Source organism: Nelumbo lutea, chromosome 1 (assembly GCF_056320005.1).
Source record: "Nelumbo lutea isolate HS-2025 chromosome 1, American lotus-T2T, whole genome shotgun sequence".
Classification (NCBI taxonomy): Eukaryota; Viridiplantae; Streptophyta; class Magnoliopsida; order Proteales; family Nelumbonaceae; genus Nelumbo; species Nelumbo lutea.
In genome coordinates, this window is record NC_142684.1 from 191225232 (window position 1) to 191296628 (window position 71397).

The 71397-nt window shown below is 38.1% G+C and overlaps 2 protein-coding genes, 3 long non-coding RNA genes and 2 other non-coding genes across 22 annotated transcripts; 5 read left to right on the plus strand and 2 right to left on the minus strand.

Annotated features, from left to right (window-relative positions):
* The first annotated feature begins 722 nt into the window (after positions 1–722).
* Positions 723–22099, plus strand: LOC148880034 (putative NOT transcription complex subunit VIP2). Of its 8 annotated transcripts, none has more exons than XR_016104431.1 (16): positions 723–924; positions 1041–1127; positions 3907–4016; positions 4310–4409; positions 4497–4675; positions 4795–4843; positions 4947–5165; positions 16926–17135; positions 17250–17342; positions 20171–20259; positions 20368–20511; positions 20610–21032; positions 21142–21194; positions 21303–21415; positions 21620–21764; positions 21854–22099. XR_016104431.1 is itself a non-coding variant. In XM_088961828.1 (16 exons), the coding sequence occupies exons 3-16, from the start codon at positions 3999–4001 to the stop codon at positions 21911–21913; spliced, it is 1824 nt and encodes a 607-aa protein (XP_088817954.1). In that variant the 5' UTR covers positions 723–924; positions 1041–1127; positions 3907–3998; the 3' UTR covers positions 21914–22099. The 8 variants fall into 8 exon arrangements, 6 of the variants coding, with proteins under 6 accessions (XP_088817954.1, XP_088817956.1, XP_088817959.1 ...); XM_088961828.1 differs by having other exon boundaries at positions 21303–21344; XM_088961830.1 differs by having other exon boundaries at positions 20616–21032; positions 21303–21344.
* LOC148880035 (small nucleolar RNA snoR35) lies at positions 4329–4409 on the minus strand. Its single transcript, XR_016106002.1, has one exon. It is a non-coding gene; the product is annotated as a small nucleolar RNA snoR35 (small nucleolar RNA).
* Positions 22100–27589: 5490 nt separating the features above from the next.
* On the plus strand, positions 27590–30866 carry LOC148880036 (uncharacterized). Its single transcript, XR_016104434.1, has 2 exons — positions 27590–28389; positions 30492–30866. It is a non-coding gene; the product is annotated as an uncharacterized LOC148880036 (long non-coding RNA).
* On the minus strand, positions 29975–37892 carry LOC148880037 (uncharacterized). Its single transcript, XR_016104433.1, has 2 exons — positions 37387–37892; positions 29975–30791 (listed from the first exon to the last, which is right to left on the minus strand). It is a non-coding gene; the product is annotated as an uncharacterized LOC148880037 (long non-coding RNA).
* Positions 37893–46999: 9107 nt separating this feature from the next.
* On the plus strand, positions 47000–47071 carry TRNAD-GUC (transfer RNA aspartic acid (anticodon GUC)). The gene has a single exon. It is a non-coding gene; the product is annotated as a tRNA-Asp (tRNA).
* Positions 47072–50232: 3161 nt separating this feature from the next.
* LOC148880039 (uncharacterized) lies at positions 50233–54170 on the plus strand. Of its 4 annotated transcripts, none has more exons than XR_016104436.1 (4): positions 50604–50814; positions 51125–51192; positions 53472–53824; positions 53935–54170. It is a non-coding gene; the product is annotated as an uncharacterized LOC148880039 (long non-coding RNA). The 4 variants fall into 4 exon arrangements; XR_016104438.1 differs by lacking the exon at positions 50604–50814 and adding an exon at positions 50866–51005; XR_016104435.1 differs by lacking the exon at positions 53935–54170 and having other exon boundaries at positions 50233–50814; positions 53472–53886.
* Positions 54171–57276: 3106 nt separating this feature from the next.
* On the plus strand, positions 57277–69815 carry LOC148880040 (plant UBX domain-containing protein 8-like). 6 transcript variants are annotated; one of them, XM_088961839.1, is made up of 12 exons: positions 57296–57494; positions 62530–62591; positions 62748–63145; positions 63254–63336; positions 63441–63524; positions 63605–63723; positions 63907–64135; positions 64256–64435; positions 64515–64679; positions 67021–67164; positions 67585–67641; positions 69315–69815. In XM_088961839.1, exons 1-12 carry the CDS (start codon positions 57411–57413, stop codon positions 69420–69422), a joined length of 1713 nt encoding a protein of 570 aa, XP_088817965.1. In that variant the 5' UTR covers positions 57296–57410; the 3' UTR covers positions 69423–69815. The 6 variants fall into 6 exon arrangements, with proteins under 6 accessions (XP_088817962.1, XP_088817965.1, XP_088817963.1 ...); XM_088961838.1 differs by having other exon boundaries at positions 57297–57494; positions 63883–64135; XM_088961841.1 differs by having other exon boundaries at positions 57310–57494; positions 62555–62591; positions 63883–64135.
* The last annotated feature ends 1582 nt before the right edge of the window (positions 69816–71397 follow it).

Here is a 71397-nt window from a genome sequence, read left to right on the forward strand (position 1 = left end):
CTAACCCTAAATGTTCGGGTTAGGATTGACCCATGGGTCAATTCAGGTCATCCTAAAAAATAACTAAAATTAAAAAAAATAAAGAAAAATTATATAAAAAATGTCAAAATAAAAAAAAACTAACCTTAAAATTCTAAATATAAAATAAAAAACTTAAACATTTAACAATTTAAAGAATAAACAATAAAAAATAAATACTTTAAAGAGTGGAAAACTGAAAATAATAAACTTAACAATTTGGTCAGCGGGTTGACCCATTACCCAACCCGTCTATGTTTTATACATTGCAATAATCCGATCTCGTATTGTAAATTTGTAATAGGGTCTCAACACCTGCGAGGTCCATGCATGATATGGAAATGAGGGAATTACAACAACATGGCTCTTTAGAAAAAGGGCAGTTGACGATTGGTCTGTTGATTTGTACCGGTGGATTCTGGATTCTGTCGTTGTTATGTAAAGAGGAAGGGAAATTATTTGCTTAGAGCGGCAGAGGTAGTTAACCGTACGGTTTTCTGGGCTCGAGCTGGTGTTGGGAAGTGGGATTGGAATACACGTGGACGCTACAGATGTTGCATTGCGCCAAATCATCGCTAATCTGCATTGGCTTCTCTCGCGTTGCAGTAAATCATGTATCCCGAGGATCCTACGGTCAATTTTCTGTCGCAGAAGACCTCTATCTGAGTCCATTCCCATATAAACAAGATTCCCTGCTAATTAGAATGGTTGCTTGCTCCAAGACATCATAGAGCCAATACTCGACACAGCAAACTATAAGACTCTCAGCGGACGATATATTGTACATTTTGGTGGTATTGGACTCCAGGATCGTTGTCGAGGGTTTCTTGAACCATTTCCCCATCCCATCCTCTTCAAATAGAAGAATTAACCAGCAAAAGCGTACGCCATTCTCCAGATCAAGGAGTACGTCCTGTTTGTTTTTCTCTGTTCTTAATTTTTTTTCTCAGATCGCGAACTACTTTACATGTTTCATCGTTTTATTTAATGGTTTATGCCTTTTCTATCCTTTAATTTTGTAGGGCTTGCAAATTCCACATGCAGTTACTCATTATTCTCTGAAGAGGAAGAATATACACTCGTTTCGTCGTTCATCTTTCGGATTCAAGGTTTATCCAGAGATCTGGTTTGAGACTCTTAATGTGGTAGTCTTATTGTCTTCTATAGTTGTTAAAAATTTCAAATGTTGGCTTCGAATCTAGTTAACTGAGGAAGAAAAGCCAATTTGCACATATGAAATCGTACTATGAATCTTTTTTTTTTCGGTTATTGGTTACTTATCTCGGGAATCACTTTCCTCTTGATGCTTTACCAGATGAGTCTGCAATTCTAGGATCTATTTACATATTTTTTTTCCTTCCCGGTTTGCTGCTGTTGAGTTGATCTTGTGCAAATGCATGAATTAATATTGTTAAGTATACAAAAGACGTGGGGATCTATGTTGCCTCTTATGCTGTGAGTACTTACAATGAAATTAACAAATGGTGTTAGATATATATATATATATATATATGGATTTAACAAATGGGATATCCTAACTGCGTATATTTTGCAAGGGGTCCATATCCAACACACCTCTTGTGGGTTTGGGACTGAGTCCTACCACTTTGTGCAAAAAGCCAAAGGCTAGGTCCATATCCAACACACCTCTTGGAGTACTCTGGATAGATGGGACTAACATTGTGTAATGGCCCTTTTTATATGGAGTGTTTTGCTAGTGCAATGGGAAGCTGATAGGTTGACAACATTTGATGCCAAGACAGGGAATGTGTCTACCTATTAATGAATGATAATTGCTGTTGTTGTCATTAATCACTATTATAAGTTCATTTCGAAATACATGGTTTGGTTGAATTCTTTTATGTTTTTTTGAACTTTAACACCAAAGCTCTTAGATGTTGCTTGATTACTTTCTTAAGTATTATTGACTTTGTCATGCAGTAGTTGAGGCCTTTTGGGTATTATGGAAGGATCTTATAAAAGCTACTTCATTAGGCTGTTCTATGATGTTAATGGTGAATGTTTCGCACTTCATAGAAATGACCTAAATGGAGACGTTGTAGTTGGTTCCTTGGATATCCCCTTATTCTTTTTTGATGGTATTGTGCCTGCCAAGTGAAGATGTAGATATGTTCGTGTGTGTGTGTGTGTGTCTGTGGAAGCTTGGAGTTTTTGGGCGTGGAGTTTTTTTTTTTTTGTGGCAGTTTTAGCCTTTTGTGGAACACAATCTTTGTGCTGTTGTGCTCAGTTGTAGATGCATAGTTCGGTATCTTCAAATTCTGAGGTATATGATGCAAGGCATTCCATTTTCTTGAATCATGATAAGCCTCACAAGCATCCATTTTTTAGATACACACATCTTTTATGTAATAAAACCAATGTTTTCAACCCGCTGTTGAATCAGTTGGTCGAATCGTTTCAACTGTCACCTTGCCAAGATTCCAGATCCGGTTCAGTCAGGATCCGTCCGATGGTAAAAAACTGTTGACTTGGTCAAGAACCGTTCAACCCGGCCGGTTCGATCGTTGACCCATTCGACCTGGTCAAATTGAAAACTTTCGGAGGCCATAACTTTGCACTCTGATGTCCAATTGGGGTGTTTTTTTTTATTTTATTTTGGGTAACATTTCGAGATCTATGCATCCTAAGGAGCCGTAGATGCCTTGTCCTACTATTTTTGCTAAAAAACCTTTTTTTGGCCTCAATCTGCAATTTTAATAATTTTTTATGAATAAAAAAATTAAAACTGAATTAAAAAACATAAATTAAATATAAAATAATACATATAACATATTTATACACATACACACACATATGCGATGATGTGGCATGGTCTTAACTGTTTGACCTGGCCAGTTGAACCGGTGACCCACGACCTGGAGGCAAAAACGGTTTGGCCTCTGGGTCGGTTTTTAAAACATTGAATAAAACCCCCGTAGTTGAATCTTGTACCCTCGATTGAGTAAGCTAACTACTGGTGTCTTTGGTTCGATGCTTGGACCCTCCACTGATCCCTAAATGGTCTTTAATGGTTCCTAGTGTTCCCTCCAAACTTATAACAGAGGGGTTTTCTCAAGCCTATAGTGTCAACTCTCCAATCTCCATTGATGTTGGTAAAGTGAAAGGGTCTAAAGGTGTTGATAATTGATATTTATATGATGTTATAATTTTCAATTATTTATATATTGATTTGGTGTAATGGTAAAATATCGGGCTGTCAAGCGTACGAATGCAGGTTCAAGTCTGAGAACAACCACTTTGTGCAAAAAAAAGAGGACCTTATCCAGTATTATGGGTATAAGAACTTTGGTTAAACAATAATGGTTATTTGAGTTAAAAAATAAAAGATAGTTTTCTTAAATGAAATATGGGTGTATTAATCTTTCACATAAGACTTGCACATATCTGGCATGCTTGATGCTTATGCCTGACATAGAGGTCTAATAAACTTATGCATAACATATGGGCCTTGGGATTAAGGAATGCTTTTCAAGGTTTAACCTCGTATACATCTGAAAAGAACGGTAAGGATGTATGGTCTAGTTAAGTTGAGCATAGGAAATTAATGTTACTGTGCTGTAAGAGATTGTCAGCTATCTCATATCATTTGGAAAGTCAGGTTATTAACACTGTGTCAACGTCTTCTTCCATTGCATGCTGAATGGAGACTGAAGATATTATGAATGAGCTTGCAAAATCTGGGTTTTGGATATATAATATATAAGTGGGCATCGGTGATGTTGTTATCCAGCTATTTGTGTCGGTCTTTTTGTATCCCTTTTTTGCTAAATCTGGGCTTATGCTCACCCACTAAATAAGTTCAAGAATGATGTGAAGAGATTTTTTGCATTCTGATTCTAATTGGAATATCTTGTTTTCCCCTTTCAGACAGGAGCTATTCTTTCAAGAAAATTCAGGGCAAACAAGGCTTCTTTTCAGTGAGGAATGCTTTCCTGCAAATCTGTTTGATATTTTCTGCAATGGCTGGGATTATTAATGTATTTCCTCTTCTTCCAACCTTTCTTTTGACATTCTCAGACATTGGAATTTTGTTTTTGTTTTTGCTTTTGGATGGTAGGGGTATACTTTTGGTGTCAGTGGATAGTACAATATACATTAAATCATGCTCATGATGGTTGCTTTGAACTTTTTATTGAGTATTTTGATTTATGCTGGACTCAATTCTTTGACTTAAAAAATGTTCTTTTAAGCTACTTCATTCGATGTTTCTGCTAGCTGCTTTAAATATTTTTGTTTGTCCTCATAAAATACATGGAATTTATGATTGCAGTCAGGGTCATCTTCAAATCTTCCAGACACCACTGGACGACCATATGCAACATCCTTCTCTGTTCAATCTGGTTCTTCTGGTCCTGGTTTTCATCACACTGGTTAGCAGTTTATGCTTTACTTTTTGTTTCTGTATATTGTAATATTTGCGATAACACTACATAATTGCAAAACATTATTTGTAATAGGAAATATGCAAGGATTACATAATATTCATGGGAGCTTTAATATTCCCAGCATGCAAGGCACACTTGCATCAAGGAACTCATCAATGAATGCTATTCCTTCAAATGGTGTTCAACAGCCTGCAGGAAGCCTCACAAATGGAAGATATACATCAAATAATCTTCCTATTTCTCTTTCTCAGGTTCTTACTAGAATTCTGCATGCTATGGAAGCCATACCTTGATCAATTTATTAACCAGAGAACAATGCAGTTTTAAATCCTTGTTTATAAGGTTACACCTTTATGCTTTTGGCATGCAGATATCTCATGGTAATTCACTTGGACTTTCAGGGGTCACAAATAGAGGAGGTATAACTGTTGTAGGAAGCTCTGAACCTTGTAGCATGCTTTTATTATCTTTATGAGACCACCTGAACTTCTATTGCCACCACTAACGGCTGTGTTTTTGCAGGATTGGGAGTTTCTCAAATTTTAGGAAACACAGGTCCTCGAGTTACCAGCTCAATGGGAAACATTGTTGGCAGCAATAGTGGCATGGGAAGGAGCTTAAGCTCTGGTGGATTGTCTGTGCCTGCTCTTGCTTCACGTATGAATTTAACAAGTGGCAATGGATCTGGTAGTCTTGGTGTACAAGGACCTAACAGATTAATGAGTGGTGTGCTTCAACAAGGTAGTGGCTTTGATCTCATTAAAGGCTGCCATTTGGTTTTGGATCCACTCAATACCCTATTGTTGACCCATTCCCTATTAATAGATTCAATTGACCATATGTTGATAGTTTGCATTGTAACTGTTGGTCTTTCAGTAATTGGTTGTGTATTGGAAAATTTTGAAAATATATATTGTGCATGGTACAGAGAGCCTTTTAATAATTTTTTACCTTTTAATATCTTGGCAAGTTTTTTTTCCTCCTCTTCTCCATAAAAGAGGTAAAATGTGTAGGCACTCATCATAAGATTACCACTGAGACAGAATCCGATACAACAGTATAGATGTGCTTCTAAGGGAGATTGAGGAATTGAGGATCAATTGTAAATGAGGGAATCCATTTGACTCACCTGCAGTTCATTGATGACATAATTCTATTCATAGAAACAAGCAGATACTTAGTAGCATTTTCTCTATATTGTTACTGGTGAAATGTCACTGGAAAGCTCAGTTACAGTTGTTAGATAGATGCTTGGTTGTACAGAGGGTTTGTTCCTTGATGGGCAATACAAGTTTGGAGGTTTGGTTATCTGAGATGCTAGAGCCATTGGAGGGGGCTCTTTCTGTTCATTTTGAACAAGAATGATGTTTATTGAATTCTCAAGAAAGAATGGCTGTTGGAATTTTGTGTTGATTGCTGATCTTGATCGTGGGAGTGCATCAGAAATGATAAAAATTCCACCCTGATTTGGATCAACATCGCTTGTATTCCTCTTCATGCACAATGTATCCATATCTTCAAGGCAATTGGTGATGTATATTAGTGTTTTATTGCTATTGATCAGAAAACATTTCTTGGAATCATTGGAAAGGGAATGATTTTTATCTAGGCAGAAGATATGTGTTCTGTTCCTTCTGAGATGGATTTTGTTTTCACTGATGAAAATTATGTTTCAGAATATTGATTGAAAGTGAAGTTCTTTATGTCTATTCGAATTACTTTTTTTAGAATAAAAAATAAAGAATTAAAAAAAAAGTCTATTTGATTACTTGAGTGGTGGTAAAATTTTAGATTAGGAGTAATCCTACGACTAGGGTTATTCTCTTTGTGGAGAATTTTGAATTGCGGGACCTCCCTCTTCAGCAAGCAAATTTTACCTAGTCAAACTTCCAAGAAAGCCCTAACTGTTGTTATTTAGATAGATTCCTCTTTACAGTGGATTGAGAATCCGAATGGGGGATTTTTGGTGTTACAACATTGCCGAGACCTGTTTCAGATCATTGCTCAATCAGGTTGTCTCAAGAAAGAGTGGGTGGAGGCCCGTGCCCTTTTAGGTTTGAAAACATGTGGTTACTTCATCCAGAGTTTCTAGCTAAGGGAAAAGAATGATGGGAAGTGGACCAAGTGGAATTCTGGTGGAAGGGATGTTTTACAAGAAACTACAACTCTTGGAAGATAGACTCAAGATTTGGAACAAAGAGGTTTTTGGTAGAGTGGAGGAAAGGAAAGTGGAAATCAGTCGGAGAGTGTAGGAGTTAGATACACTAAAAGCTGAAAGAAGGTTGGGGGAAGAAGGTAGGGTGGAAAGATGGAATTTGAAACATGAACCGAAAGATCTTCTTAGGAAGGAGGAGATAAGTTGGAGGCAAAAATCTAGATGCAAATGGCTAAAGGAAGGGGACAACAATATGAGGTTTTTTCATTCGTTGGCAAATGGGAGGAGAAGGAAGAATTTTTTTATCAAAATTGGAGTGGGATGGGCAATTGCTGACAAGGGAAGAGGATATAGCTCAAGCTTTGGTTGATCACTCCAAATTAGTGTATGACAACCCAGGGAGACCTAGAGCTTAGAGGACTTGGAATGGAGGGTGGAAGATAGTGTCTCATCGGAATCTTTGGAAAAAAGATTTGAGGCCCAAGAAGTGAGAAATGAAATCTTCTCCATGGATCGATCTAAAGCTCCTGGGCCTGATGGTTTTTCGATGGCCTTCTATCAAGATTGTTGGGAGATAATTGGAGAGGATTTGTTGGAGGTTTTTGAAGAGTTCTATGAAAGATGCAAATTTAATTCAAGAGCAAATGCATCTTTTATTGCCTTGGTTCCTAAGAAGAAGGGCGTTCTCCAACCAAAGGATTTCAAACCTATAAGCTTGGTGGGAAGCATGTATAAGGTCATCTCTAAGGTCCTAGCTCTAATTCTCTAATCTCACCATATCAAGGGTTCTTTGTAGAAGGAAGACAAATTGTTAGATCAAATACTTATTGCTAATGAATGTGTTGAGGTGAAGAGGAGGAGAAAGGAAAAGGGTCTGGTTTGCAAATTGGATCTTGAAAAGGCATATGACATGGTGGACTGGGACTTTGCACTAGAGGTTCTCAAGCGTAGAGGGCTTGGGGAGAGATGGTGTAGATGGGTAAAGGGATGCATTTCTTCATGTCATTTCTCAATACTAGTGAATGGTGTAGTTAGTGGTTTCTTCCCTGCAAAAAAGGGGTATTAGGCAAGGAGATCCATTGTCCCCATTCCTCTTTACCCTAGTAGTTGATGTTCTGAGTGCCATGATTTTGAGGGCTGATGCTAACAATTTGATAAGAGGTTGGAGGATTGGTAGGGAGGAGATGGTGGTCACACACTTACAATTTGCAAATGACATCATCTTGTTTTGTGATGGGAAGGGGAATTACGGAATTTAAAGAGACTAGTGCTTCAATTCGGAAGGAAATCCAATCTTAAAGTGAACTAGGGAAAAAGTTGTGTGCTAGGGCTCAATTTAGGGGGAGAGGAGGTGGATTCCCTAGCTAGGATTTTGGGGTGCGAAGTGGGGGACTAACCTTTACAATATTTAGGCCTACCATTGGGAGGGAACCCAATGGTTGAGAGTTTTTGGTACCCTGTGATCGAAAGATTTTCCAAGAGGTTAGCAAATTAGAAGTGGAATTACATCTCTTTAGGGGGTAGGATAACCTTAATCAAGTCAACCATAGCCAACTTGCCAGTTTATTTCCTGTCTACCTTTAGAGTACCAATGAAAGTAGCAAACTAGTTAGAGGAGATAATGAGGGATTTCTTGTGGGAAGTAGGGGACACTAAGAAGGATCACTTAGCGAAGTGGGAGGTGGTTTCTAGGAGTAGGGATGACGGAGGCCTTGGGTTAGGAAATATAAGATTAAGAAACACGGCTCTGCTGCGGAAATGGATTTGGAGGCTACTGATAGAACATGATAGACTTTGGTCTAGAGTGATTGTTAGTATTCATGGATTGACAAATAACGACTGGGATGCAGGACATGACCCTAGGGCTTCTTAGTGTTCTCCTTGGAAAGCTATTCAAGGTATTTTGCCTCTTATGCTCCCATATTTCAATTGTGATGTCTGCGCTGGAAATAAAGTCTTGTTTTGGGAAGATGTTTGGGTTGGTTAAAACTCCCTTAGAGATAGATTTCCTTCTGTTTACTCCTTGTCTGAAAACAAAAGAAAAGTGACCTCTTCAGTATTTGTTGATAACTCCTGGGATTTGGGCTTGAGAAGAGGTCTAAGGGATTCTAAAATGGGGATGGTTGATGATTTGATCACTCAGTTAGGGGAAGTCTTTTTTTATCAGTCTTGTAGAGATAGCAGAATTTGGAAACCTTCCCCTTCTGTTTTTTTCAATTGCTCTTCTTTTTACAACATTTTGCTTTAGACCTCTAACCTTGTAGGGAGCTTTCCTTCAAAAGAGGTGTGGGGTAGCCTTGTACCTATAACAATTCAGGCCTTTTGTTGGGAAGTGGCACTCCAAAAAATCAATACCTTGGATTTATTGTAGAAAATGAGGCCAAATATGTGCCTCTCCTCCCATGTTTTGTAGTCTCTGCTTAGGTTCTAGTGAGACAATTCCAAACTTACTAATCTCATGTGCCTTTGTGTTCTTCATTTGGTCTTGGTTCTCTTCTCTCTTTGGCTGTAGGTGGACTCCCTCCCCCCCTCCCCCGAGTGTGGTGAACCTCTTTGATCCATCTTTTTGTAGGCAACCAAAGGTTCATGGAAGGATTATGTGGAGAGCCACTAGAGCTGCTGTATTGTGGTTAGTGTGGGAGGAAAGGAACAATAGGATCTTCAAAGGTAGTTGTAGATCCAAGGAAGATGTTGTGGAGGGAGTAACCACTAAGGTTATCCATTGGTTGAAATCCTGTGATCTTTTTAAGGTTTTCTCAGCTGAAGACATTTATAGAAGTTGGGGTATTGTGGCAACTACTACTTCCAAAGCTATGATATAGGAAGTTTGGTCCCCATTGGCTCAACAAAGGGTAAAATTGAACTTTGATGGAAGCTCTATAGGTAATCCGGGCCCATCTGGTATAGGAGGTGTTTTCAGAGATAATGAAGGCAAGATAATGGCTTTGTATTCAGGTCGAGTAGCACTTGGAGATTCCTTAAGACCGGAAATCTTGGCACTACATCAAGATGTAAACCAGCCAAACAATTGGAGCTACAACAGATTGAGATAGAAGGGGACTCCAAATTGGTAATTGGGTGGATGCAATCAGGGAAGTTGGGCCATGTTTGGTAGTGCTTAAGTTAAAAACAAGTGCTTAAAAAAAGAATAAGCACTTATTTGCATTTGGCACCCAACTTTTTCAAGTGCTTATTTTTTAAAATAAGCACTTATTTTATATTGGGTGTTTGGTAGTCTTTTTCTCTAATAAACACTTAAATAAGCATTTGTGACTATTTTGTCCTTCATTTTCTTTCAAAATTTCTGAAAGCACTTTTATTTAATTACTTTTATAAAAACACCTTTCATACAAATGCTTTCATAAAATACTTTTATAAAATTCAACTAGGGATAATTTTATAAGTGGTATTTTAAAATTTAATTAGGAATAATTTTGGAAGAAAAAAATTGAATAAGTGCTTATACAATAAGCACTTAAAAAAGCTGGAAATTTGGGCTTAAAAAATGAGCCCTTATTTTTAAAATAAGCACTTATTTTGGGCTTATTTCCCAAATACCAATAAGTGCTTAATGGTCCAAATAAACACTTATTTTTAAGCACTCCCAAACATGACATAACAAGGGAGGTGGGTGTTTGTTTCAAGTGGGTAAGGAGATAAGCAAATGGTTTTGCTGACACCCTTCAAAACAAGGAACTGTAAGGGAGAGACTTTACTGGGCAGTGCTGTAATGTTTGATGTTTATTGGATCAACCTTTTCTAATAAGGGTTGACTTCTGTATTTCAGTTTTAATTTATCTCTAATGAAAGTTATCGTTTCTGATAAAAAAAATAGATTAGGAGTTTGGGCAGGAGATTGAAGATGAAGTGTTGGTACTCGATAGACAAGGCTAAAATCAGTATTTCAAGGAAGGGACATGTGGAAGGGAAAATAATTTGAAGGAAAGCAATATATGTGTTGGGGTCAAAATAGGCATTGGTTGGAACTTTGATAATAGTTATATATTGGAAGATAGAAACTTTTTATGGAAAATTGGAAAGGGTGTAATGCAGCATTATTAACAGGTATTGGGAAGGGAGAGCTTGGTTTGGAGATAGTTAATATGCTGCATTTATCAACAACATTTTTTATAGGAGGAATGCCTATGGCTGGTTCCACAATAGTAACTTATTTGGTTATGGTAAAAAGTTATATGCATATTGATAGAGATAGTAGTCAGCTGATGGTTAGGTTGCCCCATGATCAATAAAATCATTTTAATCCAGGACATGAATGCCTCAACTGGTTTTGGGATACCACTAGTCTCCCCCAAACCAAGTCTTTCTTTTCATATCCTTTTCAAGACATTATGCTTTAGCAAGCTTGAAGATTAATATCAGGGAAGGTCAAATACAGGTTAATAGGAGTGCTCTTTTGTTTTTTTCCCCAATTTTGCATGACATAGGTAAGGTGGAGGATCTTGAAGAATGAAGATGGTAGAAGGAACCTTAAAGGTCTGTAACCTTTAGGTACTGTCCATAGGCAGTGGAAATGGAAAGGAGAAAGAAGCAATAGAGGTGAAAAGAAGACTATATTGAGGAAAAGGGTGATAGATCCATTTTGTTGAAGAAATTCACTAGTAAAATAACAAAGAAGGCATTTTTGGTGCACCAGAATACTTGGTCACAAAGATAAATAATGAAAATCAAAGCAGTTAGGAAGAATTGAGCGAAAAGCCATGCTAGAAAGTAGGGGTGTAAATGGATCAGATCATGATCCAATCTGAATTTGAATCTGATCATATTTTGTTGGGTTTGGATATCCCTATGTCAGATTTTTTGGATTGGATTGGATTGAATAATAGGATCTGATTAAAACCCGGATCGAATTTGGATCACCCCAATCTGGTCCAAAAGATTTCGATATGATCCGATCCTATATATTTATATTATTTATTTATTTATAATGTTTATATTGCATTTTTGTAATGTTTTACATTATTTATTTATTTTATAAAATGACATGTATATACATGATAAAAATAGTTGAAAAAAATGCTTGTATTGTTTGTTTTTCTTTATATAGACTGTTATGCCTTTTCTTTTAATAATTTGTTAAATTTTACATAAATTAAATCGGATTGGATTAGATCTAGATATCCAACATCCTTAACGGATTCGAATTCGAATCGACCTTTGTTAGATCCAATTTGATTGGATATAAGATTTATATTATTGGATTGGATTCAGATATACCCCAATTCGAATCTGATCCGATCTTTTTGCATCCCTACTAGAAAGTGACAATGTTGTCAACAATTGACATTCTTGATCACATGGGAGTTGATTTGTTTGAGGGTGTTGACCTTCTAATGAGGGAGTGGAGAGGCAACAACCGTTTCCCTGATGGGAAGAATTCTAGTGCAAGAAAATGTAATGGACTGAAGGAGATGAGGGATGTTTGTTAGAGTCACCAATTGTTTACTTTTCCTGTTTCAAAAAAAAATGTTTGTTAGAGACTTAGAGGTATCTTAACTCTCAAGAGGGAGGATTCCTAACTGCTGGCAAAGGGGAGTTCTTGGGCACTGTATCTGGAATCTGAGTCTGCTCCTCACAGAGCACACCTCACACTGACCTCACAGGCACATTCCACCATGTATCAGGAACATCTCCCATACTTAATGTGTTATTATTCATGGGAGATGTTCCCAATGCACAGTGGGATGTGCCTGTGAGGTTGGTGTGAGGTGCACTCTGTGAGGAGCAGATCCCAATTCCTGTACCTGAGGTCCTTGGGGGAAAGGCTTGAAGGTTGATTCAATGATTAAAGACTTTAGGTACATCAATATGTTATCCATAATATTGATAGGAAAAATTTCTTGTATCCATTAAAAATAGGAAGATTTTCCAAAACCTATAGAATTGTAAAGCAAAATGTTGGGAAGTTTTTGAGTTATTTGTTGGCAGGATAGAGGTGGATTTTGGGGGCAAACAAGGAATTCATATTGGAGCATAGCAATGCAGGGATTTTAGAGGTGACCTATGATTGTATTACCACTATTAAAAATGAGAATGATTAATGGTTCTTCGTTGAACATCCTGATTTTTATTTCCAAATTTACCCCTATTAATAATACAAAATTATTATAGCCCTAAAAAGATGAATACGTGGACATCCAAATTCTCCACGTAATGGTTACCCTATTAAGGTACTCATAATGTTGGTTAAATTTTTATCAAATATCAATGTGGCTGAACCATGGTTACTGGACTGGAAAAAACGGGTATCAGTCAAGTGACTGGTTCTGTTTTACCCTAGAACCGTTATTTCTCCCAAAACTATAGATTTGGTCAGCAAACTGCTGACCCGGGTGGTTGAACTGTTCGAACCGTTCAACGGTTTGGCCGGTTTTTATTTTTTTTATCAGAATGTGTTGCTCGATCGTTTCAAATGGTCGGACCGTTCGACCCGGGAATCGGACCCATGACCGGTTCGTTGTTCAGATCAGTTTTAAAAACCTTGGGCTGAACAACTCTCACATTACTCTGGATTGTTTTCATGATATTAAATGGAATCAAATCATCAAGATAAGTTCAAAATTTCTCCTTCAAGGATAAACTTAATTGATAAGTTGAATGGATGTATCTCCCCATTTTTATAAAAATGTGATCATATTTATAAAAATCCTCCAAATTTGAACCTAAATAGGGGTGTAGTATGTTATAGGATTTGAATGCTATTTCGTTTTACACAATCAATTTAGAATCCAAAATAAGAGTTCACTCAACAAAGTAGTTAGTTTATTATTATTATTTTTTTATTTTGTCTAAAATTCTAAATTTTGATTTAACTTGCACTCTCTTTTGGTTTCTCTTTTATGCTGATTTTTTTGGTTAATTTGTTTTGGGTGTATAGCAGTTTATATGAAGAGAAAGGTGATTATACAACCCTATAACTTGCAACTGAGATAGTGGTTCGACTCTTCACTTTTAAACAGCTTTGGGAAGACTACTATTTCTGTTTTGACATGGTAGTTTTGGGCTAGTCTATAAGGAATGCTTTCGGATGGAAGGAACACGCTATTAAATTTATAGATCAAACAAGAAAACAAGAAGAGGAGTTTAATTTTTTTTTTTTTTTGTAATGAAGAGGAGTTTAAATTAGAGAATGATCGAAAATATTTGAACTTACATTTTCCATTTGTGTTATTTTTTCATGCTCAATTGTTAGGTGGTGCTGCTGAGTCATTTTCGTTATGTTCACTTGCTAGCTTAGTAGCTTTGATTGATTATTGTTCAAATAATGATTATAACGCTAAAGTTGGATTATAAATTCATAGTGATTTAGTGATTATTATTGTTGTCGGGTTGCTTTTGTGTATTATTTTTTTGGTATTTGAAAATCAATTCTTTTTTTTTTTTAAATCACTTCAATTCAAATATGTTATTTTGACTAGCTAGGGGTGTTCATTATACGGTTCAAATCGCAAAACTGAACCGAACCAAACCGAGTTTGCGGTTTGGTTTGTACCTATAAATGGTTTGGTTCAGTTTGAGAATTTTCTAAATTACGATTTACAGTTTTGGTTTGGTTTATTTAATTTTATAAACTGAACCAAACCGTAAACTGTAAACCAAAATTATATATATATATATATATATATGTATATAATATGAATATGTGATATATAAATATTATATACAATATATCTAAATGGAATACGTAAAATTATAAATATATAATGAACGCTTTATTTTATAATAAAATAATAAATAGAAGTTTTTAAGTTTTACTTTTTAGGGGAGCTATTTGGGCTTTCTAATTGGGTTAAGCCCAAAATAACATAGAATGGTCCAAAGTCCCCAAACCGTATTAGAAACCGCACCAAACTGTAATAAAACGGTTTGGTTCGATTTAGAAAATTCTCAAACCGTAATTTACCAGTTTGGTCTGAGATTTTCTCTAAATCGCACTGAACTGGACCGTGAACACCCTAATTTTGGCAACTGAAACATACACGTGCAATGCACGTGCACCCCCACTAGTATCTTGAAATGAAAGATGGAAATGTGGCATCAATAGACTGATAGGAGGGGGTTCAAAATATTGTTGTTTGGTTTACATTTCCAAGGTGTTCTCTAGATTGAAGAGTGGGCTTTGTGGTGCAAGACCTTGCAGAAAATTTTAGAAATTTTATAAAGAATAGGATCGATGATGCATCAATAATTTAACAATGGACATGGCACTGAACAGAATGGAATGGAAAAACGGTGTAGCTGACCCCATATAGATGGGGCAAGGCTTAGATGATGATGATAAAAAGGATGGAGACTATATTGTCTTATTGGCTGAAGGTAGTTCAAAGTAAATTTTTGTATGGATCACATTTGTATGTCTGAGCTGTTAATAATCCATTGTGTGAAGAATTTTAGTGAAATAAGATTTGAGGCGGGGATGTTGGTTCTCACTGGGCTGAAGATAGTTCAAGGTAAATTTTTATATGGAAGCACATTTGGACATCTGAGCTGTTGATAATCCAGTGGTTGTGAACAATTTCAAAGAAATAAAATTTGAGACAGGGGATGTTGGTTGCACTGGGCTCAAACAAGGATTGGGGTGTCTCACTTTTTGTGATGAGACGACAGAGGATGGTAACCATTTCCATAGAACTCTACTGTTCTTGAAGACTCCGGAGTTTTAGATGATGATGATGATAATGGAAGTTAGGGAAGAAAGGTATTAAAGAGGAGCTTGTACAAGAAATCTATTTGGATGAAGTTTCTAAAGTGTATAAAATCAAGGACATAGAAGTGGTGGGTGAAAAAAGAAGTTCAAATTGGAAAACTGTAAGGACCATTTGGTAAAGTGGAAGCTGGTTTGCAGAAGTAGGAAAGAAGGGGGCTTAGGTCTAGGAAGGTTGGTTACTAGTGATTTTTCCCTGCTAGGCAAGTGGATGTGGAGGTTCCATATTGGCTCGATAGGTTATGGCACTGGGTGAAAAAAGAAGTTCAAATTGGAAAACTGTAAGGACCATTTGGTAAACTGGAAGCTGGTTTGCAGAAGTAGGAAAGAAGGGGGCTTAGGTCTAGGAAGGTTGGTTACTAGTGATTTTTCCCTGCTAGGCAAGTGGATGTGGAGGTTCCATATTGGCTCGATAGGTTATGGCACTGGGTGAAAAAAGAAGTTCAAATTGGAAAACTGTAAGGACCATTTGGTAAACTGGAAGCTGGTTTGAAGAAGTAGGAAAGAAGGGGGCTTAGGTCTAGGAAGGTTGGTTACTAGTGATTTTTCCCTGCTAGGCAAGTGGATGTGGAGGTTCCATATTGGCTCGATAGGTTATGGCACTGGGTGAAAAAAGAAGTTCAAATTGGAAAACTGTAAGGACCATTTGGTAAACTGGAAGCTGGTTTGAAGAAGTAGGAAAGAAGGGGGCTTAGGTCTAGGAAGGTTGGTTACTAGTGATTTTTCCCTGCTAAGCAAGTGGATGTGGAGGTTCCGTATTGACTTGGATAGATTATGGCACCGGGTCATGAAAAGTGTTCATGGTGCTCATCCTAATGACTGGGACGCAGGTCTGAATGCAAGAGCTATGTTAGCTTCTCCTTGGAAATCTATATCTTCTTTGCTGCCCTCTTTCTTGATGTTCATCAGGTATGAACATCTTTCTTGATGTTATTGGACAAAATGCCGGCTTTCCATCTCTTTTTCTGATTTTTGTATCTGAAGCAACTGGTAATGCAGTTTTGATGCAACTGTCTATACAGCAGTCACTTTCTTACCCTAGAAAGGGTTTTCTTTAGCAAGGAATTAAATCTGGGTTGCAGTCCAATTGGTCACCATAAAGGGGAAATACATGATAGTTTTGTACTTTTGTTGCTACTAAAATTTAAGCAAATCTGAAACCTACTATGTGGTTTATATTGGTATTGATATGATATGCTTTCATGATCCAAGCTTCTTGACGTTATGTGAGGATCAGATGATTTGGTCAATATGACATAGCTGGCCTTTATGTTACTTAAACCTGCTTCCTGCAAGACTTGTTTTCTTGAAGCTTTCTTCTCTCATTTTTAGTGTGTTGTACTAGCTTTGAAACCTTTGTTAGTGAACTGGATATTTAGCTTCCAATTGCTGAATGTATCATTCCTTTGTGTTTTAGTCACTAAGCTTGCTATTCTTTTAGTTCTTCTATTCAAATATTCTTTTATGTTTTCTATCTTTCATAATGTTTGTTGGTAAACTAATTTGTAATGTATTTTATTAGATGATTAAACTCTGATTCTGTGCATGATTTGGTGGTTATTATGCTGATCTATTATGTGTGCAGTATTTATCTGCTATAATAAATGACATGTACTGAATTCAGCACCACAGGTGATATCTATGCTAGGAAGTTCTTATTCTGCTGCTGGAGGTACACTGCCCCAAAACCAACTGCAAGCAGGGAATAATCAGTTAAGATCTATGGGAATACTAAATGATGTTGGCTCCAATGAGAATTCTCCTTTTGACATCAATGATTTCCCTCAGTTGACTGGCCGTCCTAGTTCTGCTGGAGGTCCTCAAGGACAATTAGGTAGTTAATAAGTTAAATTTTTATTGATAAAAAAATAAATTATTTATTTATTTATTATGGGATGCTTGTCTGGAGTTTCTTCTCCTACAACTGAATGTCAGAACTTACTTGCAGGTTCACTGCGGAAGCAAAGCCTTGGTGTTGTCCAACACAACCAAGAATTTAGCATTCAAAATGAAGATTTTCCAGCTCTACCTGGATTAAAAGGTGCTTATTCTATTTTTTTTTTTGGATCTAGAGTGAAAAGATGTTGTTCTTTGTCCATAGGTAGGGGTGTCAATCGATTGGTTTTGGATTGGATCCAATCCGATTCAAACCTTATCAAATCGGATTTGGACGGTCCATTATAATTATTGGATCGGGCCAGTCCAAAATAAATTGGTCCATATTCTTATTGGTCTGAATTGGACCTAAACCAAATTTCCAATAATCCGATCATGAGGTCAAATTCTTGTCCAATTTGAAACCGATCAAAACTGAAGCCAGCATAAATTCACTTTTATGAACGTACTTTTACAAAAGCACTTTTATAAAAATAATTTTATGAAAAGTACTTTTATGAAAGCACTTTTATAAAAGTACTTTTACACGAAAGCACTTTTATGAAATCACTTTTACAGAAGTACTTTTATAAAAGCACTTCTACAAAAACACTTTTATGGAAGTACTTTTATAAAAGCACTTCTATAAAAGCACTTTTATGAAAGAACTTTTACGAAAGCACTTTTACGAAAGCACTTTTATAAAAGCATTTTTATGAAAGTACTTTTATCAAAGTACTTGTACGAAAGCACTTTTACAAAAGTGCTTTTTCAATGCCAAAATGATATATTTTTGTAATTTTTATGTCCTGTTTTTTTTTTTTATAATTGTTGATATTTCGTTTAGTTTGGATTGGATCCAATCCAGCCCATTTACATTTTAATGGATTGGATTGGATTTGGTTTGTATTGGATTTGGACTGGGTTGGGTCTAGTCCATTTGTAAGTGGACTCACATTGGAGTGGATTGGGTTGGACCAAATCCAGTCCAATTGACACCTGTATCCATAGGCGTTTATTACTTTCAGAATGCGCTTTTGCCACAAAATTATATCGCATTTATGGGCTAGTACCTTAGGCATTTTACCTTCATATTTGGAATATGATATCGTTGTTGAGTGCTAAGTGCACATGAAGGGGTAATTATCTAACAGATGTCCATTTGATGATAATAAATCTGCTTCCTTGAAGGAACAATAGTGCACTTTTGCTATGGTCAGATAATGCACTAGTTTCAAAAGAACAAAAACTAATTGATATCGTCGGAATATGATATTGTTGTTGAGTAGGCGTATTAAGTGCACATGAAGGGGTAATATTCTAACAGATGTCCATTTGATGATAATAAACCTGCTTCCTTGAAGGAACAATAGTGCACTTTTGCTATGGTTGGATAATGCACTAGTTTCAAAAGAACAAAAACTAATTGAGAGGATTGAGAGGCATGCAGAGAATATACATTATGAGTTTGATGAATCTTGCATGATTGTGACCATAGGGATGAGGTCCCACTTGGGGTGGAGGATGATCAAGCTGAGACTTAATGGCCACTTGATAGAGAACCTAAGTCCCTCATGAATAGGTTGTGATTTCCAAGATGAGGGGGGTGAGATAATTGCGGTGTATTTCGACCCCATCGGCTCAGGAGAATCAGGGCAGATATTTAGTAGTTAGCAGCTGGCTTTGCAAGGAAGAGATTCTGGCACTCCCTCAGGGTCGAGATTGATGCCAACCAACTCTAGAGCTTTCTTGAGTGGAGTTGGAGGGTGACACAGATTGTTATTGGGTGGTTGAGAAGGGTGACTGAGGATCCCTAAAACCTGCTATACCACATCAGGTAGGCAGGCTTTGGCTTCTAGAGTAGACTCCTCATTTGGATGGATCCTGAGATCAGCTAACTCCTTGTCATACAGCTTGGATAGGGGTGGTATTGAGAGGAGAGAGTTGTGTTGTGGACCAATTTTTCTGAAATAGCCTTTTGGGTGAATGGGTTGATGGGTGTTATTCTTTTTTTTTTTTTTCAAACTGGTCTTAGCCGGGTGAATTTTGTCTATGATTGGCTATAGCAGGATACTCCAATAACAGATAGATGGAGGGAGGGACAGATGGAAAGAGGGATATCCATAAACACTATGGTGACTAAGAGCATCAATAAGTTGCATATAGGCATTGCATTTTCAATCTGTATTTTTTGCCTGTTATTTTTTCAGGTTTCTTGGAATCATTTGAAAAGGGTACAAGAGATATCAAGTTTTGGCTCTGTTCCTTTTGTAAATCTGCTAGATGTTTTTTGACTGCACATGCATATTCTTTACACCTTTAGCATGATAGAACTTCTTACTCAGCATCTGCATGGCCAAATTAGCCAATTTTCTATGGGCATGAGGACACATGCCACTTTTGTAGCTAGCATCTATAGGTGAGTCCACAGTTCTATGTTGACACTACAACCATGAACCACCAAGACAGGTGGCATGACATAGAAGCGAGTGACGATAAATGCTGCTTTAGTCTTTCCCTTTCTCAACATTTTGAAAAAAAGTCCATGATTTTTTTTTCTTTCATTTTTGCTATAGGAATCTGCACTTGGGACATAGAGCAATGTTTTCTAAATTATAACAAAAAAAGTCCATGCTTTGTTTTTTCTTTCATTTTTACAGTAGGAATGTGCACTTGGGACTGAACAATGTTTTATAAATCATAACAAAAAAAAACCTTTTGACTACTGAATGTGTCTGTTGTCACTGCTAATTTGCCCCGACACATTTGTTGCTGTGGATCACATTTGTAGATTATGTGCATATGATGGTATGTTGATGTATATTAGGATCTTCTGTACTACCATTTTGTTCTTTCATTTTTTTTTACTTTTTAGTTATCCCTCAACTCTTGATACAACTTATTTGTATCTCAATCACATTTGGAAGACACGTCTATCTTTCCTATGGGGTAAGTACTTTTCATTGTTATTGAATAGTCTGAATTGTTGTGAAGGTGGGAATAATGATTATGGAATGGATCTGCACCAGAAAGAACAACTTCATGACAATGCCATGTCTATGATGCATTCACAGCACTTCTCTGTGAGTCCTGTTTTTATGTGGAAAATTGAGGTTCCTTGTATATTGGAATTGATCTGATGCCCTACTTTTTCCAAGTCCATCCTTATATGCTTTTCTTAAATTATACAGATGGGGAGATCCCCTGGGTTCAGCTTAGGAGGGACGTTTTCATCTCATCGCCAACAAAATGCTGTATCAGCAACCAATCAAGATCTTTTGCATTTACACGGTTCTGATCTGTTTCCACCTTCCCATGCAAATTATCACTCACAGGTTCAGTCTTTGATTTATATCATATATTCTCACATCTGTGGAGATAAACCCCATAAAAGTTGTCTGTTTTGTTTGTAAATTTGTTTTTCTTGCCATAGGTTCAGAATAGTGGCCCACCAAATATTGGAGGAAGACCTATGAATTCTCCAAATTCAGTTTCAGGTGTAGGGTCATACGATCAGCTTATTCAACAGTATCAACAGCTTCAAAGTCAGTCCCAATTTCGATTGCAACAATTTTCAGCTGTGGGTCAGTCATATAGAGATCAAAATGTGAAGTCAATGCAGGCAGCGACTGATCGATTTGGATTACTTGGTTTATTGAGTGTCATAAGGATGAACAATCCTGATTTGACTTCCCTTGCTCTAGGAACTGATCTTACGACATTAGGGCTAAATTTGAGTTCAACAAATGACATCCACAAAAGGTTTGCCTCTCCCTGGTCTGATGAGCCTGCCAAGATACAACCTGAATACACTGTTCCAGAGTGTTACCATGCTGAACCACCACCTGCGTTGCATGTGAGCTGTTTTGATTGTTAAATATTAGTGTGCTTCAAATCCTCCCCATATGTACATGACCGGATGAAAAAAATGAAAAACTTTCTGACCTTTGTTATGGTGGTTGCAGCAAGGGTATTTTGCAAAATTCCAGCCAGAGACATTGTTTTACATCTTTTACAGGTGTTCTCTCTCTCTCTCTCTAGACCTCTATTTTTTCTGATGTCTTTAGTGCTTTCTCCATGACTCAATAAGTGATGTTTTTTTTATCCTTTCCTGTTGTCATTGCAGCATGCCAAAAGATGAAGCCCAACTGTATGCTGCAAATGAATTGTATGTTCTTTGAGGTCTATTTGGTTTCTTCTCTGTGTTCTGTCATTGACCTCTTTCTCCAAATCATTCCTGTATGAAGGCTCCTTTTCACATTGTATTCCTAGTATTCTTATATCGATTCATAAAGAGGGGTTGTATTGGTTACTTCAGTAGCTATTTATGCCATTGAAGTGAGGAGTCCCCTTTGTGCTTGTTATAATGAGAAATTTTCCTTTTTTCATATTTTCATTAAGATGCAGTTACTAAGAGCAGCACTTTACGCGTTTGCTTTGTAGGTACACAAGAGGGTGGTTCTATCACAGAGAGCTCCGACTATGGTTCATAAGGGTTGCAAACATGGAGCCTTTGGTTAAGACGAATGCATATGAAAGGGGATCTTATCTTTGTTTTGATCCAAACACATGGGAAACAGTTCGCAAGGTTTGCACACACCTGCATGTTGGTTTCTATATTTTGAATATTCAGAACTAGAAGCAATTATCTAAGTCTTCGATGTCTTTTGGTTGCAGGATAACTTTGTCCTCTACTACGATTTGTTAGAAAAGAGACCAGTTCTACCTCAACATTAGCAGACTATAGTTTTTTCGTTTTTTTTTTTTTCTTATTCTTTAAGATGTAAATCAGCTTCAAGTGGGATTCCATTTTTTCCTGGTAATTTTGCATTTTGGTTAATTGTTACATTTTTCAAGCTGCTTTGGCTTTATCTTGGTAGCAATATCCAAAAGGGGATTGTGGCCAGTGGCCTTTTTCTTGCCTCCACGGCTCTAGCTCCTCAACTTACCATTGTGATCAATCAGGTTACATATAACAACAGAAAAACAATATTCAAGAATTTCCCCCCGATTAGCATTAGTAGCATCCAAGCTGCCTCTCTGCTGTTCATGATGGTCTCCTTTAGGCTCGGACCGCCCAGTTTGGAAGGAGTACAAAACTACAAATACAAATATGTACAGTGCAAAACCTTACATTTTGTATATTTTGTATGTAATTGTAAATTTGTACTGTAGTCTGTACATATTTGTATTTGTATTCCTTCCAAACTGAGCCTTATATTTATGAATATGATATGAGAATCCGTTTATTTTTGTCCCGACTGTACCCACCCGGGCTACCCCACCAATTGTTTCTAGATTGGAGATTTGGAGTTTGTCCCGACTCCTGAGCTTTTTGATTAGTTTTGACGTTGCGGTGGCAATATGTTGCATTCCGGCTGGACCGGCTGGTTGCTTGGGTCGTGGCTATAGCTGGGCATATTTGTTCCTGACAATGCCATCGCATTCTTCTGGTTGGCTTTGACTGGGTACATTCAATGCCTCCTGAAATCCAGGCATATTCAGGCTCGGAACCAAAAACATCTGGGGGCGAATTTGGTTGATTAGGCTTTAGCAATTCATCTCGAGGAGTCCAGGTTTCAGGATCATTCTGTAGTAATGGTACCAAGCTACCATTAAGGACTCCTCGATGGAATTCAAATTTGTTTTTACAATGACATACATTTTGAGGTGGAAGGTGATAATGAAGTTCTAATTAATATAATGAAAGGTATGATTCCTCATCCTTGGTCATTTCTTACACTGTTAACATAATCAAATTCTTTGTTGATAGAATGGATGTTAATTTTCCACATACATTAAGGGTAACCTGTGTTCTGATTTTTAGGCAAAGGCATTGATGAAGTCATGAAGAGTCATTCTCTCTTTTCTGATGATTGTCAGCTTCCTCTGGCTTTCTCTAGGTTGATTTACGAGGATTTTATTAACCTCCCAATGCTTTGTGTTGATTAGTGTTTTAAGTTTTTTTATTTGACGATGATTTTTTGTTTTTTGTTTTGGTTTGGGGCAAGGTGGGCTATGTCCTCCCCTGTACTTTTAGATCTTCCTTTAGTTTCATTCATAAAATTTGAGGTGGCTTTCCCTCCACCTGGAGTAAAGTTTGGGAAAAAAACTATCAATAAGGACTGAAATACCATGAGCCCATAATGGCGAAGAGACTGAATCCATGCTAAACGCCTAAAGCTGGAACCATTTGTTTTTAACATCCAACGTCAAATAGGCTAGAATTTTTGGGATGGTCGTAGGCTGAACTGGTTTACGTTTGATTATTTCCATATGGATGTTTAGATAAATTTCCCACTCCCGTGAATATACATGAATTTGAAATCCTCTTCCTCCATCCCTTTCAATATGAACCAATTGAAGGATGAATTGGTTTAAAATTGATTGCTTCCATTATTCCATATGAAATTTGTTTGATTTTGATGTAATTGCTGAATCGCATACACATCTGGTTTTCTCATTTATACAAGTATACTTCATACACATATTACCTTGTGTGGATAAAGTAAAATCACTTTGTCATGCCACGAAGGTTGCAATGGGTCCCCAAAAGAACTTCCAATGATTGGATAAAGTAATCCTTGGGTGATGGTAGAAAGTTGACATTGAGAGAGTTGCAAATTGGTCCAATCTTTAGGCTCAGTTTGGAAGGAGTACAAATGCAAATATGTAGAGTGTAAAACTTTACATTTTGTATTATTTTGTATGCATTTGTACTATACATATTTGTATTTATACTCTTTTCAAACTGAGCCTTAGGCTCAGTTTATTTGCACTTTTACAGTGTATATTTCATTTGAACTGGTGCAAATTTATAGAAATGCAATTTGGCTGAGTGTAAATTCCAGTTAATCATTCAATCTCTTATTGTGGGCTCATGTATTTTATATATTCCATCACAGGTGTGGGACATTATCAGTGGTTCAACAGCTCTACACAGCCATTGGTTCGGCTAATCTGAATTAGTAGTAGTATAGTACTACTATGTAAAGTTGTCACCTCATTAATTAGCTCTTTGCATCTATGCATTACATGAAAACTGTGGAAGGATGCAAGGGGTTAATTTATTGGGTAAATTACACACCGTACTTTGGGGGGAGGGGGTGGTGATGCTTTAAGTACCTAAACATTTTAGGGAAAAGTATGAATACATACGATGCAGAATTCTGAATTCCAGTCACCCCCTACAACTAGCCCTCTTCCCCCTATAAACCACATCCTGCCCGTGAATTTGGCATCAATTCACGGTCAGGATGCATTCCCCCTGTACTTCGTGGCTAGTAAACTCTGAGCTGGGCTGATCGGTACTTCTCCCAACATTTTAACTGCAACGCTTTAGTACACTGAACTTTCAAGTGCATCTATACACTCAAATCCAGCACCGTTAACAAATGTTAAATGTGTGGTAAAATTAAAGCACCCACTATCTATGAATTTATTCAAGATCATTGCTATAACTATGGTTTTAAAAAATTACCCAGAAATGAAATTGTTCTGGCCACTGGTTTTCGGGTCGACATTCCGATCATCCAGTTCGAATGGATGGTCTGTTCTGACAAAAAATAAAAATAATTAAAAATAAAAAATGACCAAAAATCATTGAATGGGTCAATGGTTCGACTGTCGGAGCCAATGGGTCATTGACTTTTTCAACGGTTGTTGGCCAGAAATTGGGTTTGAAACGAAACTGATTGCCTGAACGATTTTCGGGCCGAATGGCCTGACCGTCCCAGTCAATGATGGTTCGAAAACCATGGCTACAACTTTGGAAAAAAATAAACAGATTATAGAGCCAATTTAGGAGGGCATAGTGGTTGTACTGAGATCGGAAACACAACTCTAAAATTTAATAATCTCTAAGAATTCTGAACTTGGGAGTGGAGGTTGCATTTATTATTTGTTAGTTTCAAACAAGTCTCCCATTTCTCATGCTCTCTTTATAGAAATAGAGACACAGATAAAAGAGAGAATACTTCATTGTTGGATGGAGGCAAATGAATTGGACTATATTTGAGTCGGTATATCTGAATCGGATCCAATAATATAAATCTCATATCCAATCTGATTCGAATATCTAATCGGATCTCAAAAAGGTTGATTTGAATTCGAATATGATCTAATCCAATTTAATTTCTTTAAAATTTAACAAAGTATTAAAACGAAGAAAACATCAGTCTATATAAAGAAAAACAAAAAATACAATATTTTTTTCAACTATTTTTATCACATATATATATATATATGTCTTTTTATAAAAAATAAATAATATAAAAAAATCTAAAAATACAATATAGACATATTTATAAATAAATAAGATATATATCGGATTCTTCCAAATCGGATAAGGGTGATCCAAATACAATTTAATTTTTAATTGAATCCGAATATTTGATCCAATTCGAAAATCTAGGTGGGGGTAAATCCGATAAAATAGAATTGGATTTGAATTCGGGTTTGAATAAGATCTTGACCCAGTCCATTTGCACTACTAATTGTTTGTTGCTAGAAAAGGGGATATAATTACACAACCATTGTGCACAGTTTGTTCAACACTAAGAAAGAAAATGAAAATGAAGGTTGATGCACAAATCGTTGTGTTGCTTCAACACAGAACTAAAATGGTAAAGGAGGGGTAATTTTAGGATTTTAAAATGTTTAGTGCAAGATAACCGATAGAATGCCGACGTTTAAGTTGAGTTTATATTATGAAAGGGTTTGACTATGATATGGGAAAGATATGATATCTGAAAATATTTTGACCAATCAACTAGTATCATAAATGTGATAGCCAATCAAGTGTTATTTATCAAAATTCATGGATGGATTTTGATTGGTCAAAACTCTTCCCATACCATATCTTCCCCGCATCACAAATTTTCCCATTTGAAAAAGGGTTCGACTATGATATGAAAAAGATATAATATCTGAAAATATTTTGACCAATCAACTGGTATCATAAATGTGATAGCCAATCAAGTGTTATTTATCAAAATTTATGGGTGGGTTTTGACTGGTCAAAACCCTTTAACCTTTTAAGTGTCCTTACCCCCAAAGTGCAAAGTACCTAGAGTCCAATAGCTTGTCCAATGGCTTCCCATCAGCCTGAGCCTGTCTCTTCCCGTCGGCCTGAGCCTGTCTTTCCCCTGTTACAAAGACTCTTAGTCCTCACAATAGCTTGCAAACCCTCCCTACGCACCCCGCCCAACAGTTAAGTCCCTGTTTAAACCTCGAAGCCCCCGGTTTCAAGGATTCCCTGTGAACTGTTTGTATCACCTTGTCGTCCCATTCAAAACAACAGTCCTCTACACCAGATGGTTGCGAAGGATAATAAAGGAAAAGAAATAATGGTGGCGGATAGGGGTGATAATTTCAGCCCGACTCGGCCTCAAAATTTCATGCTTGGGCCTGAATCTTGTGTTCAGGCCCGGGCCCACATTAGGCCCAATTCGCATATATTTAAATTTATATTATATGTAATATTTTTTATTATATAATATATAAAATAAAAATTTATATGCATATTATATCATTTAATAATAATATTTTATATATAAAAGATATTAATCCGGAATCAAGTTCGGCCCGACTCAAGCCCGTGTAGACCTGGGCTAAGACTTTATATTACAGGCCCGGAACCCCAGGCCAAACCGGACCCGAACCTAAACTAGTTTAGCCCTTATGATAAGTGCAAAGCCCGGCTCGACTCGGCCCATAATCACGATAGCAGACAGAAGAGCAGTGGCGACATTACTCAACTTTTTTTTGCACATGCAGTTATAGTGATAGTTGATCAGGAATATCCCTCATTCCAACCTCACTCTTAAAGGTCGTATATTCCCCAGAGAACAGGTAAACCAAGAAAATCTCACTGCCCATGTTAAACACCTATGGAGAATAACAAATGCTTTAACAGTAAATTTTGTTGAGGGCGGAAGAATTGAATTCATTTTCGGAGAGCTAAACGACAAAAGCAATGCTCTTAATGGCGGCTCTTGGTTCTATTGACAAAGCTGGATACTGATCGAAGAATGGAAACACTCGAATACTGGAGTGGTAGACCAAATATGGATGCAACACGTATAGCTTCAAATCCATATGATCCCAAAAGGTATGGTGGAAGATGCAAGAATCACAATTTCTTAGCGGCATTTGCTGGCAAGGTTTTATCAAATTAGGAAAAGACGTGTATAGGGCATCTCATCAGTTGCGATAGATCTGCGAAAACCTTTGTACACGAGTCGTCGCTTCATCTTCTATCAAGGCAAGCCACAAGCCAGTTTGGCTCCGTTATTGTTATGAACTTGTGCGAACTGCGGACTGATAGGCCATGCATGGACGAATTGCAAAAGACTGGGCTCTCAAGTACAAGATTACAAGAGCTTCTTGGAGGGTCGTTCTATAAGATAATCCGGGTGAATGGCTGCGAGCAGAGTATCGACCAGAAAAACCATTGATAATCCCCACATTCTCCTATGAAATCAAGTGCATTGAACCATGCAAAATACGTCATGGTGCCCATGGATCCGATAAGGATTCTGAAGACGACACCGGAGGACACAAACCAAGATGCATAGAACAAGCCGACAACAACTACAGGTTCTCACCTACTGGAGTTGCGACTGAGTCAACAATGCAAACTACCGAGTCAACTCGCCAAGGTGACACCATCATGCATGCTACACGTGCACTTCATGCAGATTCACATCGACGTGGCAACACTAGCATGCATGCTACATGTGTAGTTCATGCAACCACAACTACTACAGGTGGTTTTCATGCACAAAGAGACAGAAAACACACTTAACCACGTCTTCGACATGCAGCCAAGGCAAAAGCATTCAATCACTCTCTTCGGAAACCAAATGGACTCAAACAATTGCAATCATACCCCATTGGTCTTCGAACAGGAAAGAAAAAAAGAGGGTGAGCCCTTTTACAACCTTGCCGGGTGAGAATTCAAACAATATTCTAATGGTGGAAAATGGTGCTCTAGTAAATTATTCTCCGGGTCCAGCAAAGCATTATGATCAAATACAGTCACCTACAGAGCATCATTATTATCCTATGTGGCAATCAAACGGGTCGCTACTCGATGGCAACAAGGCTGATACAAACATGCCAACAGGGAATCCGGAAACTGGTGGGCACAATGATCCGAATCTGAACCCGAACCTAGAACCGGAGCTTTTCTATCCATCTACACAGGCCAGGTATCATACTCATTTCTAGTTTATTTTTGCGAGTACTTCATTTATATTGAATTTTCTTTTATAATAACTGTACCACTACTCGCTCACCCCCCAAAGATGATCATCTCTTCTCATGGAACATTAGAGGGGCAAACAAACCTCCAAACTCAACTTTCAAATCTTTCTTAATTCAGCCATCCATTGGGCAGTCGGGTGGTCTCCTCTGTTGCTGGTCCAACAACATTAGAACCAAAACATTTCATACGCAACAAAATTTCATCATTCTCCAAGAGGAAACCTCCCCCACAACCAACCTTGGACACCCACAAAAACACCAGCGAAAATACATTTGGGCCCAGTTAACCATCATACTGCAGCAAATATCCCTCCCATGGCTATTGATAAGGTGATCTAAATGACTTACTCACAAGCCGGGATAAAAAAACTATAAAAACCAAACACCAAAAACATCCAAACACCTACAAAATTTCATCCAAACTTTCAACCTGCACGACATAAATTTTGTTGGCCCACAATACAACAAATGGACAACATGAGCCAAAATTTTGGAAAGATTGGATCGAGCCTTTGCCACGACTTCATGGTTAGACCTGTACCCGGATTACTTGGTACATTATCTTTCCATAATATCCTCGAACCATGCTCCCATCAAATTGTGGACAGAGCCCATTTCCATGTACATACAATCCCACTTCCATTTTTTAGTAGACAAATTATCAACTCGGCCTTGTAGACACATCACAGGATCCCCTCATTATCAAATAGTCACAAAACTCAAATAATGTAAAAAAAATCTGCAAAGCTGGAATCACCACACATTTGGGAAAATACAGGATCACCTCAACAATCTGAAAAGACAAATATCTTCCCTCCAAATGCAAGATGAAAATCCTTAGTAACTCCAAGACCTAGAAGCTCAATATTTGTATTGGTTGAGAAAAGAAGAGGAGATTTGGAGACTAAAATCCAGAGAGCTTTGGCTCTAAACAGGAGACAATAACACAAAATATTTTCATAAAACAGCAAATTGATAGTTATAAATATATAACCCTGTACTAGTTATCGAGTAGTATAATAATATCGTTCTCACAGGGATTTAACAAAATAAGTATTAGAATCACAGATTTTCCTAATTATTTGGACAATCGAAATTTAGGATTGAGCAAGAACTACTGAAAATAAAACTGGAACAAAGAAAATAAAAACAAGGATCATCACTAATGGAATATGCAAATGATGAAATCGCTAAGACTTTTGATCCACCTAACCAATGTAATGAATATTGATGGGTCCGATTATCCAAGACTAATTGTCATTCCCATAAGCTGAGATTTTTCCAAATTTATTTAATATTCTCTCTCGAGATATATTAAAACTACGCCCATCAGGTAACCCTTCGATCTCTCGAGTAGAGCTCTCAAGATGGAAGTGCACTAAGTCCAAAAAAACCATTAAATTCAGATGAATCATGTATATATATCTCTATATACCATTCAATTCACACTATGAATTATTCTATTAATTATGTGAATTCTTTTATCGATTCATTCACATAACTCAAATCAATTAAGAGGTGGCCAAGCTCTTAAATGCATTAAGCATAATAATTCATAAACTATATGGAAATCACAATCTTTGATAAATCATAAAGATAAAAATATATTCATTAACATAATTAGACTTTCCTCAGCCCTAGCAAGAAACAAATCAATTCATGATAGAAGAATTAAAGCAAACAAAGGGAAAGAAAAAACTCATGAATTCGCCCATGATGCTGAGATCTCCTCTTCTTGCCGCCACCTTCTTCTTGAAGTTTCTTGAATTATTGATCCTTTCTTGACTGATTGCTCCTTGCTTCTTGATTCAATCCCCAAGATTGAGTGATGCCCCTCTAGTCTACCCCTACCCCTTTATATAGCTTAAGAGGAGGGGGTGGTCTCCTATTCTTTCTTAAAGTTAATCTCTCAAGATTAGAAAGTCTTAGTCTAATCCTACTCTTATCTCTTTATCTAATGAACTCAATCTCTTTATCTTTCTGGGATTACATCATAAATTTAGATATGGTAGGACTTATCAGTTTCTTGTTCTTGGATTTGTATTAGACCTCCTCTGCGAATTGGGCTTCAGCTAGGCTTTTTTGCAAGTTGGGCTTCAGCTGCGGATTGGGCCTTCTTGCGAATTTACCCCAACTTCGGGCCCGAATTTGACTTCGATGCAGGCCGAATCTGCGAAAGCCCAAAACACAAAAATTGTGGTTTTTTCTCTTATCTTTTCAGTGGGTATTGAATCAGCCCAATCGGAGTTCGGATACGCGAGTTAGACCCAGATTAATGAACGGTGCCGAAACTGTGAAAAATCATCCGAATTGCCTTTCTTTGCTCCTGATGCCTTCTTTTCATGTTCTAAACCGAAACACAAGATATATGAGTTCAATTAAGTACTAATTAGGTATGAAAGAGAATATTTGGGGATAAAAATATGATAAATTCTACTTTCATCACAAACCAAAAGGTGGTACAGAGCAACCTTCATCAACTCCATGTATGAAGTAGGAGCTCTCAATGAACAATTGGATATGAGGCTTCTATCCATGATACCATGCCCTACTCTCACAGACCAGCAAAAGGACACTCATGCAACCCCTAAGCTTTGAGGAAATATCCTTGTAGTAAAACAAATGCACCCCCACAATGCCCTAGGCCCAGATGGGTTCACAACATTCTTCTACCAGCATTTCTGGGATATTGTGGGTCAAGACATCCACCAAATGGTGTTGCACTTCTTTTCTTTTGGGTATCTTCCCAAGGAAATCAACAACACAAACCTCGTGTTCATTCCTAAGACCCTTGATCCTACGGAATCCTCACATTTTAGATCCATCAGTCTCTTGCAATTTACTTCACAAAATTATCTCTAAATGGTTAGTATCTAGAATGCAGCATCTCCTTGAGGAGATCATCTTTCCTTTCCAATCTGGATTTCTCAAGAACAGGCAAATTACAAACAACATTATACTAACCAAAGAGATACTGAACTTCATGAAACACCAAAAAAAGGGAAACGGTTTCATAGCTTTGAAACTAGACATGTCTGAAGCTTTTGATAGAATGAGTTGGCTTTTCATCAAGGAAACACTCAACAAAATGGGCTTTCCTATCCAATGGATCCAATTCATCCACAATGTATCTCCACTCCCACTTTCTCTGTTAAATTAGGAGGTAAATGTTATGGACATTTTAAATTGAATCGAGGCTTGAGATAAGGTGATCATCTCTCCCCTTATCTTTTTATCATTGGCATGAAAATACTAACACAAATGTTAGTGTGTGCTGAAAACGAAGGCCTCATTGAAGGTGCCAAAATCTGCAGGAATGGCAAAAGTTTCACCCACTTGTTATTTGCAGATGATTGCATTATATTTTGAAAATTATATTTTGAAAGGCAGATATGAAGCAAGTGAGAGTTCTAAGCCAAATCCTAACTACTTTTGAACAACTCTCTGGACAAAAGGTAAATTATGAGAAATTATCCATCATGTATAGCAACAATGTCTCAAGGCGCCACCGCAAGTTTTTCACTCATATTTTGAAAGTGAGAAAACATCTGCAAGGTACAAAATACCTAGGTGCTCGATTAGGGGTGCAAGATAACAGAATCACAACACATCAATCCCTAGTGGACCGGATGATGCTCAAAATCACTGCCTGGAACTCTAGATTCTTATCTCAAACCAGATGTACAACTTTAATTCAATCAGTACTTCAAGCCATCCCGATTTACTCCATGCAGTCCACCATTCTCTCGCAAGGTGCACTACAACTACAAACTAATGAAGGATTTTTGGTGATATGCGGGAAACAAAAAAACAACACATACAATCTCTTGGAAAAAGGCATGTTAATCCAAGCAAGCTGGAGGACTAGGTTTCCGAAAAAGCAAGGATATGAACAAAGCGGTTTTAAGGAAACGGGTATGGAGACTCATTTCCTCTCCTAATACTATGTGGAGTCGAATCATCAAACAAATATACTTCCCAAATCAAAGTTCCTTCCAGGCAAGAATCACTCAAAAGTCATCTACATGGTGGCGTTCAGCACACAAAACTCTCAAAGAACTAAAGCCAAATTTAATGTGGCAAGTATGCATAGGAAGGGATATCTCAACCTTTTCGGACCCATGGATTCCAACCATGACAGGGGGCATCCCAAAGCAAAAAGACAACACCATCGAGATCAGCAGCTCCCACTGTGTCATCACTACGGAGTTGGAACCAAACCATCTTTGTCCCAGCTCTTTGAAGAACCAACATGCTCACACATTCTCCAAATCACTCCCAATACAGATTCCTTGCAAGATAATATCTTGTGGAAACGTAATTCTTTGGGGATTTACACAGTGAAATCAACATACAAATCTTTTGAATCTCAACACCCATCATCCTCCCAAACATACTTCCCCTGGATGAAACTATGGAAACTAAACGTCCCATTCAGATGTATAATACCAATCTGGAAAATGCTATGGAATGGACTTCTCACCGAGTACAAATGTAAGAAGTGGCTTCCCCCATCTGAAATGAATTGTCCCTTTGCTACATCATGTAATAAAATGGCTCAACATATTTTCTTTACATGCCCATTTAGAAGAGCTGTTTGGTGTGAAGCACAAGTTGGATTGAATCTAGAGGACATCAGAGAGGAGGAAGACTTTTTTTATCTCCATTAAAAATTGGTGGGAAAAAGTGAAAAGACACCTACCTCCACATGAGGCAAACCAGCTCATTGGGAAAGGTTGCATAATGCTATATATTCTATAGCGGCTAGGAATGAAATCATTTTCGAACATGCACACATCACTCATCGTGATATCTTACTTCGACATCAGGAACAAAGGACATCAATAGCAAAGGCGCATACATCCAACAAATATAACCAGGGGTCCTTCCACCTCATTATTCATTGATGGATCCTTTGACTTACAATCGGGTCTTGCAGGATGAGCTTTCATCATCGAATGCTCCGGTGGAGGCACAACACTTTTTAGAGGAGAGCCATGCTGGGCCATCGACAGTTATTATGTAAAAATCAAGGACTAAAAGCAGCCAAACAGATGGGAATATCAAAGTTAAAGCTACACAGTGACTCTTTGCAGCTAATCGAGTTTTTGCAGGATAGAAGCCAACCAGCTATCCACTTTTGAGACACTCGATTTTGTACATATAAATAGAACATATAACAAGGTAGCTCATACGTTAGCCTACTTAGCATGCAAAGGGCAGGTTAAAATATAATACAACCCAGCACTATCTACTAATGTACAGTTATCGGTTCCTTAATGAATCGTTTTGGCTACTTCTCTTTTGCAAAAAAAAAAAAAAAAAAAAAAGAAAGAAAAAAGTGCAAGGTACCTATTTATAATTTACCCTAATTTATTTTGAATTCCTAATAAAACTTGATTGAAATGCTTTTAACATCCCACTAAAATCTCTATGTGCTCTCAATAAGTTGTGAACGTTAATTGCCTAAGCATCTCCTTACTGTAAACAAAGCCTAGGCATCCCATAATAAACCCCTACATAAGAAAGAAGTCATTTCATTATTATTCGTGCAACACTACTAAGAAGTATTGATTGTAATTGTTTGTGTAAATTAAAGCATAGGTCTCTTAGAAAGTCATTAGAAGTGGTTATTAGAATGGTGTTTGGTATCTCGTAGCCATTTTCTCAAGAAAAACCATCATATTATTATTATGCACTCATTTTAAGCAGTTTTTTATTTGGTTAATTAATATATGTAAATAGTGGTTTCAAGTATGGTGATGTTTGGCATTAATGATGATTTCTCTTTGATGATTATCCAGAAATCACATCAATGATTTTTGAAAAATCATAAAAAAATTGTTGTTTGATATCATTTATGCCATTGAAGCTGATTTTTGAAGAATTGGCTTTGAGTATGTTGGTAACGTGGTAAGGTTATGGAGGTTGGTCAAGTCTCTGAATGTTTGGAGAGGCGGCGAGAAAGAGAGAGGTCGTGGGGAAGAAAGAGGAATAGATGAGAGAAAGGAGAGTCCCCTTGTGAAAAGCCCCAAGTCAAAGCTATATTGTCTAGTCTTTCCACTAGGGAGAGTTATTCCCCTTTATAAAGAGAAATCCCTAAGGTCATAAGGAGAGGGATCTAAAGGAGACCTTTCCTATTAGAAAATGTGATCTTTTCTTTATGTTAATTATTAAGGAGGCATTATTAGGGTTTTATCACGTGTCCGATGAGATCCTTTAAAGATAGGGTTTCCATTCCCTTAAGAATTCTCTACATATGCTATTTCTTTTTGTGACCCTTTATACTAACATAGTACGGGTGAAGTCGTTATTTGTATTGCTCACTTTTACTAGGCCCATGAGGCATCCTGTCACACGCATAATTTAAAGACGCACGCATAATTTAAAGATGCTCTGTGAACTTTACGTACTGAAAATTTTATTTGGGTATATTGATAGCCCCCCTACTTATTGACAAGTTCATAAGCATTCTAATATTCAACTTAGTAATGTCCTTGGATGGGAACTGGGAGTGCTTGTTTTGAACCAACTTTTATTCATTTTGTGATTCAACCCCCCTATCTTTTGATAAAGTGTTATTTGTCATATTCACTCGTACTTGTTTTCTAGGTCGCGTAAGTCATGTACGAAGTTTTTGAAGATGCAAGTGATGGTAAAATCATAGGAGTATTTTGTAAGGTATAACTCAATACTTCCAATATTTTAATCCCTCTATTTCTCGATAGAAGTCATTGTATCAAGAAACAAGTGAAAGTAGTTGGCTAATTTAATGTTCAATCCCCATGTATCTTGATAGAATGTCTTTTATTAAGAAAAACTAAAGTGAGGTTTACTAGGTGTGCAACCTTCGCCATCCCCCTGCGTGTGTGGGGAGTGTTGCATGGGTGCTTCACGGGTAGAGTACCCAACCCTCTTTCGCTTTAGTAGAAAGCATAACTAGTAAAGCATTGGGTAGGTAAAATATGGCACGAAAGAAAACCCCCTATTTATTGTGCAAGATTTTGAAATATGCTAATGTTGATGTGATTTGAACAGCATACTGATATTCTTGTGATAATATCATGGATCATTTATTTGAACGTGTAGTGATATGGGGTGTGTTATATGAAGTCCTTTTGGATTGTTACAACTTGACTTGGTTATGCCATCGCAACTCGGAGTACCAAATGTTTGTGGTGTTCCCTCTCCTTTGGGTTTGCCAAGGGTTTTCTTTTCCCAAGGTCCGCTAGTGTGGCTAGGATTGTTGAATCTTTCCTGATCTAGCCAGGACATGTCATTAGACTTGATTATGCTAAGTATTGAGATTTATTGTCATGTTTATTTGCCGTTGTTTTTCATCGTCCTCGAGGTTTTCGAGGTATTTGGTATTTGCCAAAATGTTTTAACGCAGTCGAGACAACTAAGTGTCATCATATTAAATGTTATCATATATGTGAAAATTGGGTGTTATTACTTTGGAGAAAGTTAAACGTCACCGCATATGCAAAAGTTGAACGATATCGCAACCGAGGGTAAATTGATATTGTATTTGAGAGAAATAAACATCATTGCATATGAGAGGTAAATATCATCACAAAAAAGGAAAATTAAAGCTTTTTGTACCTCGGAAAGCTAAGTATTGGCAAATCTCATCGCATTTTAAAAAATGTTTTTCTAATAGTGATTTCAACAATCTGACACATCGGTTAACTAGTCCTATTAATACTCGGATGGGAGAAGGGAAGGGTTAGGCACCTCTCTCCCATGTCTGATAGTTGGGGCCCACATGAGTGAATCTAACGCAAACAAATTAAAAATGTGTTTACCACTAGCAACAAAAATGAAGTAAATGCATAAAGATGAACCATTTGAGAAAGACGAGTTTCTAATAATACCCAAAAGAGATTGTACACTATAAAAATTATTCAAGATAAGTAAGGTGACGAAAAATATAACTAAAGATGTGATCATCAAGTGGCCTAAGATAGATAATGAAGCAGAACAAAACAAGGAAAGTTCATATAATAAGAAGTAATCTCACTAAGTGAAGCTAAATCACTAACACAGAACATGCCAAACAACTCTTCGTTACACTTAAGGAACATAAACCTTAATCTGAGATCACAATTACCCCCTTTCATGAATGAACATTACGGAAGATACACAGAAAACATCTAGTTGTCTTAAAAGGTTCTTCCGGATTTAAGCAAGTGAAAATTGTCAAACAATAAAATACCTGGTTTTTATCACATAGCCAATCACATTCAGTTGAGTTTAATAGTAATAGAAGGAAAGAGGTAAACCTTTTACCCCTTTATTGTGCCAGAACCAGGAAAGAAAAAAACAGTTTGACCATGACTATATTGGCCAAATAAAATGATTATTGAATGGTGTGAACATCGGAAATATCCGGCAGTTCACTTCATGGCCAGATAAATGAAGTCGCCATCCATCAGAATGTGTGACTGGGAGTGATGGGCCTCCCTCCCGTATTTAAATTTTGTAAATCCTTTAGGATTACAGTGACTCCATACTAATCAGTCAGGACAAGGCTTATCTGGGGAAATTGAGAGAGAGAGGGAAGGGGTCAGGCACCCCTCTCTCTTATCAGTGTGAATACCGATTTCTCTAGCTTCCTTTGGATTGGATGTGAGAAGCCGGGTTCTTAGTGACTCAAGAGGATTCAGGAGCTTCTCTCTTTTCCTCCGAACCAACCCCTTTTGGATGCAGGGGTCTAAGTACAAGGATGAATTCTCACCCCTTTTCTATCAGACCCCCACCTTCGGACTCAGTCGGTTGATTCATAGGGTGAAAAGAAAAACTCCAAATCCTCTCGGATGCTGAGGAAGGTTCTCACATTCAACTTGGACTTTATACGAATACCCAATTAGCACAGATATTAACAGTTGACAAAGGAAAACTTCGCATGAAATTGAAGGAGATGAGGTAAAATATCTTACCTCTGTAACCTAAAGACAGATGATGATGCTGAACTCGTATGCAGAGGTTCAGTATATAGTTAGGCGGCACTGAGGAAACCCAGTTCAGAATTGCTAGGAGTGGCGCTGGGGTTTGAAGAAGGTAAGATGGATGATAGCAGTCGAGGTGGCCGATAGAAGCAAACTAGCGGCACCACAATGAGGCTGACGATGTCAACACAGCAGCCACAATAGACGAGACGGCATCTCTGGTAACAAGGAGCAGTGTAGGAAGGCCAGGTCCGTCTCTGTCTCTGATTTTCTCTCCCGCGAGCTCTCTTTCACACCACTCCTTTCTCTCTAAATTTTCTCGGCCCTCCTCCCTTTCGCAGCTTTTTATTACCTTTCTGAGAACCTTTTTTCCCTCCTCCACCGTTCGGCAACTTCCCAGAGGAAAACCACGAATGTTAAAACTCCCTCTCTCGAGTTCTCTCTTCTCCTCTTCTCTTCAAAAAGACCCCCTTCTTAATCTCCCTTCTTCGACCCCCTGTCAATGTGAATGGAGCTTACTATTTATAAGGAGAGGGAAGGGCGGTTTTTAAACAAAAACTGAGAAAAAAGGGGGGTTACGGTAGGTAAGGTAGGGTTTGGAGGGTATTGACTTGGTGTTTTCGGGAAACTTGGGGTAATTTGGGAATTAGGTCATGTGGGATTTCGGATAACTTGGACAAGGGTATTTTGGTAATTCTGGTACTTTTGGAAGGAGGGGCATTTTTGGGAATTTTGAACAAAGGCATTTCAGTAATTTTTGGTAGGGAGGGTATTTGGTTAAGGGCATTTTGGTAATTTTAGTAGGAAGGGTATTCTAAAAATTTTGGGAAATGGGGTATTTTGGTAATTTTGGCAAGAAGGGTATTCTGGGAATTTTGGGAATGGGGTATTTTAGTAATTTTGGTGAGAAGGGTATTTTGGGAAATTTGGGAATTGGGGTATTTTGGTAAGAAGGGTATTTTGGTAATTTGGTAGGAGGGAGTATTAAGTCAGAGGGTATTTTGGGACCTAGGTCAAAGGGGCAGTTTGGGTAATTTGGGTCAAGGGTATTTTGGGAATTAGGAATTTAGGATATTCGAAATGAAGTGTATTTGGTAATTTTGGTCAAGGGGTATTTTGGGAATTGGGAATTTAGGGTATTTGAAGTAAAAGGTATTTGGTAATTTTGGTCAATAGTATTTTGGTGATTTTAGGAAGGTTTTAAAAAGAGGGGCATTTTTGGGAATTAGGTCGGGGGTAATTTGGTGGGAGAGGTATTTTTGTAACTTTGGGAAAATAGGTTAAACTGGGTTTATGGGCGTCAGGCCGGGTTTCTGGTCCGATGGTGGGGATTTTTTGGTCAGAAAATGGAGGGTTGAGATGGGTCTAACCACAGAGGGGCTTTTGTGTCCATGAGTTAACGAGATTGGCCAAAATGGAATCATTTTAGATGGAAGTGTAAATGTGAGTATTTTTGGCTAAAATTTGACAAGGTGGGGTTTTTGGGGATTCTGGGTTGATTAGTTGGGTCAGATTGGCCCAATTGGGCCCAGATCAGGCAGATCTGGAAATGGCTTGATACAGTTAATTTAGAGCCTCAAAATGGAATCTTTATGCGATCGAGGGGTAAACAAGGTTTATTTTGGGTGAAATTTCACATGATAGGGATTTTTAGCCGTCTGATGTGATTGGTAAGGTTAGATTGAGCCAATTAGGCTCGGATCGGGCAGATTTATAATCTAGTCAATCTGAAACCTTGAAATAGAATCTTGGTGCGATTGAAAGGGTAACAAAGGTATTTTGGGTTGAGATTTCACAGGTGGGTGCTTTGGGAGGTATTGGGTCTGATGGTTGTGTCCAATTCAATGGTTGAGGTGCAAGTGGAGGTCGATCGGGGCCCACGGATAAGTGTAGGTTTAATGGTGGATCTAAGGGATTTCACGGTAAAAGTTGGGATTTTTTGGTATTTCGGAGGGATTGGAAGGGTCTCTCTGCTGCGTATCGTCCCTATGACCTTTTTCTTACGCCCAAAGACCTCTCTACACTTTCGTGTTGCTGCTGCCTTCGAAGCTAAAGTGTCTTTCATGCCAAAACTAAAGATCGGATAACAAAACTAGAGATTCTAATGTTGGTAACGTGGTAAGGCTAAGTCTCCAAAAGTAGGAGAAGGCGGCCGGAAAGAGAGAGGTCGGCGGGAAGAGAGAGAGAAAGAGAGGAGAGAAGGGAGAGTCCTATCCTAGGTCAAAGCTATATTGTCTTGTCTCCATTAATGGGGAGAGTTATTCCGCTAAGCCTAAGGTCACAAGGAGAGGGATCTAAAGAAGATATTTTGTATTAGGAAATGTGATTTTTTCTTTATATTGAATATTAAGAAACTATCACATGTTCGATGAGATCCTTCAAAGATAGGGTTTCATTTCTAATGATGCGCAATCCGGTTGATCCTAGCTGTCGGTTACCTCGTCTCTGACGGAATTGAAGGTGCCTGAAACAAGGAGGAAACTGGAGACTTTCGGGGAGGAACCTGGTTGGAACACTCCGAAGCTCAAATTAGTGCTCTTGAGAAGGCAAGGGGAAATAAAGGACTTCAAGACCAGAAAGCACAAAAATCACATACCCCCTTCTTTGGGGGAAATGGGCCTTTTATAATCACCCTGGTACACTCATTCCCATACCTCTGCCAGATTGGGTATTGTCACCTCTGCCAGATCGGGTGTCATCACCTCTGTTAGATGCCAGTTCGGATGTCATAACCTCTGCCAGATGCCAGTTCGGGTGTCATAACCGCCACTGTCTTCCTTGTCAGGGTCGTCTCTGCCACGTCTGAGATGGCGGTGGCAGGTGGCCGTTGGAGGGCGGCTGTCATGTGTCGGACCCCTAATCAGTCAGGCGCGCCGCCTCCGTGTACGGGCTTCCTTGGCGTCAGGTACGGTTGTTCAGTCAGGCGACTTGGAGTCGAAGTGGTGTGCGATGTGAAGTCTTGAGTTCGGATAGAAGTGTGGCCCGAGCTGCCCCGAGGTGGGTCAGCTCGGGTTTTTGCCCTTTGCGCTCCTTGTAAGGCTCAGGGCCTCTGAGGGAGAGCTCGGGTTCCTCCTTGGGGAGCTCGGGTCGTGGGTTCCTTTTTTGGGGGAGCTCGGGGCTCCTTTTCTCAGAGCTCGAGCCATGGGCCCATTGTCGTGCCGAGCTGGCGCTCCCGCCAGGTCACTCTCGGTTGCTTCAACGTGTCGTGCGGCCAAGGGGTCGGGCCAAATCTCCCTCCATCAAGTGCCCCCCACTCCCCGTGCCCGGGGTCCTGACCTGGCGTGGGGCGTTCACGGGATGATGGGTGGATTTGCCTCGTGACGCTTTGGCCTTGGTTTGGAGCTTCTCCGGTTTGACCTACTTGTGCTTTCGGCCCGATCAGGGTCGGCTTGGTTCGACCAGGAGTCAATCCCGGGTCGCGTGCATCTCACGCACGGACGTCAAACGATTATAAATTTTTGAACGTCAAAAATTTGCGTTAAACTGACTTCACCTCGGGGGGCGTGCAGCGGGTTTTGCTGGGAGCCATTGGATGGTTTTGATCTTGGCCGTTGATGCACGAGTACAGTGGCTATAAATAGTGGGGGGGCCCCTGGTCACTTTCCTTCGCCATTCTTCAGCATTCGTTCCTTGAGCTCGCGTCCAAGGCTGTCAGCTCGCGTCATTCTTCGTAGTCCGGTAGCTTTTTCCCCGGTGAGTCCTCAGTCTTCTTTTCGATTCAATGTCCAGCTCGGGTAGTTTAGATAGTCTTCTGGGGGGGTCAGATGATGGGTCCACGAACCGAGCTGCTGCCCCTGATAGCCTTAGTGAGTCCGAGGCAGGGCCCGAGGTAGAGCTCGAGTTCGAGCCCGTAGGCCGAGTCACCTCGGGTAGCTTGGCATCCACCTCCCGTTGAAGTCGGATGCTAGATAAGTTTGGGCCTTCCACTATGACGCCCGAGAGACTTCGGTCCCTTATTGCTCAATATAACCTGCCCGGGGAGTATACTTACATTTTACCCTCGGGCGACTTCCCTTGGGAGCACGGTCTGGACGAGATTGTGATATTCCGGGAGCAGCTTGTTGACGGGCTGCGCCTTCCTTTCCATCCCCTTATCGTTGAGGTCATGAATCACTTCGGCGTTACTGTCGGTCAGCTCCACCCGAACTCCATTCGTAACCTTGTCGGGACCATCTCCCTTTGTTGCGAACACTGCCTTCCATTGGACCTAGAAATCTTTTCCGCCATTCTTGTGCTCAAGAAGCAAGTAGGTCCCCTGCCCGGGCGTAGGCGGGTCTACTACTTGTCTCCTCATCCGAGGTTCAAGCTTTTGCACGATCTTCCGAATAAGGTCCCGGCATGGAAGCGAGACTACTTCGTGGTTCGAAGTGCTATGGGGTGGCCGTTTCCTACCGAGTGGGGATTGGCTGTTCCTAATCCCGATGCCACGTTAGATAAAGATACAGCGAAGGGCCTCCAAGACTGGGCCCGGCTTGGGCTCGAATGCCAAGTCTACTTGATGGAGGCCAAGCTTATTCAGGCCGGTCTGAGTTCGGGTAGGTTTCTTGCTCAGAGGCTTGCTTTTGCTTTGTTTTTATTCTCGTCTTTTGACGTCGAGCTCCTTTTTGCATGTGTTATGAAGGCAGAGAAGACTCGAGGCGCGAGCTTGTTTGATGGTATGAGGAGGAGGAAGCGAGACGCTAAGCGGGTCCGTGCCGATCCTTCCCGGGTTGCGGAGCCCGAGGCACCGAGCCCTCCGAGAATGGAGCCTCCTGGGGAGCCCGAGGTGGCCCCTCCAATTTAGGAAGCGGCAGGGGTCCCTTATGCCGATACTGCTTATACCTGGGCTGTGCCTTCAGGCTCGGGAAGTCAGGATGGGGTTGGGAGCGTGCTAACGCCGAGCTACGCGCCCCGAAAAAGTAAGAAGGCTGTTTGCCCTGAGGAGGTCACGGCGTGGGCCGATCTTCCTCCGAATCACATAGGCGCGCGTGCTGCTATTCACGCCATGGTGGTAAGTCGAAATAGTTTTTCTTCTTTTTTTTTTTGTCGGGCTGATTTGTTCTCGTTTTGGCAGGTGAACTCCTCTATCCACGCTCTAACAATCCAGGCAGAGAGGGGCTTGAAGCGAGCGTAAGCTTCCAGAAAGGCTTCTTGCGCTGCGCGAGTCGAGCTAACGAGGTCTCGGAGGGACAACGAGGCCTTAGGATTGGTGGTGAAACACATGGCGGACCTGAAGCTGGACCTGGAGCATCAGGTCGAGTACCTTCAGGATGATATCAAGGAGAAGACTGAGATCCTCTCTCAAGCCATCGAGGAGGCGAAGGTGAAGGCCGTTGACAATTACATCGCTTTGCCGCGCTTTGACGACATGATGGTGGGCTCGTACAGAAGGGGTTTCAAGTTGTGCCAAAGGATGATAAGGAATACGTACCCCGAGCTCGACATTAGTGCCATAACCACTTCGCGCATCACTCCGGAAATGGCTGTCGCAGCTGATGATGATGCAGATTCCGAAGACAAAGCGGGACCTTTCGGTATTGTCGAAGTCCCTTCCGAAGGCGAGGAAGATGTACCTTCGGGCCTGTGAGCTCGTTGCTATTGTTGTTTGTTTTTTTGGAACGAAATGTAAGCAAAATTATTTTGCAATGAATAGTCCCCTTTTTTGGTTAAGTGTTGGGCAGTCATTTTCCCTTTTCGCCAAACTGACTATGTTGCTGAACTGCTAGACTTAGGCCCCAAGGCGAGTTAATGAGGTGTCGAGGTCCTTGTTAGCTCGGCATTCTGGCCCTTAGGCTCTGGTAGTGGCTCATGGCCTGCTTAGTTTGATAATTTATAGGTAATATCGTCTTAAGTTGACGATGTTCCATGCCCGGGGTATCTGTTTACCCTCCAGGGTCTCGAGCTCGTATGCTCCCCCGAGTGCTCTCTTTACTCGGTAGGGTCATTCCCAGTTCGGCCCGAGTTTGCCAACGCCGGGCTCAGGTACCATGACCTTGCGGAGAACCAGGTCGCCGACGCAGAAGTTTTGTTTCTTAACTCTGGCGTTGTAGTACCGAGCTACCCTTTGCTGGTACGCTGCAGTCCTGATGTATGCGAGGTCCCTCACCTCGTCAAGTAGGTCGAGGTTGGTACGCAGCTCGTCGTTATTAGTATTGTCACGGTATGCTTCCAACCGAAGTGAGGGGATTTCGATTTCGACTGGGATGGCTGCCTCTGTGTCATAGGTGAGGTTGAAGGGAGTTTCTCCGGTGGCGGTTTTCTCTATAGTTTGGTATGCCCATAGGACGCTAGGCAGCTCGTCTGCCCATAACCCTTTATCTCAGTCTAGCCTGGCTTTTAATCCGCGGAGGATAGCTCTGTTCGTGACTTCTGCCTGACCGTTTGCTTGTGGGTGTGCAATCGACGTGAAGTTTTGTCGGATTCCCATGTCTTGGCACCACTCTTGGGATTTGATGTCCCTGAACTGCTTGCCATTGTCGTAGATCAGCACCCGAGGTTGCCCGAAGCGGCATACTATGTTCTTCCAGAAGAAGTTCTGGACGTTTTGATCTGTGATGGTTACAAGAGTTTCAGCTTCAACCCACTTGGTGAAGTAGTCTACTACCACTACTAGGAACTTCCTTCCTCCTGTTGCTGGCGGGAATGACCTGAGTAGGTCGATACCCCATTGTGCGAAGGGCCATGGGCTGGTGAGGTATTTGAGGTTGGCGGCGGGCTGGTGGTGAATATTGGCGTGCTTTTGGCACTTCTCGCACTTCCTGACTAGCCTGACGACGTCTGCTTTCATTGTTGGCCAATAGTACCCCTGTCGTAGTGCTTTCTAAGCGACGACCCTGCCCCCAGGTGTCCGCCACATAAGCCTTCATGAATGTCGTGAAGTACGAGCTCGGCTTCGGGAGGCCGCAAGCAGCGCAGGTAGGGGAACGTGTAGGATCTTCGGTACAGCCGTTCGTATATTATGACGTACTTGGCTGCCTGACGCTCTACCATCCTGGCGGCATTGCGGTCTACGGGGAGGGTTCCGTGTAGCAGGAAGCTCGCGAGTGGATCAATCCAGCTCGATTCTGCTTGGGCGATAGAAGCGACCTCCTCTGCCCCCCGGAGAATGCTAGGGCAAGGTAAGTCCTCTATGTACACAGTTCTCATGGTGTTTTCACTGGTGCTGGCTAGCCGGGACAGGGCGTCGGCCTCAGCGTTCTCTGACCTCGGGATTTGCTTGATGAAGTGTGACTAGAAGCTAAGCAGAGCCTCTTTTACCTTTGCCAAGTAAGCGATCATAGTTGGCTTGCGGGCTTCGTATTCTCCTGTAACTTGGTTGACCACAAGATGGGAATCGCTACAGATAACAATGTGTTTTGCTTTTACCTCTTGCGCCAGGGCTAGCCGGCTATCAACGCCTCGTATTCTGCCTCATTGTTGGACGTCGCGAACTCCAGTTTCGTGCCACTCGGACCGTGAAGAACTACACCGGCTACGCTGCCCTAGTGATTTGAGGAGTAATCTACGTGAAAGATCCAGGGCTCTTCATCCCAGTTCGCGCTCGACCAATGGGGACAATGATTTGGGATTGTTTTGACGGAATGGGGGCGAGAATTAATAGGAATCCCCATTTTGGGATGGAAAATGTGGTCCCCGCCCCGCCCCGACCCCAATTATATATATAATATTAAATGTTATTTATATTAAATATACTATTATATTATTTATATATCAAAACATATTTAAAATATTATTTATAACTTAAAATGTTTATTTATTTTTATGTAAATTTATTTTTAAAAAATATTGTTATTTAAAAACATTTCAGGGATTTGGGTCCCCACAGGGAACCCATCCCTATTAGAGATTGGGCCCTCCCTATTAGAGATTGGGGATGAAGGACAAATTTTATCCCTGACAAGAATCAATGACGGGAATAGAGTTAATTTCAAAGTCGAGATCAGGAATATCCCTGCCCCGTTGCCATTCCTATATCCATCTTCTCTTTTTTGAATCAAAAAGGATCTTCATGACTAGACTAATGTCAATAAAGTCTAAACCCAACCTGGATCCCACTTAGATGGGTTAAAATACAGAAAATACCTGTTGGAGGGAAGTGCATCAAACCGAGCCCTGAACAAAAAAGCAATAGATACACCAATAAAAATCTTAGAGTGTAGGGTTTAAGTTGTGTCAGAAACCTGAAGGGAGGTGTAAGAATTTGTGAGAAACCTCGGGGAAGGTTTAAGCCTTTTACCCTAAAATCTAATACTTACAAGTGCGGGTCAGGGCAAATGGTAGCTAATTCAGAGGCACGATTCTCTCATTTGACGAGCAGCTTTGTAACTTTCTCAGTTTGTACGTTGGACCTTGATTCCATCTGCTTTCAGATCCAATCATCTTATATAATCAGTTCATAATATGCAGTAATTCGGTGATTAAACAAGAAACTGGTTCTCTGTATCATATAAGTGAATAATACAAGCCTACTGCTCCTCGGATTTTGCAATGGACCAATGAGGGATACCTTTGACAATTTTTTTTCCTTGGCCAATGATATATCGGCTATACATCCACACTCATGATTCTCCCTCGATATACATTGTGGGTCGTGTAGGGTTTGGGGTTTTAGGTCCATAGGCCAGTATGATTGAGTGGGTCGTGTTATTCATGGCCTGTGGCATGGCCCATATATATTTTTATATATTATGTACATATAATATACGAAAAAGTACGGAAGGCCCAATGCAAAATTTTAAATTCTGTTGTAAAGCTATAAACATTCAAAATGTCAAAAACCTCCCATTTTATACACCAATACTTCCGCATCTACCCCAACTGTACTTTGGGCCTAGAAATTCTGACCCTGGACTGAACCGTCATTCTCCCTATAATATATTAATATATATATATATAATTTTATTTTCAATTTTATTATATTATTTCATTTTATTATTGCATATATAAACAATTGTATGCATTAAAATTCATATAAAATAAAATTTTAAAATATTTTTTAAAATTTTGTCTATTTTTTAATTTATATTATTTTTTTTTCAAAAATTTTAAAAACATGACTTAACCCAATTTACGACTCGATCCATGAACCAGCATAACCCGCAACACGATACGAATCCACACAAACTCGGGCAGACCCCTAAAAACACGGCCTAACTCGACCCGTACTTTACACGGACCGTGTCTGATTTACACCTCTATGCACGATGACAGATAAGTCTTCGTCCATAAAGTCTCAATGGTTGGCTCGTATCTTTGGACGCTCCTTCCTAATTAATTGGGAAGCCATTCGTCTAATCCAAGCAACGTTGCTATGGTTCTCTTAGTACATATGGATTAAAATGATTGTCATTAGCTTCCGATGACTATTCCTCGCTGAAGAACATTCCTGGAGTGGATCATATAGTAATTATTGAGAAATGAGATATATGCTTGCATTGTTTGATCAGATTCATTTTTTGACCAAGGTATTTCAGACACTCGCTTGAGGCTCATTGACTTGATCAAAAACATTATTCGGAGTAAATTTGATTAAACACTCGAGGGAAGATCTTCAATACTGAAATGCTTTCTTATTATAGATTTATCGAAAATAAATTCAAATTAAATGACATTCGAAATGTAACAAGTCGTTGTAGTATAGTGGTGAGTATTCCCGCCTGTCACGCGGGTGACCCGGGTTCGATCCCCGGCAACGGCGTTGAGGTTTTCATACACCCAAAAATCCAAATAATTGATTTTTTAAATACATACTGGAATAGTGTGCATCATAGATTAGCAAAATCATCCCAAGAGAAAAAGAAATTATAAATCCATGCAATGTATAAAGTTACTTAAAAATGGGAAAACTACTTGAAGCTCATTGCAGAATGTGAGTTGGCATCAAGCACTTACCCCAAATGTACGTTGGGCCTAAGAATTGTAACACTAGGCTGAACCGTCATTCACCTCTTAGAAATTTGGTTAGATTTGGGTTTAATGCCTCAAGACAAGGTTGCCCAATTTAAAAAATATCAACTATATTAGGTTTGGATCAAAGACCAAATTCATGGAGCGATGCTTGTTGAAGTCGTGGGTTCGATTCAATGACAACATCGCATTGTAATATGCAAGGGTATCTTTGGCGTTTGGAAGGAGTATAAATACAAATGTGTATAGTGTAAAATCTTGTATTTTGTATTATTTGTATTTGTTCTTATTTCAAACAGAGCCTTTGGTACATTTTCCAACCTTCTTAATACTTAGGATAGGGGTGTCGGGTGCAAATGGATCATATCAGATTTGAATTAGGGTATATCTGAATCCAATTCGATAGTAGAATTCAAAATCTGATTTATTTCCACAGATTTGATCATATCTCATAAATGGTGATTCAAATTCGAATCCATTAAGGATGTCAATATCCACATTTGTGTTAGATAAATTATGTCCTTATCTCCAATCAGATTGATATGCATATACATTTATTGTAAATGAATAAATGTACATTATTGTTTCATGTTGACATTGGTATGTTTCTTTGAAATTACCCCTTAAAGTAGACACTTATGAGACTTATGTTAGTTTAGAATGTTCTCAGTCATTGGATAAACTTGGGAGTGTATTCTGCCAAGGCTGACACCGATGTATTGCCAAAAAAGTAGGGGCAGCTTGTCTCAACTGCTAGAGTTAGACCCAAAACACATGCAATGTGTGTTTGGTTAAAACACTTAACCCTGACCATTTTCCAATTATGCCATGGACCTTGGAGATTGATGGACAAAACTGGAAACTTATACATAGCCCCTATACTTGATTATGACACTACAGTAGGTGTTGGATTGGGTTGTCTTTGATATGTCAATTAGTAAAATCCATTAAGGGTCAAAACCTGAATATGTTGGGGGAGTCTAAGAATTCACTTGAGTGGGTGATCGTAGTGATAAGATCAGCTCTTTTGTCGGACAAAGTGAATGATAGGCTTACACTCCTCTGATGGAAACCTATACTGCCGATAGTGGATTTCATCAACTATGTTTGATATTTGGTTTTGCAAAGTATATTTATATAATATATATTAATGTTGATGTAGCGCGATCCGGTCACTCCTACCTGGCACTCATGTGGCTCCTAGAAGGTACCTGAGATGAAGAAGAAGAAGAAGAATCCCCAGGGGCTTGCCCGACGGGAATACTCCGATGTTTAAGTTAGTACTCTGTAGGAGAAGCAAAGAGAAGGTGAAGGCTAAGAGTGCTGATAGCGCGTTACCACTATACTCGAGAGATTAGAAGTCTCTAGACGTTCCTCTTCCGCCCTAGGGGCTTTTATAGGGGCATTCTTGTCAGGTCGGGCATAACCGCCACTAGGTCCCTGCCACAGCCGTTACCTGCCAAGGCTGCGCAGGTGGCTGATGTGACGTACTCCTCGTCCGGGTGAGTGACACGTCCCCAAAGTGGCAGGCACGCCTTCACCTGCTGAGTGATGTGAACGCAGACTGTTGAAAGGACAGACATTGCGCCGTCAGTAAGGGATGTGGCGCAGTCAGATCGGTACGGCCTGTCAGATAGAAGCTTCCTGAGGAGTGCTCATGCGGCTTATTCGCGAGCTACTTTGTAGCGAGCTCGAAATACTTTAGGATTACCCTTAATAGAATTGGTCTTTGGGATGACTTGTTTGCTTGGGAGCTCAGGCGGGCTAGTTCCCCTAGCTTGCGAGCTAAAGTTGCATCGGAGTATCCCTTCAAAGGTAGCTCGGGGAACCCGGAGCTCGTGTTGCGGCGAGCTCCTCCTTTTGTGAGCTACAACGTAGCGAGCTACTTTGTGGGCTCATCACTTGGTCGCACTAGGCTACAATGCTGAGTTGTTGCTCGTGTTGAGTCAGTGTCCACATGTCACCGTTTCTTAGGTCGGGTCAAATCGTCCTCCATCAAATGTTTTATGGAAAAATGTTTGCAAAAATGTTTCAATTCCCGAGATTCGTCAAAGTAGAGAGTGTGACATTGTACATTACAGCCAGGGGAGAGGTCCTTCCCTGTCGGACAGTCTTTGACCATTATGGGCCGAGAGGTTAAGTGTAAGAGACCATTAAGGGCTAATTACCTGATGGGTTGTATTTTACTTAAGTCCATTATCCTTGGTTCTTCATAGTATGGTTGAATTCAATGATCATTTAAGTGTAAATGTTGGGCTCATATTGAGCCCATAGTGATATGCTCAGGGGTTTACTGTGTTTAGCAGTGAATTCGGCCAAACCTTTTTATAGAGGTCGGCCGAACCTATGTGGACTTATGTGAGGTCATTGGCGGAAGGAAGAAGATAATGAGTATTGCTTTTTGGGAATGGGGGTATTTTAGGCATTATAGGAGTTTATCAAGGACTGGTCCATCATATTTTTTTGGAGAAAAAAAAAATCCAACTTAAAGTCACTTTTTTAAAAAAGTACTTTAAAAAGATATTTCTTCTCCATTTTTTTACCAAACACCCATAATTACTTAAAAACCACTTAATGTGTGATTTTTATTTTAAAAAATGTATTTATTAAAAGAAGTAATTCTTTTAAGAGTTTTAAAACAGGCCTTAACCCGAAGTGATTCACATCGTTCGCTCCATAGAGCAATGACCGGGTGACGACAACATATCAGGGGCGATTGGAACGAAAAAAATAAACTGGTTTATACCTCATCTAAATAATACATAGGTGAAACAACAATAAAGTTTCAAATAAATGGAGAAAAATAAATAAAAAATAAAGAAATATACCTAGTTAGCAGATCAAAACAGTCGTTTGGTGGAGTTCAATGGAATTGAGCAGCAGAGCGTGTGTCCAAGTGTGATGAGAGCGGAGAGTTCGCTTAAAGCAGTACGCTCACCTCCAATCCAAACTGGCGATGAGACCAAAAAAAGGCTGGTCAGAAGAAAAAAAAAAACAGGAGAAAAAAAATAGAGGAACCAATAAACGCCGCGAGCGGCATGAGCAAAAAAAAGCAGGAGAGAAAAACAAAATAAATATAATGAGCGATGTGTGAAAAAAAAATCGCTAGACAAACCTGTTTGAATTTTGTCTTCACCTCTTTCGATCTCTCTATGACTCTGTCTACACCTCTCTTAATCTCTCTGTAAAAATATAGTTACTGTATGAACTGTATGAACTCTATCTACACCTTTGTCGATCTCTTTGTTACTCTTTCTATACCTTTCTCGATCTCTCTGTAGTTTCTAACTATTATAAGTTAATGGTCGTAGGAAGACCTCATTGCAAAGGTATAGTTGGTGGTTGTTGAGGTTGAGAAGCGTGAACAAACAAATAACCGAGAGATAGACAACTATCTCATCAATTATGACTTGAGCAAGTACATGAATGGGTGGGAGAGGAATGAAAAGGCAAAGCCATGACGATGTGGCTTAATAGGAAGCGAGGATAGGAGAAGGGAAGAAAGAGTGAGAGTGAATGAGAGACTAAGAAAGGGTAAGGGAGAAAGGAGAGGGGTTTAAGGAGAGAAGAGAGATGAGGGAATGGAAGAAGGAGAGCAGTGGTGATGTGGAACGCAAAGACGTTTAGACTTCCAAAACGTCTCCCGCCCTATCTTCCCTTTTGTTTTTCACCAAGTCTCGAGGGAAAGGACCTAGGACGAGATCCCTCTCTCTCACCTCTTCCATGTGTCTCTCTTTGTTCCATCTCCCTATCCTCTTCTCTCTCTCTGTTTCGTTTATATTGATTTCTTCTTTTCAAGGTTCTCTTAGGGTTTGAGTACTTATTTGGATTATGCTTCATTCAGGGATTGTCTAAATTGGCAAAACGACATGCAGGGCTATTGGTTTTTTGAAAAGTATCTTTGGCCATCTGGTGGGTACATGAATGTTTTTGTTTTCTTATTTGCATTTATTTTGTTTAATTTCATTCTGTTTTCTCTTACAAGGAAAAGAGGGTTTACTGATGACAGAAATGCTAAGGATTGCACGAAAATGGATGATTATTCAGTTTTGTATGGATTTGCCTTGGAGATGTCGATTATTAATTTTTTTTCTTTTTTGGATGATTTTGCATCTTTTTTTCTCTAACGAGGTTGTCTCTATTGTCATGGTTGTGGTTTTTCTTGGATTTGATGGGATTGGCTTGCATGTATAGTACTTGGTTTATGCGTGTTAGGGTTAGTCATATTAATTACCTTTTTTGTTTTTCTCAAGGGTTTAATTAGCAGGTTTTCAATGACGAGGTTATTCCCTGCTGTTGTCTTGGTTGTGACTTCTGGTGTTCAATAGGGTTTGGAGACTTATAGTTTGGTTAATCCTATTCGGCTTAGAGATGTTGATTTTACCCTTTTTTCCTGGTATTTTATTACCGATCTTTTGTTTGATTGTTCATTGTCTCTTTTTTTTTTGATGCTATCAATTTGATGTTTGTGTTGGGGTTTAGCAGTGGCTTTGTTGGTTTCAGTGATGCTCTTTATTGCACGGTGACAATTATGTTTTATGGGTGGTGGCTATGTAGGTTATCCAAATGTTGATTGGATTAGCTATTTTGTGGTGTGAGTGTGGAGGTTCTATGGTGGATTACGTGATTTGGTGTTGTTATTTGGGAGTGGTTTGGTGGATTATTGGATTGTTGACCAAAATGACTATTTTTTGTGTGGGTGTGGAGGTTCTTTGGTTGATTTGATGATTTTCTACAACTATTCGGGAGTGGAAGGCGATTACCAGAGTCTGGTATGTTCAGAGCTTGGTGGTTGGTGTTTTGGTTTGAATCCTGTGGTGGTTGTGGGGGCTACCGATGTTTGGTTTGTTTAGATTTTAAAACCAATGTTTGTTTCGTTATATTTAAAGTGTCATCCTTTTTGTGATGTTATGTTTATTAGATTTATGAATTTTTATTTTCTTTTTTTATTATGATAGGAGTTTAGTCTGTTGTTATTTTTTATTATTTTCTTTTTTGGTGTTGTTGTCATGCTTATCAAGTTAGTTTTGTATATTTTGGTTTCTATTGTTCTTATATTTTTTGCCAATGTTTCCTTTTGTGGTTCAGGTATGTGGCTTTGCTATTTGATCTTTATTTGGTTAGGATATTTTTTTTTTGCTGCACTGGTTAGGATATTAAGACATTTCTTTGTTTCCCTATCTTTATGTTTGGTAAATAAGTACAATAATCATCAATTGTAGTTTACACCAGATTTGTTACTTCCATGGACTTCAGTAAATCAATAAAATTGCTCCCATAGGTAAAGAAGCACTTCCCATGCTCATATAATACAAAATTTGTGCCTTCACTTGGAAAGATGTTTTTTTTTTTTATTTTTATCAAATATGTTGCTTCCTTTGCAAATTTGACAAAGAACCCAACCTATATAGGACACCCAATATTGAATTCCTGTCTCCAATTTTTTAAATCAATGGTTAATTCTTTGCTATATATACAATATAAGTTTCATCAATGGCAGACACACAACAAGTTGGTTGGGTTTTTGGATGTTTTAAAGGAATAACACATCTTTATGTTGTTACTGTTCAGTAAGTTGGTTAGTATTTTGTTGGTTTCTAATTTTTCTTAGTTGTGTAATTGGATTCATATTAGTGTCTTTGAAGCTCCCTACCTGGCCCAATATGAGTGTTTTTTTTTTTTTTTTTTTTTTGCATTTATTCTATTTTCTTAGAAATGTGATGTGCTATTACTTGGGGATGCTTTTGAAAATGTCTTATTTTGGGTATTTCTATCTTTACTTAATTGCCCATAATAAATTAGAAAAAATGAAAAACAAAAATGAAATATGAGGTAGCTAGACTTACCCGTAATAGTTCCAAATGGACAGGACAAAATAGAGCACATTTTGGTTTAAAAATTTCTATGATAAACCAATAACCAGGTGAACACTTGCAGAGTTAGAATCTCAATTTGACGATAATTTCTATAATAAACCAATAACCAACTCCCTTAAGCTTATGAGAAGCAGGAGTCTTATATTTATATAATTTTCTTTATCACATTTATTTGTAGATATTTAATGGTAATTTACAGTTTTCAGTTATTTTTCTTTCATGGCATAGATTTGCGGTGAGCAATATGTAGAATATTTGAATGCTTCATTATAATTGCCATTCTAATGCTTTATGGCTTGTATGTATTGCAATTAGCTTTCAGTAGAAGATAACCATAGACCTATCAGAGCTTAGGTACTTGGAGGATGAGGAGAAGATAATTAAAGGTGCAACCATTGGTTAAGTTGTCGATACCATTTGGGAAATCATGCACTTGGTATTATTTTCCAGGTGTTGAGAGAACCGTTGCATTTCCTAGATTTAAGACCATGAAGATGACAGGATAGCTATGGGCTGACCTTTGCTTCAACTTGAGGAGTTTGTATAGATTTGGAGCAATTGATACAGAATTACAGGATGAAGAGACTTTGATAAGGAGCAGAGATGGTGGTTTTGATGTTGGAGTTTCTACTTTGGTCAAATATAATCATTTATTCCCTCCACAATTGGTATGTAGTCTCCAATTTGTAATGTACAATAAAACAGTATAATCCAAATTAAGTTGCTCTAATACTAACTTTGCACATCATCAATTTTCTTTTATTTGCCAATTTCATAGGAAATTGCACATCATCAAGGAAATTGGCCTCTCACCAGGAGATTGAATCTCTTGAAAGCAAAAAGCGTTCTAACACTTAAGAGCATGAACATTCAACCACACATTGGGAATATTTCCAGTACATGTATGCAGGTGGTGTTCCTGTTGTATGGTTGGATGCCCACATTCTCAGTTTAATGCTTGGATTGTATTCAAATTGATTTGGTTCAATTGAAATATAATATTGTTGACTTAAATAGATTTATGGTTTTTTCATTATTTTTTTTCTTTAGACAAAATGATGTAAGATTTACATTTTCTCTTAATCACTTACGACATGATATTGGATATTGGGCTTTCCTGTGCATCGCATAGGGCCCTGCTATATATATATATATATTAAAACAAGGAAGTCTGAAAATTTTTCCTTTTTTTTGAAATTTTTATTTTTTTTAATTTCATGTCATTTTTGAAACAACCAATGATATGCACTTTCTCAATAACCTAAATAATCTCTTCTTCTAAAATTTTTCTTAAATACCTCCCCCACTTTCTTCAAAATTATTTATCTTCTAAATTACCCCTAATTCCTATTTATCTCCAAAATGATCTCTAATTCAGTAGAGTGTCTCTCCTAAATTATCTCTAATTCCTATTTATCCTTTCCCCTACTTTTTATCTATATTTATCTAAAGAAAGTTTGGATTAAAAAATTTAAAAATTATTTAAATATTGTAACAAAAATATATAATAATTTTAAAATATTTATTAAAACACAAAAAATAATTTTATATTTTTACAAAATATATCACGAAATTATGTACTAAGGATATGTAAAAACTTTAAATAATAAAATTCAAATAATAAAAAAATTAAAATATTTTATAGATTATTTAAATATTTAAATAATTAAATATTTATCATAACTAGATTTTAAATAGTTAAAATAACAAAATTATGTAATAAATTTTAAAAATTTATTCAAAGTAAAAAATAATTATAACATAATATTGAAATTACGTAATAATAGTATAAATTATGATTTTATGGATAATTAAATTCAATAAATAATTAATATTTTAAAATTTAAATATTTTATAGATTATTTAATTATTTAATTAAATAAATATTTTAAATAATAGAATGTTTAACATAACTAGATTTTAAATAGTTAAAATAAAGAAATTATGTAATAAATTAAAAAAAATCGAAAAGTAGAAAAATAATTATAACATAATATTGAAATTAATAATATTTAATATTTTTACATAATATTGTAAATAACTAATTTCACTTATATCAAGTAATATTTCGAGAAAATAACTTTTAAAAAAATTAATAATTATTGGAGATTAAACTATTATTATTAAAAATTTTAAATTTAATTTATTGTACTTATTGTATTTTTGTTATAATTTATTGGTTAATATTTATTATAGATTAAACTATTATTTGCGATTATACTATTTATTGACTAAGTTTATATTTTTAGTACATATTGTATTTTTTCATTATCAATATATTTTCAATAATTGTGTACTTTTGCTATAAATTTTCAATAATTATTGGAGATTAAACTATTGTTAATTATTAGAGATGAGACTATTAATTTAGCCGAAATTATGAGTGTTCATGAGTTGGTTCGGTTCGGTCGTAACCTATTTGGCCAACCAAATTGACCTAGTTAGGTTGGGGAGTTGGTCAGATGAAACTGACTGACCTTTTGTGAAAACTGACCCACTCAAGTTGTATCGGTTTGGGTTGATTTTTTGGTTTGGTCAGTTAGTTCAAAAGATTTAAACTTAAAAATTAAATTAAAATTTAAAAATTATAGTGCAATTATTGAAAAAATGAATTTAAAAATTAGATTTATGATATAAAACATTTTAGACCAAGAAATATGGGAAATTTTTCACTTTTCCATATTTAAAATATAAAATATTAATATATATCCATAGTTAGGTCGTTTGATTTTGGTCGGTTTACAAATGGCCAAAGTAAAATTGATCTGACTTGGTCGGATTGAGAAATTTTTGAACCAAAGTCGACCTAAAATAAAAAAGCGACCAACTCGAGTCAAGTTGATCGGGTTGGTCGGCTTCATCAGTTTGATGAATAAACCTAATTGGAATTAACTATTTTTATTTTTGTATTATAAAAAATTTATTAAAAGTAGTATATAAAATATGAATAATTATTAATTATTTAAAAAGTTGAAAATATAAAACAATTGTACACTCTTATGTGTTTCTATTAGGGTCATTTTGACCAAATATTGCCAATAGAGTAGTTTTCCCGTGTCTTATTAAGGGCAAAAATAGTATTTTTATTTTTATATAAATGAACATTAGGGTCAACACTGTCATTTTTCACTATCATCTAATGGAAGATTGATTATTAAATCTATTGCAAATTATAAGTGATGTTTTTAGTAAAATATTAACTATAGGATAGATTTTAGTAAATCCATGAAATTATAAGGGGTATTTTAGTAAATGATCATTTCTATTATTTAACTATCTCTTAATAAATCCCGTGCATCGTACAAGTTCTTGCTAGTAATAATATAGAAGATTAATAGGAATGCCTATAATTAACCACTGCTATTTGTACAAACTTTCATCGATACAACTCAAAGGGGTTGGTTTTGAGGTGGGTTGGACCACCAACCTCCCCTACCTCCCAATATCTATAGAAAACATTTGGGAGAATGACGGTTCAGACAAGGGTCAGAATTTTTAGGCCCAAAGTACAGTTTGGGGTAGGTGCCATCTCGGAATTGATTCTAATTCATGGGTGGGCATCGGTGTATAGAGTGGGGGTTTTTAACATTTTGAATGTTTATAGGTCTGTAGTGGAATTCAAAAATCTGCATTGGGCCTGTCTGTACTTTTCTGAAAACATTTTTGGCCCAAAAAATTCAACCCGCCCTTGAAAGCAAGGTTCAAAGTATGATACGATATGAGTTTTGATCGAATCGTATCAGCACTTAAAAATTGCCGAAACTCTTTTTTTTTTTAGTTTTTTTCTTAAATTTGATTTTTTGGAAAGCTTATAACCTGTTTTTTATTATTAAAAAAATTGGGAAAATAGGCGTTTTGGACCGTATCATTTTCAAAAGATATGATACCATATGCGTATGGATACTTTGAACCTTGCTCCAAGCAAGAGGTCCAAGATCAGGGTTGGGTTATGTTCGGGACAGGTCCAAACAGCTCAAAATACTGGACTGGGACCGGCCCGACCCGGGTCTATCTCTGTGCGGAATACGGCATCGGCATTCGGCAATACGCACGAACCGTCCTAATTCGTAATTCCTGAATAGGATTCAATATTAATCTAAAATTATTCCACGCTCCACGTGATTATATTAAGACTCCAGTTCAACGCCACACCAACTCAAAATATCAAAGTTTCCAGATTTCTTTCCGCACATCCTTGTGCCTGTCCTGAATCTAGGAACCGGTTCTATCTCTGTAAATTCCGACTCCAATAAAATGGCAAGAACCAATCAAGAGGCAGTGGAGACTTTCATGAATATCACCGGTGTCTCCGAGGCAGTTGCCTTGCAGAAGCTTGAAGTAGGCCTTCGTCTCTGAATTTTGAATTCCTATGTTATTTTTTTTGAATTCTTTAGGGTTTCTGGATCAACCACGGATCTTTATCCATGTCTGCTTGCTCTTGACTCTGACAAAAAATGTCCTAATCTGTTATTAGGGTTTACGTTTCGTTGAAACTTTGAATTGCATGGGAATCAGGGAATGCGATGGTTTTACTGCGTTAAGATTCGGGTTTCTAATTTTGATTTGCCAATCTAGGTTTATCTGACGTAATAAATTGTCTGCACGAAAATCACAAACTTGTATTCATATTTTTGAACATACTAGAAAATCCATGTGGCGGATTCTCCATCTTATTGCAAACGGTCAGGTTAGCACTATATTTGGTTGGCGAAGTGGCATCTCCTACAAAAGATAGGAATAAATATGGGAGCATAATTAATTCTGAGAAAATTGATTGGGTGTTTAGCCGTATAAAGCTATAAGTGAATGGAACTAGAGTTCTTTCCTGGCTGAAGTTTAAAATTTGACTTTATGATTCCCAAGATCAATCTTTCATGTATAGGTCCACGCTTGTGGTGGCTAGCCCTCTCCGTGATGATTAAACTGCGTAGGAAGGTGATAAAGTGGGTGCCTTGAGAGTGTTTACTGACTAGCATAATGGGATTCTCGCTGTCTGAGAAGTTGTGAAGTGGTTAGTGGTCCACTTGGACATCATAGACGTAGGTTGTCTTTAATGACAAAGAATGGATGCCGATGTGGTTTCTTTTAGATGTGCAATTGCATTTGCAGTCTATTTTGGATGGTTACAATATCTTTGACAGGTATCTGCAAGTATGCACAACTTTATGTACAAATTTCCAGATTTGATACAATCCATGGGAATCCAAATTATATATTTCGTATTGATGGCCAGATCCTGGATTGCCTGGTTCTCTTGTTATGTTTCTATTATCCATTGAATGATCATTTTTGATGTTTGCTGCAATTGTATGCTGGGTATGTCCAATAATTTGAACTTTCTCTCAGATTATATATTATCAGCCATAATGAATAATTTTTGGCCGAACAATGGTAGTCTCTCTATTCTTCTGTGTAAAATGTCCTTACTTATTGGACAATGGGCCATGATTGAAGTATCTATTGGTTTTCAATGCAATAGGATGAAGGTTTTTATATGGTTCTTCACAATTACAAAGCCTGAAGCCCAAATATATTTTTTCACCCCTGAATTTAAAATTCCATTAAATTTCTACTTACTCCATGCACTTAGGGACCAATTGATTGCGGATCAAGTGGCTGAATTGAATGTCTTATTGCTTTGTCTTTTAGTTAATAGGTTATTAAGTAGATTGTGAGCTCCTTAATGGTTGAGTGACATGTTGGTTGCTTTCTAATTTCTACATCCCTAAATATTTTATTATATGACCATCAAAAGACTAAGGTGGTGTTTGTTTGTTTTTGTTTTGAACTGACCAATGAAGTTTTGAAATATGACTTTTCAGAGGTTGGTTCTTGTTTGGTAGATCGTCTGAATAAAATTGCTGAAGATAGAAAATGCTTCTTAGTGGCTCAGTGATTTCTCCTCTTAATGCAATCTGTGATTTATTAGATTATTTTTCCCAAAAATTACTTCCTCAAATCTCTATTTGGCACATATTATCCTTATTTGTCTTCACACAACCCTTCCCAAAACCCCTCTTTCATGAACAAATTCTCTTTTGCTTGTGGAGACCTAATGACAGTGACAAGCATGTTCAAGTGATATTTCTAGCTTTCCATGAGTGATTTCTTCCATCTGAACTGATTTTAACTAGATATTCTAATATCACAACTTTCAAATTTGGTTTTCCTCTGTTACAAATCTATCCTGTCAACAGTGAACAGAGGCAACCTAGTTTATATTTCAGCTTCCCTTTTTTGTTCTCTTCCATTTATTTTTTTACTCTGTCTCAAATTTAAGTATATTTTGTGGTGTATCTTGATTGCATCTGGAAATTTTTATTCTTCTGTTGTGTTTATGCTTTCTTCTTGGTTTTTCTTCTTTTCTTGTGTTTAAGTATTCTTTGTGATGTCATTTTTTTCAAATGAAATGTTCATTATCAAACTTTGTTCCTTTTTGGTGACAATGAAATGGCTTAGCACAGGCTGGAAGCGAAATCTGAATCCAACCTTGTTGATAATCTCAGTGTCATAAGCCAGACCTTGTTGGTCTAATTTGTAATTAATAGTTCTAGATCGTCAAGTATTAGTTTCTGCTTTTTCCGTAGATCCTAATTTTTACAGTATGCAACTGGTACTTCTGGGGTTCTCCCCTTAATAAAGATGAGAGCTGGTTTCAATACTCTAGATCATGCTTAAATTAGCAGGAACCACACTATCTAGCCATCTAGATGATGCTTGTGAGGCACAATGGACCCAAAGGAATATTTTCCTTTGGTGATTCTGCTCCTGCTTTTGGGTGGACAATTGAACAGCTCATTTAAGTGTACCAATACCACACCAAGTTTTGCAAATGTCATGGCTGATGCTCTGGCAAAGAAAGAGGTATCTAGGGATGGCCTTCTTTGGGAACTCCTGGGCCGGGCTTGAATTTGTAATTTTTGATTGTGCTTGTTTTATTAGTTGCCAAGGCTTGCTTTGTACTCTTCCTTTCTGCTTTGTTTTTTGAGCAGCCTATGAATGAATACAATTTACATTATTAATAAAAGAAGAAAAAAGTTCGCTCCTGTTTTGATCATGGTTTGTACTTTTGATACTGATAGGCATTTTTCCATGTAGAGATGGAGATATCTCGGAGATATTTGCTAATTTCGCTAAGATATTTGGGAAATCTAAAAATCAATGAAGTTTTTAAAAATATGGAATTAGTTAATAAACCTTTAAGGAATCATTAGAAAAAATATAATTGCACATTTAAGGCTAAAAAAACCATAGCAAAGGACTGTATAAATCAAATAGAAGAAAATTAAGAGACTTTAATAGGTACCCTCTCTATCTCCCTTGTTGCCTTTTTACCATCTTCTCTTCATTAAATATGTCAATTACTTGCCACTTTGACTTCTGCCTTTTTTTGTCACTATTGTTTTTATTAATTGAGAATGCTCTTTTATAGTTATATGCATTTTTCTACTTATTTTGAATTATAGTGGCTTAGTGAATCATATGAAAATAGTAAGCCAATTGTCCAGTCACAAATTCTCCGTTGGTTCTTTTAGGAAAATACTTTTAAAAAATTATGTTGGTTGTAATAAAATATCGAAAAGTTTTTAATAATATTCAAGTTTTAAACCTTAAATATATAGTTTATTAATGAAATCTGAAATATCGCCGACATATCGGAGATGTTTTGAAAAAAAGATTCCTGGAAATTTTCGTATCACAACTTAGCAAAATGGGATACATTGGGGATATTTCACTAAATATCTCTGATATTGCGAACCATGGTTTTGATAAATGTGGACAGCAACATCATATCCTTATTCTGAGGCCTGGTGAGAATAGGTGATTCGACAAGGGGTTGGGTTATTAGCTGCAGTACAAGGGATTCAGATTGCCAACCAAGAACCAACTTGGGGTGGAGAATCTACTAATTGAAGGAAACTCAAAGGTGGTTGTGTGATGGTTCTTGGACCCAGATTCTGTCATTTGGAGTTATAGGATATCATAAAAAGAGTTAAATGGTTAGCAAGGCACATGACAATTAGACTCCAATGGGTGGGCAAGTCGACAAATTCAATGGCTGATTTTCTTGCTAAACAAGGGACTTCTTGGGAAGTATCATACCGGGCAGCTTTGTAATCTTTACTTTTTGAGAACCTGTAATCATTGCTTTAGGAGAGGTCACCTCATGCCCCTCCAAGGGATACTTGTAAAAGTTTGTTCTCTTTTATTAATGAAATTATCAAAAAAAAAAAAAAAAAACAAAAAACAAAACCCACATTGCTCCATACAGCATAGCTGGCCTTACAACTGTTTTATGGAATTTTCCTTTTAATCTAGGTGGAATTCACCTATCATTCTTTTTAAAAATTAATGATGTCAAATATAGTATGACTTGAAACCAAACCAGGGAAGGCAAGGGATATATGATGTCTCCTTGTCTTTAACCTAATATTAACATTGATAATGCTTTTCTTAACTATACATAGATGAAAACAGAATTGCAAACAGAAACTAGATGGTACTCATGCAGGGAAACTCAAGGCATGGCTGAGATATCATATAAAACCTTAATGTAAGGGGGTCTGGTAGGGTAAGGCAGTCTGGAACCTCTGAACGTGGTGGGTGAGATGCGGTTTGGGCTTGTTTTCTTGGTTTGAGGTGCTGGGAAGCTTGTTCTTGCTATGTACTTGTTTGGGAACTGAGTTTCCTCTTGTATTGGTGATCTGAGGGCTGAAAAACTGGACTGGATGGGGCTTTCCCCTGAGGTGGGAACTAGTGGGGGAAACCTTGGGAAGGAAGAAAGGGAAAAGGGAGAAGGGAAGAGGAGAAGAAAGAAGAAGTAGGGAACTGAAACTGAGGCTGGGATGCTCTGTTGCTCGGGACACCGAATGGGGGAGTTTTCCATCTGTTTTGGGGATTTGTTTCCCTTTTATAGCTGTTCCGTGGCTATTGGGTCGAAGCTTTTCCAGAACTCTTGTTTTCCTGGAAAATTTTCCCTTTGTAGTTTTGAAGCATCTGACATTGTATGTCAGGATGTTGTCAAAATCTTACAATTTACAATTTGAAATTTAACATTATATGCCTGCAAAAAGGGGTCTAAGTTGTTGTCTTTGTTACCAAGTAAAATTTGATATGAAAGATGCCATTCATCTTGAACATTATCTGTTCATCTATGTCATATAAGCTAGGAGATAAAAAGGAAATGTTACATAGATGTATCCTCAAGAATCTGTGGACTCTAATGCATGCCTGATATGGAGACGTTATTCATTTTTAAGAATCCATGCAACACTGGCTGCTGTATTCTTTTCTTATTCTTTATGTTGATTGTATAAAACCCATGCATTCTCTTTAAACATTTCTGCTGTCCTATACATTAATTGATAACCAGGAACATGGTGGTGATCTGAATGCAGCTGTCAATGCACATTTCAATGAAGGCAACAGAAGCATGTATGCAATACTGATCGTACCTTTTCCTTTTTCTTCTTATTTACCAGTCGCTTTGCACTCTCTGGGAGTGCTTCTTTTCAGACTCTCTCTCTCTCTCTCTCTCTCTCTCTAAATATAACTTGGATTATTATAATAAATTTCCTGGTTGATGTGCAGTGTGCATCAAGCATCTCCGCCTGCTGCTCAAAATGATCTCATGGTCATTGATGATCCACTTGAAATTGAACCCCAGGGAATCTCTTCATTTTTATCAGCTGGTAGACATTTGAAATCATTCTCACTTCTTGACCCTAGCTTCCGTAGAAGTTATTTTGAGGGAAGGGGTGCTTCTAACTTTCCCAGCCACGAACAACTTGTTTCTCATCCAAGAGAAGTCAAGGAGATTCCCATTGAGGTAAAGGATGGGGGTATTCATTCTGGTTTTTCAGGATCTGGGCCTATCATTGAGGATGCCACTGAAGCTGTTCATGCTCATGTCCCCAAAATTCGTGGCAATGTTATAATTGATGAGGAGGATGAAGATATTCCAACTGCTCTTCCTGCCAATACCTCAGGTCAGAATACAAGTCAAGACAGATTTTCAGGTGGCAATGTTCATCAGAGAGATCATAGACCTAGTGCTCTTGTATTAAACAGTATGACTGATTATAGCAATGATATAGAAGAAGAAATGGTACAAGCTGCCATTGAAGCTTCTAAGTGGGAGGTTGAAGAGCGTAACTCAAATCAAAGAAGTGCTCCAGATGTATGTGAAAGTAATCCTCATCATCATTCTCAACTTCTTTAGTTCTATGTTGGTTTATGCTCCTTGTCTTCCATGTATTTTGATCCTTTTGCATCTTTCTGCAGGATTCAACTGGTATTGGTACTGAGTCAAGGCACTCTAACTTGGAAGATGCTGAATTTGAACGGGCGGTTTCATTGTCCTTGAAGGTTTATAATCCTGCCAGTTTTCATTTTCAATTTCCTTGTTTCTGTACTTGTGCACTCCTTTGAACATGATTTGATTTTAGACAGCAGAGCAAGAGAAAGCAATGCATATGCAGGAAGAGCTAGTTGGAGTGGAACAACCAAGTATATGCAAACGAGCTAATATTGAAGAATTGGGAGAATTAACAACAACAAATGGAAGGTGTATATCTTTTTTTGCTGTTGCACTTATGTGCATGTATGCACATGCATGCATGTAAACATAGTCATGTAGTCATGTAGTCATGTAACATCTATCTATATGCATCTTGGCTTGTTGGAATGTGTTCTTGATTTGTGGTTTTTCTTCCTCCTGCTGGAGGCAAGGATCTGGTTCTTTTAACAGGGGAATCTCGGATCAATTTAAGTTAGAGGCAGGAAGCTCATATGTTCAAGATGAGACTGAAGATGCTGAAGAGCAACCATTGGTAAGGCATAGATCAGGACAGCTCGCATCAGGATCTCTGGGTTCTGTAAAAGAGGTTGTAGAAATTGCTGATAGCCCACCATCAAGTCCTGGACATGCTGTCAGCACTCATCCCTTACATACTGAAAATGGTTTTGAGTCTGATGAGGTAGCATCCATATGCACATTCATTTTCACTATCCAATTGGAGTTTCATTTTTTCTTCAATTTCTACATGCACTTACACTAGATGACTGTTGTATATTCTTATTATGATAATTTGATAAAGTGGGGAGGTATTTCTTCAAATGAACGTGATGAAGCAGTAATGCTTGAGGCTGCACTTTTTGGTGGAATTCCTGAAGGGACTACTTATCGTTTTGGTAGAGAAATGGGCCTTTATCCTCGGCATGTACCACGTCCTCCATCGCCCACCTTGGCAGCCCAACGTTTACTACGAGAACAGCAGGTTTGTCTTTTCTTTTGAGTGACAATCTGCAAACTGGTATCAATCCATTGGATCATTAATGCAAGAGACAAGCTTGCAGGATGACGAATATCTTGCATCATTACAAGCAGACAGAGAGAAAGAATTGAAAGCCAGGGAGGAAGCTGAAGCTCGTCGTTTAGCAGAGCAAGCTGCCAGAGAAGCTGCGCTTGAAGAAGAAAGACGCAAGGAGGAAGAACATCGGAGGAAATTGCTAGAGGAAGAGGTAATGCAAATTAAATTTCTGGATCACCTATCACTTGGTATGAATGGTTATTCTTAAGGATAGTTTTATTTCTTATTTTTTTTTTACCAAGAAAATTAATCTTCTTTTAGTATTTTACTCTTTTCTTTTTGGTTGTTTTTGGGGAGGGGAAGGGAAAACATTTGTGTGCTTGTGATTGATCCAAAACTTGCTAGTTTGTAGAATTTCTGTAGGGTGGTGTGATGAAATTTCCCTCTTTGAAAGGAAACAAGTCATGACTATCTTCATTTATTAGCTCCTTCACACAATTATTTACATGCATATTTCTTTGCTACCTTTTTTGTAAGTAAAATTTTACCCTCTTGGGAGATGAAAATTATATCCCATTGGGTTTCATAATTTGAGAATGAGTGGTTGCACTGTCTGCTGTCATCCATCTCAGTGTTTAAATTATGAAAATTGTTGTGCCCTGGACTTGACATTGAAAAGCAGTTATTTTTTCTATGGAGAGAACTCATGATTTTTTCGACAAACAAAAGCGACTTGTGGTGTCAGTGTTACTACTTCGCTACTTCATGTGTTTCTTCTTGATGAGTTTATAATCTACTGAAGCAACATTTTTCTGATCAGTAATACATTTTCAAAAGTCATTTTTAGCATGTCATACAAGGGGATCCCCTTCACTTGGAGCTAAACAAATGGAGGGGAGAAAGGATACACCAGCTGGAAGTTGCCCTCTTTCCTATTGTACTTTTTGTTGTTTTCTTTTAATAAAATTTCTGTTAATTATCCAAAAAAAACTGATTTGACAATGTTCTGTTAATTTCTTTTAATGTCTACCAAGCAAAATTTGACTATGTTCTGAATTCTGATAAAAAAAATTCTGATAATGTCTTCTAAAGAAGGGACCTTTAACCACACTGAAGGCTATTTGAAATGTCTTGACATTCTTCTGATGCACTATAGGTAGGGGCATAATGTTGAATTTTAATATTTTTCCAGGATGTCATACTGGAGGAGTTAACAGAAGAACTGCTCCTTGACCAATTGGTACTTTTACAAGGGGTAACATTATCTAGGATAAAAATTGAGCCATTGCACAATTGAGGAAATGACATGTTTCCTGAATTTATTTGGGTCTTATGCACAATTGAGCCATTGCATAAACTGTTCTTAAAAACCAGAAAGTAGAGAAAGAAGACCAAACAAATCAAAACATAGATACACAGTAAACGAAAAAAAAAAGAAGAAACTAAAAACAATTTAGTCTGACTTCTGCTTCTCCATCTAGTTTGCAATCCTACCAAGCAGTTACCATGGGAGGTGGACACTGTGGGAAAAAACCTTTAAATGACTACTGGTGCCAACTAAAAAGAAAGGAAAACAAGATGCATTCTTCAAACAAATTGGAGAGTAATGACGAATGAGGTTTGTTGGACATGTATTTCCTAGGGATGAGAAAATAGGTAGGTTCTACCTGGAACTTAATGGAACTGACCTCAAATCAGCCTTGCACTGACCCTACCCAATCTGTTAGCAGTAGGGTCTGGTTCTAAATTCTTGGAACTGGCCCCCACCCATGTCGGTTCTAGGGTCCTTGGGGTTTAACCTACCCAATCTGTTTAGTGGTTTGGTCATTTTTCTTCAATTTAATATTTGAATGTGTAATAAATAATGTGGAAGTTAATATTTTCAAAGTTTGAATTACAATGATAAGTTTTGCTTTTTGAACTATATTATTATTATTATTTGAAAATCAAGTTTTTAAAAAACATGCTCCATTTTTTTTCTTTGGAGGTGAAGGGTAAAGAAAGAATAGGTTCCATGTGTAGACCCTGGAACTGATCTTGACAGGGTTGGTTCTGGTTCCAAAAACCTGGAACTGACCCATACAGGGTAGGTTTCAAGTTCTGCCTTGGAACCGAACCGAACCAACCTATGCTCACTCCAACTGTTTCGAACTAGATGATAGTTTTCATCTCTTTTTGTACGGGGTTCTTGTTTGCGCAGACATTGTTTAGCTTCTGAGTTGGTTTTGTTGGTTGTCTCGGAGCATTTTACTTTCTACACTTATATATCATTACATGCCCTCATTTTATTGTCTTTTTTATTTGTTTTCGGGGGGGGGGGGTTTGCCAAACTATGTGGGAACTAAGCAGTGTTCTAAAGGCATGGGAGGTGTACTCCTGGAAAACCATACTTTGTACCCCATGCTGCTTCCTAGTTCCTCATACTGCTTCCTAGGGTATGCCTGGAAAACCATATTTTGTACCCTATACATCTCTTGGAAGAGAGATGTACTGTTTGGTATTCTTCATTGGCCGCATTAAAGATGTTTAACCAAGTTTCTCATGAATGGCAGGAGCTTGAGAGATTTTTAGCTGCCAAAGAAGCTTCTCTTCCTCAGGAACCCCCTGCAGATGATGAGAATGCTGTAACTCTTCTTGTCCGTTTGCCAGATGGAAGTCGCCATGGTCGTCGCTTTCTCAAGTCTGACAACCTGCAGGTAGCATCTCATGGAAATGATTTCTTTTTGCCTGTATGCATTAGAAACTACCAATGGCTGCCTGTTGAAAAAAAAATGATGTTGCCTTGCTGCCTCAAATTTTGGAGACAAGGAACATCTGTCTTGTAACTTCTGTGATATAAAATGATCAAAGTATCCTTAGTTAAAGCAATTTCCTACGTTTTGTGCTTCTTTCTGATAAAAGGAAATAGCTTCAGGGCTTAAGAGTGCATTTTAGTTTTTGTTTTCTTCACTTCTCAGTTGCAATTGATTGTTAGACTTTGAGATGGTGAATGGTCACCATCTTTATGACATAGATGGCTGCAGGTGGTAATGTGCAGATCAGAAATTGCTTTAACTGCCTCATCGCTTGTCTCAACCTGATTACTGCTTTCTTCGTTCTTTTTTTGTGCTTTGCAGTTGCTTTTTGACTTTATCGATGTGGGTAGAGGGGTTAAGCCTGGCACTTACAGATTGGTAATATTTCTTCCGTTCTTCTTCCCTTTCTATTGTTTCTATATTAAAATATTGAATAGCCAAAGTCGCATGTTGTGTTGGCATGTTTATCATCTAGGTATCAGGTACTGCACACATTCACAAACATCATTCTGGCACTTTGTTATTATTTATTTATTTATTTATCTATTTTTGGTGAAGAGCATTTGATACTTGTTTAGTGCTCTATTTTGCATGGTTTAATGGTGCATCATTTTCATGCTAAACTTTCTTTTTATTTTTTGGGGGGCGGGGTGTTGGAAAAAGATACTCTATTGAATTAAAGCCCGAAAGCTTTAGGTGCCTGAGGGGTTGTTTGTTGGTGCAATGGAAAAACCTCAGGCAGAAAACGTGAGAATGTGGGGCCAAACGTTAGACCTGTATCCAGTCCACCCTAGGGCTGCCAATGGTTGAGTCTGACCCGATGGACCCAAACCGATTGTACTGCTTCTGGTTCCAGGATCTGTATGGATGGGTCGGTTCCAGTTCCTGATCTATTGTCCCAATTGTTATCGGTTTGGAACCAGTTCTACCTAGTCCTGAACTGACTCAGACCTGACCCAAGCCATATATATTAAATGTATAATATATTAAATGAATTATTATATATTATTAGATGTATAATGTTTTCAGAAGGTTTATTATAATTGGGTCAGACCTGATTGTCCTGAGAACTGATCGGTTCGGTTTCAGTTCCTTAATATTTCTTGTCAGGTTGGTTCTGGTTCTACCCTGTCCCGATCTGGACCCAACTGCCCAACCTGGGTTTTTCCAAATTTTGGCCTTGTCTTGGGCCCAAGCGGGGCCAGATCATAGCTTCATCCTGATCCATTGTGAACTGGCCTGACCATACATGCATCTATTCTTGACTAATGCCTAAGTCACAGGACCAACATTTACGGTACCTAGCAAAACTATAATTTGATTTGATTTGTTTATAAAGTCAGCAGATTAAAGACAGTAAGGAGTCAAGGCAGATATAAAAAATGTATAAGCTGGATTTTCCAAGCACTGGAGGGCTCACAAGTAAACGCATCACCTTTTTCTCTTGATGGGCGACACTTGTTTTAGCACTGTTTACTCTGTAATTATAAATTAAGGTGGTATTTTTTTTTCTCCAAGGCTCCTTTGGGAAGAATGCAGATACAAATATGTTCAGCGCAAAACCTTATATTTGGTATTTCTAGACCTTGTATTTGCACTCTTCCCAAACTGAGCCTAAACAAGTGTTTCATAAGCGGTTATAGGATAGTGTGTGGGAACTCCTGTCTCCCATCTCTGGAAGTGGAACTATTGTTGAGTCTGTGTTTGGTTTGATAGAAAATAAGGGAGAAACAGAAAATCGAGGGAAAGTTCTTAAGAGTGTTTCATAAAATTTGTTAAGATCTTCCCTCAACTTTCTGTATCTTTTATTTTCTATGAAACGAAATATGGCTTAAATCAATGTGTTCATGTTTTCTTAATTACCATGCTTTAATGAGGTTGTGTCTCAGAAAATCTCCATCACTTTAATAATTTGAATATGTTGAATTATAGAAAACCATGCATTTCAATGGAAGCTGAAACGCACGTGTTTCTTTTCAGTAACAAGTTATCATTACTGGAAGTTGTTTATTTTTAATGTGACACCTTTCCTCAATCTCCATGTTTGGCAGGTGCGACCATACCCTCGGCGCGCATTCGGCGATGGTGAGAGCAGTCTGTCTTTGAGCGAACTTGGTCTAAAAAACAAACAAGAAGCCTTGTTCCTAGAGCTGATATAGAATGTCAGCGTTTAGTTGGAAGATAAAGAAAAAAAAACTTGTATCAACAATTCAAATAGATGGGAACTGGGAAGTCTCATTTAAATTTATACATGGAGTAGGAATCAAACTCAACTTTGTGTCCCACAAGAAAAACATACATTTGGCAGGAATCAAGAGGGGATTCTTCACCCGAAACTGAAGAAAAAATCGAATATGAAACTGCTTCTCAACGACCTCCCACGCTTCTATTTCTGCATTTGTGGTCTATAGGATTTATGGTTCGTATTAACGGTGTTGTTGGTTGGTGGATGAATCTGTATATACACCAAAGTTCACTATCAAAATGTTTTGCCGGTAAAATGGAAATCTATGATTTGCAGTGGCATCTTTATTGGCCTCTTTCTCTTTGAAGTTGGAGTTTGAACATTGGCAAGGCAAGCATCTTTGTGTACCTCAGGTGTTTGATATGGTGTACAAAAACACACCCGAGAAAGGGGTGAAAGCAACAATTGACCTGAGGTTGTCAATGGATCGGATGTTGCTCCGGATCTAATCCGAATCTGATCTTGTTAAATTGGATTTTGATTTACTCTGTTATTTAGATCAGATCCGATTCGAATTTATTTATTTAGTGTGATATCAAATTTATTTATTATCGCCTCCCTCGAGACCATCAAGCACAAGCATGTACAACATAGTCTTGAACTTGATTATATCGTCTAAGTCTTCGTGAGTTATTTTAGCATTTATATATATATATACCCCACACGCATACAATGGATTGCTGGAATATCTATTCTTAAATTATCGTTTTCCAACAATTGTCTCCCTTGCTATTAAAGTCTGTTAGTATTTTGCCACAATCTGTTCACATGTGGTGTAACGAATAGATTTTTTTTTTATTTATTTTAAATCCAATATTACCTTTTTGTGACCTTTCTTCAAGATTTTTATTCCTAAAAGTCTTCAACTGATCAGCTCTTCACCAAGCAATCTCAGATTCATAGGTCACGACTATGTAGAGGATGGAGCTGTTTCGCGCGCATAGAGGACTGAAGAAAGGGGAAAAACAAAAGAAAACATATAAAGAAAAGAAAAAAGAAAAGAGCTTTAAATTATAAAAAAATAAAAAGAAGCAAAGAAGAAGAAGAGAAAATAAGGAACCCCAGAAATTTGCCAATTGGACATCACAAAGAAGGTTCTCGCGGCGGGACACTAATACTACTCAAAACCCGCTGTTTATGTTTCCACATCTACTTGTTCCAAAGGGTTTGAATCATCTAAGTTCATACTGATCTGCAAGTTCCATGAACCTCGTGCTTAGTATCTGCCTCGGTTTCAATTGTTTTTCTCTCCTATGACTGGACTCGGTAGAGCTGCCTTCATGAAACTGTGAATCCCTTCATTTTCTAGTATGGCAGATTACAGAGGAAGCGCTAGGGCTTTTTCCACAGATGAAATCACGCAATTGTGCTCTTTTAGGACTTCCACTTAGGCAAAGTCTAGTAATATGCAGCTTCGTCTGTAATCTGAGGTTGATTTGAGTAGACTTCAAACAAAAGAAGAGGATTTGAGGTTGCTTGTATAGTTAAGTTGGTTCTATGCAGCTTAGTCTTCCTCCCATTTTGAAAAAGTAGAAATACAGCAGGGTTATTTTTATTTTGAAAATTTAAAGTTGAAGGGTAAAATAATATTTTCAATCTATTTGTTAACGGTAACCAACAATTGTCAATTGTCAGTTAGATAGTGTATGCCCTTAGTTCCAATTAGAATGATATACATTATGACATTTATTGTAAATGAATAAAGTACATATTTGATTCATATTATTATGGTATGTTTCTTCTGTGTAATACCTTTAAACTGGACACATATGAGATTCGTGTTAGTTTAGAATGTTTACAGCCGTTGGATAGATTTGGGGAGATTTATCCTGATAAGGCTGACACTGATGTGCCGCCAAGTTGGTTGAGGTAGCCTGTCTCAGCTGCCA

Bases quoted from the DNA above. Each gene is read 5' to 3' on its own strand.
- LOC148880034 (XM_088961828.1), top strand. The intron at 4,676-4,794 runs GTTCTTACTAGA...TTTGGCATGCAG, and splicing joins TTCCTATTTCTCTTTCTCAG to ATATCTCATGGTAATTCACT. The intron at 21,345-21,619 runs GTATGTTCTTTG...TTTGCTTTGTAG, and splicing joins CTGTATGCTGCAAATGAATT to GTACACAAGAGGGTGGTTCT.
- LOC148880040 (XM_088961836.1), top strand. From the start codon at position 57,411: ATGGCAAGAACCAATCAAGAGGCAGTGGAGACTTTCATGAATATCACC. The intron at 57,495-62,529 runs GTAGGCCTTCGT...ATTGATAACCAG, and splicing joins TTGCCTTGCAGAAGCTTGAA to GAACATGGTGGTGATCTGAA. The intron at 64,136-64,255 runs GTAGCATCCATA...AATTTGATAAAG, and splicing joins ATGGTTTTGAGTCTGATGAG to TGGGGAGGTATTTCTTCAAA.